Here is a 72,089-nt window from a genome sequence, read left to right on the forward strand (position 1 = left end):
TGTCAGAACAAAGCCCAAAACATGTTTCACACATTAGATTTGGATCCAATTTTTATTTTCACATATATAGTGTAGCTACACTAAATATGGATACTTAAGACTGCTGTATTTTTCTGCATAATTGCCCAGATTAATTCCATAATATACAGCTAAAATAAAGGAAACACCAACATAAAGAATCTCCCATATGTGTTCAATTGGGTTGATATCTGGTAACTGAGATGGCGATGACAAATGATTTATATAATTTTCATGCTCATCAAGTCATTAAGTGACCACTCGTGCCCTGTGGATGGGGGCATTGTCATTCTATTGGGCCATAGCCATGGTAGCCCAAATAATGGCCTGCCCAGCCAGCATTTCTATACATGACCCTAAGCATGATGGGATGTATATTGCTTAATTAACTCAGGAACCACACCTGTGTGGAAGCACCTGCTTTCAATATACTTTGTATCTATCATTTACTCAAGTATTTCCATTATTGTGCACTTAGCTGTATATTGATCCATGAAAGAGTTTATTTGTGTTTAATATCCTCTATTTGATGATATTCTATTGTTCTCAATCTAAATTAAATGTAATTTCCTGATAGTATAGTACAGTGTTAAACTGTCTTAATGAGGAACATAGCTTGATTTTCAGGAACTGTGTGGAAGGGCTGGGGGTGTAGCACTCCGTGAATGTATTGTTCATCATCAGCCTTAATGAAATATTGTGATGCAAATGAACTCTATTAGAATTGAGACATGCAGGAAACGTGGCCTGTAGCACAATAATGCAGATATCAGCTGTGTGTGTGTGTGTGTGTGTGTGTGTGTGTGTGTGTGTGTGTGTGTGTGTGTGTGTGTGTGTGTGTGTGTGTGTGTGTGTGTGTGTGTGTGTGTGTGTGTGTGTGTGTGTGTGTGTGTGTGTGTGTGTGTGTGTGTGTGTGTGTGTGCGCGTGTGCGCGTGTGCGTGTGTGCGTGTGTGCGTGTGTGCGTGTGTGTGTGTGTGTGTGTGTGTGTGTGTGTGTGTGTGTGAGTCCCTGGGTTTCGGAGGTTCAATTAGTGGTGTTGCACATTTTGTCAATCTATCACAGAGTCTAAATCTTATCAAACCAAAATGCAATCCAGGGACCAATATTTAATTGAATTGGGAAAGATTACTTATTGGGTAGACTTTTTTCCCCACTCTCTTCGATGCACAGCAATGTAATGATAGCACAATAGGCCAATGGATGAGGACAGCGGTCAAAATCTGTCAGTCATGCTGATGTTCCATGTGTGACACTAATATCGTGTGATGCATTTCAAATCACAGACACCCTCATTGCACATCCCTATAAACTACAGCAGAATTTCAGGCTATTCCACCCCTTACTATCATGATTGGAACTTGAAAGAAATAGAAGTGCGGTACCATTGCTGAATAGAAACCATGATCTTACGCTTAAAAAAAATATTTGCATTCGTCACCTGGTTCTGTTGGATATGAATGCTTTAATAAGCTGCTTTCTCACTGGACAATCCAGCGCAGTTCTGTCCATAGACACTAGGGGGAAGTCAACCCTGTTTCTTCATAAATGAGGAGATCCCTATAAGTGATCAAACCTGATGAAAAATAGCAATTGATTGGCATTGACCCTATGTTTGTCCTACTGTACTTACATTATCTGTATAAAATGTCCTGTACAGAAGGATAAACTACCAGATCTAACAGCTATCATGTTTTTATTTTGAAAACCACATTTGCTGTAGCTGTGTTTTATAATCTTTTATCATTGTATCACTTCACTGATTCCTCACACGCACGCACGCACGCACACACGCACACACACACACAGATATGTTTTATACTTGTGAGGACTTTTGGGGATTAACAATTTATGCCCATTCAAAATCCTATTTTCCCTAAACCTAACCCTAACCCTTAACCTAACTTTAATTCTAATCCTAACCCTAACCCTAAACCAAACCTCTAAGCCTAAAATAGCCTTATTCCTATGGGGACCGTAGAAATGTACCCACTTGCCAAAACCTAACAAATTTAACCTAAATCTAAACCCACCCCGACTAACCCTAAATCGATCCTTGTGGGGATCGAACAACTGATTCCCATTCAAAATCGTATTTTCTCTAACACCTAAACCTAACCCTAACCTTAACACCACACCTCTAACTCTAAAACATAAGAAAAAAATAAAGTTTGGTGTGGCGGTAAGAATAAAATGACATTCGGTGTGGTAATACAGAGATTCATACTTTTTTATAAACACTTAGCTATACGTTTGATATTTCCTGTCTCTGACCTGAGTATAAGCATGTCAAACTCCTCTATTTTGGAGTCGGATGTGGGAATGGATAGTAAAAGCCATAAAATGTGAGACCTGTGACATGTTCATTGCAGTCAAACAGGAAGAGGATACTTACCTAGATATTTGTGATAAATGCAAAAAGCTCCGTGCCTCAAAGGGCCAGGATCATTGAGCTACTAGAGGAGAACAGGGTCCTAAGAGAACATCACGCTCTGGCTAAGGAGACTTCAAGACTGCATGCTATTTTTGATGCAACAATTCTAAATGACAGAGGGGAAATTCTGGGTGCTCTACGAGATTGGGCTCCTCTGCAGTAGCTACTGTGGATACTTTCACATCCCACCAACAAGAACCGGAGATCTACTGCATTTTCTTCTACACCATCAGAAGTAAAGTGGAATCGAGTTAGAAGGAAGAGATGAGGGCGATTCCAATGAATTTTCCCTCTCCCACTCGTTCAGACCTACGACTCTCTAACCGTTTTTTGGCTCTGAGCCCCCTGACTTCACTGGGGCCCTCTGTCAAATGACCTACTCCCCATGCCCTTCCCACTCAACCTCTGATCCTGGATTGCTGAGCCAACCACACCCCCTTCATACATCAGCCATCCAGGATCTCTGGCTCTGGGAATCCACGACCCCTCCTCCCAAGGTAGTCATCGTCGGGAGTTCCATTGTCCGGGATGTGGTGGTTGTTGGGGCAAAGACTTTCTGCTTCCCTGAAGCCAGGGTGTTTGACATTACCGGGAGCTTACGGCCATCCTAGACTGAAATCCGGAGCTGCACACGGTGGTCATGCATGCCAGTACTAACAACATCAGGCTGCGGCAATGAGGGGAGTTGAGACAGGATTTCTAAAACCTGAGGGAAAGGCTATTGGCTACCGACAAGCTGATTTATCTTTTCTGGCACTATCCCTACACACGATCGTTGACTTGAAAGAGCAAATTTATTGTACATTTCGACTTATTCTGAGAACGTCCTCAGTTCTTAAAAAAGGACAGCATGTACCCGAATAGGATAGGAGCTAGGATGCTGAGTGCTAATATTGAAGAAAACATGTATTATGGGATATCAGTCCTTACCCTCAACAGGTAACCCGAATTGACTCTTGTTCGAGGTATAGGCTTAAAGGTTCCATTCTGGGCAATCTCTAAGTATCTATTCCAATTCAAGCCAGCCCCATGGTATTAACTAGTAGGGGGTTACCTGCTGAACATGGCATGTTTGTATTAGAAAATCCGTCTGATCTGAAATCCCACAGCTGTGGCCTTGAACTGATTCGTGTAAAAGCCAGAAGTTTGATTTCGAAAATGTATTTTATTGTAAACCAATAAGGACATTTTGGTTGTAACTGAATATTGGTCTGTGCCAGACTCTGACGTGTATCTGACTGGTTATAATGTTTTTATATCTGATACAGTTTGCAGAGGAGTGGGTGTCACCTTATACATACAGAGCAACTTAAATGTGGTAATGGATACAGAAAACTCTGTCCCTAAGCAATTTGAATGTCTAGTCCTAAATGTGGGACCACCTGATGCTACCGGGAATTTATCACCCTCCCTCGGACTCCATATGTGCTCTGAGTCTCGATTGGTTGATGACAGCATCTGATGGGCTGAAAGATATTTGTACTGAGCTAAATCTAATTTAGCTGAGAACTAAACGAACTCACCCCAACTTTCAACACCCTGAAAAATCTAATCTTGTAGATATTATTCTAGCAAATGCCCCTCATCAGTTTACAGCCAATGGAATATTTGCCAATGAGTTCAGTGACCGTTGTCCCGTTGCCTTTATAAGAGGTGTTAAAATGCCTAAATCTTGCTCATTATTACAAAAATACATTTTAGGGATTTGAACCCTTTTACATATATGATCACATGTTTGTGATCATTGTTGAGTATTCCATGCAGCGTACTATCGCAAATATGTGATTGGAACAGTAGCAAAAGAACGTATGATGCAACAGACGTATCTGAAAAGCATCTAAACAATGTATTGTACTGATGTTAAATAAAGGCTTTATTCCTCAATTTCACCTTTTATTGTAAAACATAAATGCAAACTTAACTTCATCATCCAAACAGCACACGCAACACAACCACAGCCAAACTCATTCCATAAACCTGTCTAAATAACAGGTTGCGTTGCAAAAAAAAACTAAACATACAGTGCATTCGGAAAGTATTCAGACCCATTGACTTCTTCTAAAATTTGTTACATTACAGCCTTATTCTAAAATGGGAAAAAAAATCCCCTCATCAATCTACACACAATATCCCATAATGACAAAGTCAAAACATGAAATACCATATTTACATAATTATTCAGACCGTTTGCTATGAGACTCGAAAGGGAAGTGACCAAGAACCCGATGGTCACACTGAAAGAGCTCCAGAGTTCCTCTGTGGAGATGGGAGAACCTTCCAGAAGGACAACCATCTCTGCAGCAGTCCACCAATCAATCAAATGTATTTATATAGCTCTTCGTACATCAGCTGATATCTCAAAGTGCTGTACAGAAACCCAGCCTAAAACCCCAAACAGCAAGCAATGCAGGTGTAGAAGCATGGTGGCTAGGAAAAACTCCCTAGAAAGGCCAAAACCTAGGAAGAAACCTAGAGAGGAACCAGGCTATGAGGGGTGGCCAGTCCTCTTCTGGCTGTGCCGGGTGGAGATTATAACAGAACATGGCCAAAATGTTCAAATGTTCATAAATGACGAGCATGGTCAAATAATAATAATCACAGTAGTTGTCGAGGGTGCAGCAAGTCAGCACCTCAGGAGTAAATGTCAGTTGACTTTTCATAGAGTGTCTCTACCGCTCCTGCTGTCTCTAGAGAGTTGAAAACAGCAGGTCTGGGACAGGTAGCACGTCCGCTGAACAGGTCAGGATTCCATAGCCGCGGCAGAACAGTTGAAACTGGAGCAGCAGCATGGCCAGGTGGACTGGGGACAGCAAGGAGTCATCATGCCAGGTCGTCCTGAGGCATGGTCCTAGGGGTCAGGTCCTCCGGGAGAGAAATAAAGAGAGAAAGAGAATGAGAGAGAGTCTCTTGATCCTAGGTCCTGGCAGAGGAATACGCAGATTTAAAGCGGAGTCCGTAATTTGCTTTCTAATAATCATGATCTTTTCTCAAAGAAGTTCATGAATTTATTACTGCTGAAGTGAAAGCCATCCTCACTTGGGGAATGCTGCTTTTTCGTTAGCTTTGCGACAGTATCAAAAATACTTTTCTTATTGTTCTTATTTTCCTCAATTAAGTTGGAAAATAGGATGATCGAGCAGCAGTAAGGGCTCTTCGATACTGTATGGTACTGTCTTTCCAAGCTTGTCGGAAGACTTCCAGTTTGGTGTGGCGCCATTTCCGTTCCAATTTTCTGGAACCTTGCTTCAGAGCTCGGGTATTTTCTGTATACCAGGGAGCTAGTTTCTTATGAGAAAAGTTTTTAGTTTTTAGGTGTGCAACTGTATCTAGGGTATTGCGCAAGGTTAAATTGAGTTCCTCAGTTAGGTGGTTTTTGCCCTCTGACGTCCTTGGTTAGGCAGAGGAAGTCTGGAAGGGCATCAAGGAATCTTTGTGTTGTCTGTGAATTTATAGCACAACTTTTGATGCTCCTTGGTTTGGGTCTGAGCAGATTATTTGTTGCATTTGCAAATGTAATAAAATGGTGGTCCGATAGTCCAGAATTATGAGGAAAAACATTAAGATCCACAATATTTATTCCATGGGACAAAACTGGGTCCAGAGTATGAATGTGCCAGTGAGTAGGTCCAGAGACATGTTGGACAAAATCCACTGAGTCGATGATGGCTCCAAAAGCCTTTTGGAGTGGGTCTGTGGACTTTCACCAATTAGGCCTTTATGGTAGAGTGGCCAGACAGAAGCCACTCCTCAGTAAATTGCACATGACAGCCCACTTGGAGTTTGCCAAAAGGCAACTAAAGACTCAGACCATGAGAAACAAGATTCTCCGGTCTGATGAAACCAAGATTGAACTCTTAGCCTGAATGCCAAGCGTCACATCTAGAGGAAACCTGGCACCATCCCCAAGGTGAAGCATGGTGGTGGCAATATCATGCTGTAGGAATATTTTTCAGCAGCAGAGACTGGGAGACTCTACAAGATCGAGGTAAAGATGAACAGATCAATGTACAGAGAGATCCTTGATGAAAACCTGCTCAAGGGCACTCAGAACATCAGACTGGGGTGAAAGTTCATCTTCCAACAGGACAACGACCCTAAGCACACAGCCAAGACAACGCAGGAGTTGCTTAGGGACAAATCTCTGAATGTCTTGAACCTGGAATTGAACCCGATCAAACATCTCTGGAGAGAGCTGAAAATGGCTGTGCAGCAACACCCCCCATCCAACCTGACAGAGCTTGAGAAGATCTGCAGAGAAAAATGGGAGAAACTACCCATGTATAGGTGTGCCAAGCGTGTAGCTTCACACCCAAGAAGACTCAAGGCTGTAATTGCTGCCAAAGGGGGCTTCAACAAAATGCTGAGTAAATGGTCTGAATTATTATGTTATGTAACTTATTATGTAACTGTAATTTCAGTTTTTTTTAATACATTTGCAAACATTTTTAAAAACTTGGTTTTCTTTGTCATTATGGGGGATTGTGTGTAGATTGATGAGGATTTTATCAATTTTAGAATAAGGTTGAAACATAACATAATGTGAAAAAAGTCACAGGGTCTGAATACTTTCTGAATGCACTGTTAGTTAGTATCGTGACATTACTTTCATTAATCTGCTGACTGTTATTTATCAACTAACTATGTTTAATTATTACCAGATTAAATGAATAATGTAACAATTAACTCATTAGGAATTTTGGGCACCACAAGAGCGGTTGTTTAAAGAGTTACCATCTCCCGAAGAGAACTCTAAAGGTCTTTACCTATCACATCCATAAAACAGTCAACATATTATATCATAACCTCTTATATATCATATCATCATTCTGAACAGTCGTAACCTTCTAGGATCTGCAAACACCCTAGCCTTACTTATGATTCAGTACTTCACAGATTGGTAAAATTATTTATTTACTAGCTAACTAAATAATAACACAGAATAAGCATACACACGAGGTTAATACATGAGAAAAGGGTCCCTAGCGGACTAACACAACATATGGTGGTTTGTTACACAAAAAATGAAGAACCAGGTTGTTGGCCTTTCAGTTGAATGCTTGTATGCCTCTGATTGTCCAAGAGGGGTCTTCACTGTTCCGTCTTCTACAGATGTTAACTCTGGAAGATGCTCCTTGGAAAGGCTAGCCAGCCGTGTCAATGGGACCCATTGGTGATGAGCGTAGTAGGATACTGCGATTTGAGAAGAGTAGTGGGATGTTCCTCCTTACATTTTCTAGATATTTGGCTTAGAACAGCTAATCAGCTGTACCAGTGATTGTCCGAGAGGGGAGTTTTCTCCTCTCTCCGCATCATGTTGATAGTCAGAGTTTGAACCACTTTACACGGGCAGATGTTCTGGTCTAGTCTTGGAGGTGAGTATATTTTCTTCACCTCGTGTTGAGGTTCCAAGTTCCAATGTGTAGCGACCGCTCCATGCTTTTCTGGTCTAATGTTAATCTCTCTTCCAATCCTTTTATGCACTCTGGCCGAAGGGGATGGTTCCATCAGTCTGACACGCTCTCTGACCTCACTCGGGACGTGGCTACTTACTATGCACATTTTAAAGGAGAGATTATCTGATGGCTCCTAAAATCACAGTCATAGCTTAATTCTTAGGGCTGAGATCCCGTTAACGGGATCGATATGACAACAGCCAGTGAAAGTGAAGGGTGCCAAATTCAAAACAGAAATCTCATCAACTACAAGTCCTCAAACATACAAGTATCTTATACCATTTTAAAGGTAATCTTGTTGTTAATCCCACCACAGTGTCCAATTTCAAATAGGCTTTACAACGAAAGCACCACAAACGATTATGTTAGGTCACTGCCAAGTCACAGAAAAACACAGTCATTTTTCCAGCCAAAGAGTAGAGTCACAAAAATCAGAAATAGAGAAAAAATGAATCACTAACCTCAAATCAAATCAAATTTTATTTGTCACATACACATGGTTAGTAGATGTTAATGTGAGTGTAGCGAAATGCTTGTGCTTCTAGTTCCGACAATGCAGTAATAACCAACGAGTAATCTAACCTAACAATTCCACAACTACTACCTTATACACACAAGTGTAAAGGGATAAAGAATATGTACATAAAGATATATGAATGAGTGATGGTACAGAATGGCATAGGCAAGATGCAGTAGATGGTATCGAGTACAGTATATACATATACATATGAGATGAGTAATGTAGGGTATGTAAACATTATATTAAGTGCATTGTTTAAAGTGGCTAGTGATACATTTTTTTACATCTATTTCCATCAATTTCCATTATTAAAGTGGCTGGAGTTGAGTCAGTATGTTGGCAGCAGGTTATTTTCCTGACACCACACTCCGAGGGCCCTTACCTCCTCCCTGTAGGCCATCTCGTCATTGTTGGTAATCAAGCCTACCACTGTTGTGTCGTGCGCAAACTTGATGATTGAGTTGTAGGCGTGGCCACGCAGTCGTGGGTGAACAGGGAGTACAGGAGAGGGCTCAGAATGCACCCTTGTGGGGTCCCAGTGTTGAGGATCAGCGGGGTGGAGATGTTGTTACCTACCCTCACCACCTGGGGGTGGCCCGTCAGGAAGTCCAGTAACCAGTTGCACAGGGCGGGGTCGATGACGAGTTTGGAGGGTACTACGGTGTTAAATACTGAGCTGTAGTTGATGAACAGCATTCTCACATAGGTATTCCTCTTGTCCAGATGTGTTAGGGAAGTGTGCAGTGGGGATGAGATTGCATCGTCTGTGGACCTATTGGGGCGGTAAGCAAATTGGAGTGGGTCTAGGGTGTCAGTTAGGGTGGAGGTGATATGGTCCTTGACTAGTCTCTCAAAGCACTTCATGATGACGGAAGAGAGTGCTACGGGGCGGTAGTCGTTTAGCTCAGTTACCTTAGCTTTCTTGGGAACAGGAACAATGGTGGCCCTCTTGAAGCATGTGGGAACAGCAGACTGGGATAAGGATTGATTGAATATGTCCGTAAACACACCAGCCAGCTTGTCTGCGCATGCTCTGAGGACGTGGCTGGGGATGCCGTCTTGGCCTGCAGCCTTGCGAGGGTTAACACGTTTAAATATTTTACTCAAGTCGGCTGCAGTGAAGGAGAGTCCGCAGGTATTGGTAGCAGGCCGTGTCAGTGGCACTGTATTGTCCTCAAAGCGAGCAATGGGGCTGGTTTTATTTTTGTAATCAGTGATTGACTGTAGACCCTGCCACATACCTCATGTGTCTGAGTCGTTGAATTGCGACTCTACTTTGTCTCTATACTGACGCTTAGCTTGTTTAATTGCATTGCGGAGGGAATAGCTACACTGTTTGTATCAAATCAAATCCAAATCAAATCAAATCAAAATGTATTTGTCACATACACATGGTTAGCAGATGTTAATGCGAGTGTAGCGAAATGCTTGTGCTTCTAGTTCCGACAATGCAGTGATAACCAACAAGTAATCTAACTAACAATTCCAAAACTACTGTCTTATACATAGTGTAAGGGGATAAAGAATATGTACATAAGGATATATGAATGAGTGATGGCACAGAGCAGCATACAGTAGATGGTATCGAGTACAGTATATACATATGAGATGAGTATGTAGACAAAGTAAACAAAGTGGCATAGTTAAAGTGGCTAGTGATACATGTATTACATAAGGATGCAGTCGATGATTTACATTTACATTACATTTAAGTCATTTAGCAGACGCTCTTATCCAGAGCGACTTACAAATTGGTGCATTCACCTTATGACATCCAGTGGAACAACCACTTTACAATAGTGCATCTAAATATTTTAAGGGGGGGGGGGGTGAGAAGGTATGATGTAGATGATGTAGAGTACAGTATATACGTATGCATATGAGATGAATAATGTAACATTATATAAGGTAGCATTGTTTAAAGTGGCTAGTGATAGATATATTTACATCATTTCCCATCAATTCCCATTATTAAAGTGGCTGGAGTTGGGTCAGTGTCAATGACAGTGTGTTGGCAGCAGCCACTCAATGTTACCAAGAATATGTTTTCCGCGACGCGGATCCTGTGTTCTGCCTTACAAACAGGACAACAGAATGGATCACATGCAGCGACCCAAAAAAACGACTCCGAAAAAGAGGGAAACGTAGAGGTCTTCTGGTCAGACTCCGGACAGGGGCACATCGCGCACCACTCCCCAGCATTCTTCTTGCCAATGTCCAGTCTCTTGACAACAAGGTTGATGAAATCCGAGCAAGGGTAGCATTCCAGAGGGACATCAGAGACTGCAACGTTCTCTGCTTCACGGAAACATGGCTTACTGGGAAGACGCTATCCGGGGCGGTGCAGCCAGCGGGTTTCTCCACGCATCGCGCCGACAGAAACAAACATCTTTCTGGTAAGAAGAGTGGCGGGGGCGTATGCCTCATGACTAACGAGACATGGTGTGATGAAAGAAACATACAGGAACTCAAATCCTTCTGTTCACTGTTTGTATTCGGTCATGTTTCCGGTCACCTTGCCCTGGTTAAAAGCAGTGGTTCGCGCTTTCAGTTTCGCTCGAATGCTGCTTTCCACGGTTTGATGATCTTCATCTGTTGACACTCATAGGACTTCATGTTACACAAAACATGTATGTTTTGTTCATATTTATATAAAAAAATCTCAGTATACATTGGCGGGTTATGTTCAGTAGTTCCAAAAATATCTGGGGATTTTGCAGAGAGCCACATCAATTTACAGAAATACTCATGTTAAATTTTGATGAAAATACAAGTGTTATTCATGGAAATATAGATAAACTTCTCCTTATTAATGCAACCGCTGTCAGATTTCCAAAAAGCTTTACGGAAAAAGCAAACCTTGCAATAATCTGAGTACGGCGCTCAGAGACCCAACAAGCCAAAAAGATATCCGCCATATTGTGCAGTCAACAGAAGTCAGAAATAACATTATAAATATTCACTTACCTTTGATGATCAGAATGCACTCCCAGGAATCCCAGTTCCACAATAAATGTTTGATTTGTTCGATAATGTCCATCATTTATGTCAAAATAGCAACTTTTGTTAGCGCGTTTTGTAAACAAATGCAAAGTCATGAAGCTCGTTCACTAGGAGCAGACAAAATGTCAAAAAGTTCCATTACAGTCCATAGAAACATGTCAAACGATGTATAGAATCAATCTTTAGGATGTTTTTCACATAAATCTTCAATAATGTTCCAACCGCAGAATTCCTTTGTCTGAAGAAAAGCAATGGACAGGGAGCTACCTCTCACTCTGCCAGACCACTGACTCAAAGAGCCTTTATGAGCCCCGCCTTTACAGTGAAAGCCTCAAACAAGTTTCTAAAGACTGTTGACATCTAGAGGAAGCCTTAGGAAGTGCAACATGACCAATATCCCACTGTATCTTCAATAGGGAATGAGTTGAAAATCGACCAACCTCAGATTTCTCACTTCCTTGGTTGGATTTTTTTATCAGGTTTTTGCCTGCCATATGAGTTCTTTTGTACTCACAGACATCATTCAAACCGTTTCAGAAACCTCAGAGTGTTTGCTATCCAAATATACTAATAATATACATATATTAGCAACTGTGACTGAGGAGCAGGCAGTTTACTCTGGGCACCTCTGGGCACCTTATTCCTCCAAGCTACTCAATACTGCCCCAGCCATAAGAAGTTAAGAAAAATAAGTTCAGAATTGTTCTTATTTCATATACTACGTTAAGGATAGAACTTGACAGTTGACGGATATACTTTCCATGTTACAGTATTTCCTTTATAACCTTTTTAATGATATCACAAAATAAAAACCAATATGACACTACTTTTCTATATATCATCTCTGACCATTCCCCACGTTCTTATATTAGAAATATTGTTCCAGTATTCGCTTTAGAAACTGTTAGAGTTTTGGTGGGATGACAGTCTGCTAACAAAGACATTCCTTTGGTTAAAACTGAAGGGGGATAGAGAGTCCTCTTCTCCTGTAATGTACGACAGGGTGTGAGCTGTCAAACCGGCAGCAGCTCCCTCCTCTCCTCTTCTGTGGGTGAGAGAAGGCGTGGTTAATGTCATCCACCACCAAGCTGATCTGACCCATTCTGATTCTCACAGGACAGTCATGACAGTAGCGACCTAACAGCTAGACTTTTTTTCAATGTACCACTTCTCTGGTGAGCACAAGGGAGACATTTATATTGTTTGGAAAAGAGATGCGTGTCAGCTAAGCCAATAGTAGCTACATTCTTTATGATGACAGCCACAGTTGTTTATGTTTGACAAGTGAATAATCCCAGAATGCCATTTACTATAAAATGCAAATAGTCAGAGTCAAAGATGGCTGCGCCCATTGCCCCAAAAATATTAACTTAATTTGGCCACTTTTCAGCATATCAATAATCTTCAATGTACTTGTTACAGTGTATACAAAAACCAGAGCACATGACTTGACAAGTCATTTACAGTCACCTCACAGATTATCACCCCAAATAGAAGCAGCTGCCTAGCCTAACCATAGCAGGAAAGCTAAACATGGTTGTTGTTTAATTTGTGGGGAATTTCAAGTCCATGGGGGATAGAAATGGGGGATGGTATTGTGCCAACAGCTCTGGTGGACATTCCTGCTGTCAGCATGCCAGTTGAATGCTTTTATTTCAGCTCATGAAACATGGGACCAACACTTTACAATTTGCGTTTATATTTTGTTCAGTATAGCTTGGTCTAAGACTGACTGATTCTACATCTGATTGGCCTTCCTTCAGACATTTGAGAAATAGATGTCTATCCCTGGTTAAAATCAACATATTTCTTGAAATGTGTGTCAGAGAGTGGTTGTAATCCAGCCAATTTCTGGAAAGGGATATTTGAAACAAAACTCCACCCATTCATTGCCCCAGCAGTTTTGACAGCCTCCGGTCACATACTAGAAAACATTTATATTTGTGATGCTTTTAATAACCATTTGCTTTAGCTGGCCACCTGTTTGAAAGGATAAACTCTGAAAAGTCATCTCATCCCACTAGAGGGTGTCCTGTAGTCACCTCAGAGCAGATTGTAGAGAATGATGCACTAACAGACTCGGTTGCAACACTCACTACCGAGTTCGTTGCCTTTGGAAGCAACGTCAGCACAATAACTGTTTGTTGGGAGCTTCATGAAGTGGGTTTCCATGGCCGAGCAGCCACACACAAGCCTAAGATTACCATGCGCAATGCCAAGTGTCGGCTGAAGTGGTGTAAAGCTTGCCGCCATTGGACACTGGAGCAGTGGAAACACATTCTATGGAGTGATGAATCATGCTTCACCATCTGGCAGTCCGACAGATAAATCTGGATTTAGTGGAAGCCAGGAGATTGCTACCTGCCCCAATGCATAGTACCAACTGTAAAGTTTGTTGGAGGAGAAGTAATGGTCTGGGGTGTTTTCCTGGTTCGGGCTAGACCCCTTTGTTCCAGTGAAGAGAAATATTAATGCTACAGCATACAATTTCATTCTAGACAATTCTGTGCTTCCAACTTTGTGGCGCTTTCCTGTTTTAGCATGACAATGCCCCCAAGCAGAAAGTGACGTCCATACAGAAATGGTTTGTTGATATAGGTGTAGAAGAACTTGACTGGCCTGCACAGAGCCTTGACCTCAACCCCATCGAACACCTTTGTCATGAATTGCCATGACAAATTGATCTAGTCTCTCCCTAAATATCAAGGAGCCAGATTGTACAGTCAACTTTCCTGACAGTTGTTGACTATATGGTGACACCATTTATCAGATTGCAGCAGCCCCTCCTCTTAAACCTTTGGATACCGTCTACCATTGTATCACTGGTGACAGTTTAAATACTCACCACTATATCCTGTATCAAACGTTTGGCTGGTCATCATTAAAGTCCCCTAGATTGATTCATTGCTCACTTTTTGTTAGCAAAGCCCTACTACAAGCTTCCAACTTAGCTAACTTTATTTTAAAAGGGGTGGGGTACTTACCTAAATTGGTTCTTAAAGTGTAAAAACAAAAAAGTGTAAAAACATGAGATACCAAACCTGCTCACAGGGTTGGTTAACTCTTGAGGTTCCTCGGGTCTCCACCAAACTAGGTAAATCTTATTTTAGTTTTAATGCATCTCATTCCTGGAACCAACTGCAAAATACACTGCAATTAGATGCTCTGGTGCTGCTCGGGCATTTAAAAATATTAATTGCGGAACTACTTTCTGAGGAATGTGGCAGTTTTTTGTTTGTTTGTGTTTGCACAATATCTGATTTTGATGTGATTTTATCTTGTGAATTGTATATGCAGGTCTCCCTTGTAAAAGAGACCTTTGTCTCAATGGTGACTCTGTTTAAGTTAAACGTTTTCCTGTGGGGACTGGCAAAATGTCCCCACTTGTCCGAATTGTCCTTGCTTGTGAGCAAGGTCTTCTGGTCCACACAAGGATAGTAAAACAAAACACACATACACATACACACACACACACACACACACACACACACACACACACACACACACACACACACACACACACACACACACACACACACACACACACACACACACACACACACACACACACACACACACACACACACACACAGCTCAGAAAGGAAACTGCTAATTAAATGCTGTGCTAGAATGCACCATGGAGACCGCAGAGGAGCAATATTCATCTCAATGTGAATTGATGTAAGAGCACTGTTGATTACGAGGAGAGCAGCCAGCCATTTCATATCGCTATGAGGAGCCAGACAACCCAAAATTCACTCATGACTAGATGTAGATTTATTTTGCCCGTGAAGGGAGAAAAATCGTTATTTTCCCATCTTTGCTTGTTTCTGACTGATCACACAGTATCCTCTCACTGATGTTATGTGCCCCCCCCCTCACACAAACACATACCCACGCAGGGCTAGCAATAGCCTTTTGGGGGCCCCAACCAAAATCAATGGGGGCCACCTGGAGTTCAGGGCCCCTGGGCACCTGCCATGCATAATCGGTTGGTATTCAGCTATGATAACAACAAGTTTAGATTGCTGGCTAGACTAACTGACCAATCTACAAACTGACATAACAAGAGAAAAACTGCTGTTCCGCAACCAAATGTCGAAATTCCACCTTCTGTATTCTACTATTTTACCTCTCAAAAGTTGGTTGAGACCCCGACTGAGTTTATTTTATTTTGTTGATGTTAGGGGGGCCTGTAGCGATCATGTACACACACACACACACACACACACACACACACACACACACACACACACACACACACACACACACACACACACACACACACACACACACACACACACACACACACACACGTTCTGTGTGCATGTTCTGCAGACCACCAGACCCCCTCCCTCCCCCACTTGCCTACTACATTTACTATGGACAAAGATGTTCTATTATATTGACAAGATAGTCAAGTGACTGCTCTAACAATGGAAGTATATGTCCTCAAAGATGGAAGGCATGCAGGAGGAGGCGAGTTCAGGTGGGACCATTCTAGCCAAAAAGGGCAGATACGCATGTGAGTTCCTGAAATGTCACGTGTGTCCACTTATATCAGAGCATTCGTAACAACCTCACCTTCACGAAACTTCTATCCGATCAAATAAGCTTTGTGGCAAATTAGCAATGATTTTTTGTTGTTGACCATATTTGAAACCTTCTCAATGACATTCATACAAAATTTCCTCACTTCGTTATCTTATTTTTGTGGATAGATTTTGACAGTAAACCCTCTCTCTTCGCCTCTTCCTCTCTGCTATGGAGCACTGTTTAAAGCCACCATGCAGTATTTTTGTATGTCTAATGAATCACTGTTTGTTAATTTCATGAAAACAACTGTTTCCCTGAGCCTCCTTTTGACATTGAAATTCTCAGTCTGATTGTGTGGGCGTGTCAATATGAATTTAAACACATTTACATACACCGCCCTGATTGGTGGATAGGATCGTCTAGACCAGGGATGCCCAAACCTCTTCCTGGAGCTCTACCATCCTGTAGGTTTTCAGTCCAAACCTAATTTAACACACCTGATTCTACTAATTAGCTGCTCAATAAAACCTTAAATAGCTGAATCGGAACTGCTAAATTAGGGTTGGACTGAAAACCTACAGGAAAGTAGATCTGGAAGAGGGTTGGGCAGCCCTGGTCTAGACTGTATTTCCCCCCACTTACCCTTCAAAGTAGGAGGATACAAATCAAAGATGACTGGTCATTGGTCAGAATAATCAGATCAGATTGTGACGTTTTGATCTGGGCTAACCAGACTGAAATTCAAGGCATTTTTTCAAATAGCTCTTACACAAAAATGGCATTATCATAATTTTCACAATTTCAGAGTGTTATTTCAACCTCATAGTGTGGATATTTGATTTTTAAAACCTGGAAAAGCATGTTTTTAACTGCACTGCCTCTTTGGTCATGTTTGGTGTATATAAGCTTGTGGCTACTGGTGTTACTGACATTACCATACCATTCACAGATTGTTCACAGACTGTAGTATTCCTTTTGATGTTCACTCTCAGTAGCACAATATGTTTTAGGAATCTTTTTTTGAAGCATTGCAAATATTCTGGCCAAGATATTTTGTCTATCTTTAGTCAAATGTGATACAAGGGAGTATGTGGGTCTTATTTGTGTACATAACTTAGGTAAGATGAGATGGTAAGGTACACCAAATCAAACAAATTCAGTCTATACCCTGCTTCAAATGATAATGATTTTGCAAATAGACTACAGGTTTGAGAAAACAAAAGCTGTTGCTGGGCTCAAGCTATAAAAATGGTGTGTGTGATCTGCCCTTGATTTCATTGACGGCCCTTTCGGCAGGCCACGTTTTTTCCTTGTCCCAAATCTGAAGTAGAATTGCTAATGTTCTATAAAAACAGATCAGAGGCTTCCAGGGAAATGTTATGTCCTCTTTTGGGCCATTCAATCCACAAGGTCAGGTCATTGATGGAGTAGCTCCTCTTCATTGCTACTAGTTCTCACAATCCCAATAACACAATGGTGGAATTTCTATTCTCCCTCAGACAGAGAGCTAGCGATTAAAGGGACACCACTCCAGAAGGTTCTGTCATTCTTGCTGTGGAATAGGGTGGTGGGGGTCTGGAGGGGTACGCCAAACCCCCCAAAGGGGTGCTCTGTGGCCCTCTGTAGAGAAACAGACTGGTCTGAATAGGCCCCTCTCAAGGGAAAGAAAGGAACCTCTCCAGAGGTTTGTTTTGAGATCCTGCCTCTGAAATGAATGTATTGGCCCAGTTTCTCCTCTTCATATGGAATATGGACAATGGCACTCTCAGGCTTTATTATAGCTCCTCTGCACTATCCAATGAATGCCTCATAATGCTCGAGTTGGATGAGAATGACCCCCCGGTCCTACAACACACCACCCCACCCCAACAACGGAGGACAGGCAAAGCAAATCAATAGATTGGTTTAGCCAATTTCAGGTAATACAAGGACTTCCAATTAGTCTAACGTGACATTCTGGGCTAAATCAAAATATAGGATGAAAAAACTATATTGAACAGCATATCTTGAGCATCTGGTTTACAATGAAGTAGAACATGTGTTTCTCAAACGTGACTAGTTTGAGGCCTTGGAACACAAAGTAATCTAGAGTGAGAGGCTTATCAGACCAATGAATTTATCAATGTATTTGACAGGCTGGCGCTGACCTTGTGAGGACCAAACCTGGACTGAGCCAGAAGGGACCAAAACATCTTGAATAACAAGGCCACTTTTACTAAAGTACATTTTATTTACTTCTGTTTAACTATGCAACAGTACAACGTTGTTGCTATTAACTGTGGCCAGGTTACACATGCTACTGTAAGAGTAGCAGAGTTGTCTCACAGTTGGTTAAAGTCTGCCCCGCCATCTGGACAACCCCTGAGCTAAATAAAAGCAGGGGCGTAGTGTCATAATGCAAACTAACAGTAATTATACTGTAAGTATTACACTGAAAAAAATATAACATGTAGTGTTGGTCCCATGTTTCATGAGCTGAAATGAAAGATCCCAGAGATTTTCCGTACACCAAAAAAAGCTTATTTCTCTCAGATTTTGAGCTCACTTTTGTTTACGTCACTATTTCTCAGTTGTCAAGATAATCCATCCACCTGACAGGTGTGGCATATCTAAAAGATGATTAAACAGCATGATCATTGCACAGGTGCACCTTGTGCTGGAGACTATAAAAGGCCACTGAAATGGGCAGTTTTGTAACATTACACAATGCCACAGATGTCTCAAGTTGAGGGAGCGTGCAATTGGCATGCTGACTGCAAGAAAGTGCCATGGTAGCGGTGGGAATTTGGTATGGACAACGAACACAATTGCATTTTATTGACGCTAATTTGAATGCAGAGATACCGTGGCAAGATCCTGAGGCCCATTGTCGCGCCATTCTTCCGCCGCAATCAACTCGTTTCAGCATGATAATACACGGCCCTATGTCACAAGGATCTGTACACAATTCCTTGAAGCTGAAAATGTCCCAATTCTTCCACGGCCTGCATACTCACCAGACATGTCACTCTTTGAGCATGTGTGGGATGTTCTGGATCGACAGTGTTTTTCCAGTTCCCGCCAATATTCAGCAACTTCGCACAGCCTCTGAGAAGTGGAACAACATTCCACAATCAACTGCCTGATCAACTATGCGAAAGACATGTGTCATGCTGCATGAGGCAAAATGTGGTCACAGCAGATACTGACTGGTTTTCTGATCCACTCCCTTACCTTTAAGGTATGTGACCAACAGATGCATATCTGTATTCCCAGTCATGTGAAATCCATAGATTAGGACCTAATTTATTTATTTCAATTGACAGATTTCCTTTTATGAATTGTAACTCAGTAAAATCTTATACATTGTTACATGTTGTGTTTATATTTCTGCTCAGAATATATTCATCTGGTACTTTTCATTATAGTTTTAAAAACACTCAAAATTGTATGGATGTAACTCATCCCATCCATGGCCAATGTTTAGGTCTACCTGGGTGATGCACGGCAGTCTTTTTGGATCGACAATAACAGGGTGAGCCTTAACACATTGGGCACGTTCCACTGCCCAGGCATTGCTAATGAATAGATAAAATGCCTAAGTATCAGCTAACTACATCATACGTTATAGAAATCTGTCAAATCGATGACGTGGCACACAACCATTGGTTGAGGGCTGCAACGTCTGAGCAGGGGAACACAACCATTGACGGACTGTCATAGCAATGCCTCGACAGAGGGGTTGACAGAGGGAGGGACAAGACGAGGACACATTAGTCTTTTGGAAGGCACCGTTTCTGAAGTTGTCCAACATTTGTGTTGTACTGAACACTACCTAACAATACTGAAAGACTAGGAGAAAATTAAAACTGTAGCTAATGTTTTGCACTGGTAACATATGGATTATTAGGAGTCTGGACACTATATTCTCACATGGCCTCATTTTAACACTTGTCCATTGGCAGATTTCTGCATTAGCTGTCGAGAACAGGTGCCATATGCCATGCCTATGGTGGGTAAAGTTGGTCCTTCCTGCAATGTCCACAACTCTGATGCGGAAAGCTCAAATGAACAGCAGTCTAAAAAGGTCCTCACTAATATTTCAGAACAAACCTGTTCAAAATGTTAAAAAACTTTAGATAAAAGACTTGAATGTAACCCTCAAGCTGAGTAACTATTTGTAACAGTCACACAACCTATGGGGCCTCTGGGATAATAAACCTCTGGGCCAATAAAATAGCTTTTCCTTGTGCAGTATTTCATCCTGGCCAATTATCAACCAGTAAGTCAGTAAATAAAAAGCATTGAGATGAAAACCAAATTCCAAAACACATGGTAATGATTGGAATTTATTAAGGACAAACTAAACCAGAAAAAAATAAATACATGGAGGAATAGTAATACTTTTTAACTAAATAAAACACTAAAAGTGGTGACAGACAAGGCAAACAACACCTTTTTGGCCAATGGATTGTAAAAGTATCCCAGCTACTTTTGACATATCAGGGGAAATATATATCTAAAAAAAGATGTGATTTGTCTTGTACACGTTTCTGAACTGATTGAAAACATCATAGTCCAATAATACAATGTTTGGTGTTAAGATTATATATATTTTTTTACAGGCCCCAAAATATATTGAACTTAAAACCCAGTTTCCGAGTGGGTAGGGAGGATGTGGGCGGGTGGAGGGGGATGAGTCAGGGTTAGCTTCATATTCTTTTATTTGATTGTTTTAGTGCTTGTAACCCCCCTCTGAAAAAGAAAAATGACAAAACTAAATAAGTTGGTCACAAAAGAAAACATGGTGTTCAGAGGTTTAAAAAAAATAATATTCTGTTGACCTAATCACGAGGCATAGGGCTAGGAATAGGAGCCAAGTGCAGTCATTAACCGTTGAGGGTACAAATTAAAATCACATACCAATAATTTATCACAAAGAAACATCTGAAATTAGGCAGGATTGATACATTCATAGTGTGCATACTCTCCACCTTTCAAATAAATAAGAACAAGTGAAGACTTTTGACCGCTCTTTAAAAGCTTGAAATGGGCACGGTCTAACGCACTCGACATTCAAAAACATACCGTACAAGTCAAAAGTTTGGACACGCCTACTCGTGGAATGGTTTTTCTGAAGTTTTGCTATTTTCTACATTGTAGAATGGCAAAGACATCAAAACTATGAAATAACACATGGAATCATGTAGTAAACGAAAAAGGGAAACACAAATCAAAATATATTTTATATTTGAGATACTTCAAAGTAGCCACCCTTTGCAGTGTACAGCTCAAATAAGCAAGGAGAAATGACAATCCATCATTACTTTAAGACATAAATGTCAGTCAATCCGGGAACATTTCAAGAACATTGAAAGTTTCTTCAAGTTCAGTAGTGGCAGCGGGTGCCGCTGTGGCCTAAAGTACTGCATCACAGTTGCTAGCTGTGCCACTAGAGATACTGGTTTGAGTCAGCCGGCCACGACTGTGAGACCCATGGGGCAGCACACAATTGGCCCAGCGTTGTCCTGGTTAAGGGAGGGTTTGGCCGGCAGGGATGTCCTTGTCCCATCGTGCTCTAGCAACTCCTGTGGCGGGCCAGGCGCATGCAGGCTGACAAGGTTGCCAGGTGTACAGTGTTTCCTCCGACGCATTGGTGTGGCTGGCTTCCGGGTTAAGAGGGCAGTGCAGCTTGGTTGGGGTGTTAAGGAGGACGCATGACTCGCGACATAAGCCTATCCGAGTCCTTACAGGAGTTGCAGAGATGAGACAAGACTAACTACCAATTGAATACCACAAAATTGGGGAGAAAAAGGGGTAAAAGTGTTTAAATATACAAAAGGTTCCGTCGCAAAAACTATCAAGCGCTATGATAAAACTGGCTCGCATGAGGATCGCCACAGGAATTGAAGACCCAGAGTTACCTCTGCTGCAGAGGATAACTTCATTAGAGTTAACTGCACCTCGGATTGCAGCCAAAACAAATGCTTCACAGTTCAAGTAACAGACACATCTCAACATCAACTGTTCAGAGGAGACTGCGTGAATCAGGCCTTCATGGTCGAATTGCTGCAAAGAAACCACTACTAAAAGGACACCAATAATAAGAAAAGACTTGCTTGGTCCAAGAAACAAGAGCAACTGATATTAGAACGGTGGAAATCTGTCCTTGAGTCCAAATTTGCGATTTTTTTGGTTCCTACCGCCGTGTCTTTGTGAGACGCAGAGTAGAACGGATGATCTCCACATGTGTGGCTCCCACCGTGAAGCATGGTAGGACTATCATTTGTTTTTGAACAGGACAATGACTCAACACACTTCCAGGCTGTGTAAGGACCATTTGACCAAGAAGGAGAGTGATGGAGTACTGCATCAGATGACCTGGCCTCCACAATCACCCAACCTCTACCCAATTGAGATGGTTTGGGATGAGTTGGACCACAGAGTGATGGAAAAGCAGCCAACAAGTGCTCAGCATATGTGGAAGCTCACTCTAGATGGTTGGAAAAGCATTCTAGGTGAAGGTGGTTGAGAATGCCAAGAGTGTGCAAAGCTGTCATCAAAGCAACAGGTGGCGACCTTGAAGAATTTGAAATATATTTTGATTTGTTTAACACTTATTTTGTTATTACATAATTCCATGTGTTATCTCATAGTTTTGATGTCGTCACTATTATTCTACAATGTAGAAAATTGTAAGAATAAAGAAAAACCCTTGAGTAGGTGTGTCCAACTTTTGACTGGTACTGTATCTATGTTTAGCTTTCTTAATGAACCATTAAATAAACTGTTTGACAAAGTTATCTGGCTAACTCATTGACCGTGCTTTGTAGTATACCACTCTGTCCAGACAACTGTTCTTTACTCCTGAACGGGCTGGACAATTATCTCTGTGTTTGAGCTTGTGACTATGTGTGTGTGTGTGTGTGTGTGTGTGTGTGTGTGTGTGTGTGTGTGTGTGTGTGTGTGTGTGTGTGTGTGTGTGTGTGTGTGTGTGTGTGTGTGTGTGTGTGTGTGTGTGTGTGTGTGTGTGTGTGTGTGTGTGTGAGAGAGTCAGTAAGCCTATGAAAGTCTGTACATATACACTTGTGCATATCTTGTTCTGAGTACACACTTGTGCTCTATTGGTTCCTCATGGGGACTCTGAAGACAGAAGGCCGCATTGTTGCTGTAAAACTAGCAGTCATCAAATCTTACAGCCCACTGGATGGGTCACTCTTACTTGGCAGCTCATTCAAATAAAAACACATTTCTAAATTCACAATTTGATCCATGAAACAAAAACAGAAGATCTATAAATGGTAGTTTCCCTACTGGCTCTATAAGGGGTGGACGGGGACAGGGGAGGGTGGAGGAAAGAGGCTGTAGCTTACAATTGGCATTTGACTTGACACTTCTATTGATCAAAATGCCCTTTTAGTTGTACACCAACCTAACAGCAGGGATCTTACTCACATTCACACGTACCATTCCCTTGACCAAGGCCTGTGTGTTGCTGCCCTCCCTGACTGTCGTCACAACTGGTCAGAAGGGGCACACGTTTCTCTCAGCTCTTCCAGTATGGCTCAGTTTGTACCAGGGACAGTAAAGGGGGGATAAAATATTTCAGAAATCATAAGGAACGTACATTTAAAAACCCATGTTCGTCCTTGGTAGCCAGTTAGACATATTTAAATTTAACAGTTTCAAGTGACGGGATCTCAGCAGGGACTCTCCCAGTGAGGTGTCCCCTCCTTCTCCAGTAGGACAAGCATCGCAGTGGTGACCTCTTATTGGCTGCTTTAGTTCACACAGCCCCCCACCACCACCACCACCACCACAAGGTTCTCTGCTGCTCTGTTTAAGACTGTACACACATAAATATTACCATTACTCTCATTTATATTAGTGTCTTTTTGTTAAGGATTTGTGAATCCTGCTCTCGAAATAAAAAGGTAGTAAAAGTCAAGTTAAGAGTCATCCATGAAGGAAGCACTGGGGGGTGAACCAGGGGTTCTCTGCAGATATGGTCATGAGTGACATGGCTGTGGGAGAGGAGAAGGGTTGTCCTTAGAGCCCTGCCCCACAGTGTCGTTTCTGAACGGGGCTGGAACAGAGCCCAGTGGGACACCACCCTGACCCTGGGGGAATGCTGCTATGCCGCCATGAGATACTGGTGGTAGAAGAGGCCGAAGATGGAGGTGGAAAAGAGGCAGGCAGCGATCCACCAGGTGAGGAAGGAGAGGAGGCCACGGAAAAGCAGGGGGGTGAACACTGTTCGCAGGCCCCCGAGGGCCACCGACAGCTGGACCACCGATGCCTGGGCCACCACAGCCAGCCCTGGAGCTGCAGTTGCTGCTGCAACCACAGCAGGGTCAGAGTTAATCTCCATTGGGCAGGGGAGGACTTCCTCAGAGTACACCCCCCAGGAGTGTCCACCTATAACACAAAGAATAGAGTGCTACATTAGCAGTGTGGTGGACTAATGACGGCTGCTAAATGGTTCAATTTAATATACGAGCAATAATTTCTGATGATGTGCCAAACTCACCTAAGGTTTTTAGCAGGAAGGTTGTATGCAGCAACATCACCAAGGGTGCCATATACTGCAGTGCGATTACACATAGGTAGTAGAAAACACGGGCCACCTTGGAAACAAAAGAAACAAAGAGTACTCCCTGTCAAGAGGAACTCTTATAACCCCATTTGTTTTATCATACTCTGCCCATCTGTCAAGGCCAAATGATTGTCTGATTTGAGGCGCCACTCACCATCTTCTGCAGGTCAATGGTGCTGATGCGTCCCGCCTCCTTCTTCATCTGCTCCACGCCCTTCTGGGCCAGGTTGAGGTAGGCCTGGAGGTGGTGCCTCATCATGGCCAGGCGCAGTACACACAGCAGCAGGATGGCCCACAACCGCAACGTGTCATAGGTCTCTTCAGTCATCCTGGTGAGGAGTCAGACACAGCAAGTGTGTGTGTGTGTGTGTGTGTGTGTGTGTGTGTGTGTGTGTGTGTGTGTGTGTGTGTGTGTGAGAGAGAGAGTCATACACAGCAAGTGAGAGTGAGCGAGTGAGCGAGTGAGCGAGTGAGCGGTCAAGGAAAAATAAGCCAACCCACGTCGATAATGTGAGAAGATTAGATAGTGTGTGAGAGAATGTGAGGGTATGAAAGCCAGGAGTGACAGGGATAGGTGGAAAGAGATGTTAGAGATGTGAAACTTTGGGAAGGCTTCATCCTTTGACCATGCATGTAGTTGAAAAATGTACTGACAAACAAAACAAGGTGAACTTACAAAGGCATACTCTCCTTCCCCAGGGCAGGATTCAGGAGGTAGTCCTTGGTTATAGGCTTCACCCACAGCAGTACCATAATAAGAGGGGAAAGGAAGTTGATATGAAGCAAAGTCCTGGAAGAGAAGAACAAAATAAATGGTCACATATTCTTGTCAGTAAAACGCTCTGCTTATCCAGGAGTACAATGTGAATACTGTATGAGCACGATATGTTTATGGCATACTATCATCTACACTAGAGGTCGACCGATTATTGGAGGACCAAAAAATCCAATACAGATTAACCGGCCGATTAAAAAATAAAATAATGTATTTGTAATAATGACAATTACAACAATAGTGAATTAACACTTATTTTAACTTAATATAATACATCAATAAAATCAATTTATCCTCAAGTAGATAATGAAACATGTTCAATTTGGTTTAAATAATGCAAAAACAAAGTGTTGGAGAAGGACGTAAAAGTGCAATACTTGCTATGTAAGAAAGCTAACGTTTCAGTTCCTTGCTCAGAACATGAGAACATATGAAAGCTGGTGGTTCCTCTTAACATGAGTCTTCAATATTCCCAGGTAAGAAGATTTAGGTTGTAGTTATTATAGGACTTTTCCCCTCTATACCATTTGTATTTCATTAACCTTTGACTATTGGATGTTCTTATAGGCACTTTAGTATTGCCAGTGTAACAGTATAGCTTCCGTCCCTCTCCTCGCTCCTCCCTGGGCTTGAACCAGCAACACAACAACAGCCACCACATCGAAGCAGCGTTACCCAAGCAGAGCAAGGGAAACAACCACCCCAAGGCTCAGAGCGAGTGAAGTTTGAAACGCTATTAGCGCACGCTAACTAGCCAGCCATTTCACTTTGGTCACACCAGCCTCATCTCAGCAGTTGATAGGTTTGAAGTCATAAAGAGCGCAATGCTTGACGCACAACGAAGAGCTGCTGGCAAACGCACAAAAGTGCTGTTTGAATGAATGTTTACGTGCTTGCTTCTGCCTACCACCGCTCAGTCAGATCCTTAGATACTTGTATGCTCAGTTGGATTATATACAACACAGGACACACTTAATAATATCTAGTAATATCATCAACCATGTGTAGTTAACTAGTGATTATGAAGTTTAATGCTAGCTAGCAACTTACCTTGGCTTACACCATTTGCGTAACAGGCAGTCTCCTTGTGGAGTGCAACGAGAGAGAGGCAGGTCGTTATTGCGTTGGACTAGTTAACTGTGCGGTTGCAAGACTGGATCCCCCGAGCTGACAATGTGAAAATCTGTCTTTCTGCCCCTGAACGAGGCAGTTAACCCACCGTTCCTAGGCTGTCATTGAAAATAAGAATGTATTCTTAAATGACTTGCCTAGTTAAAGATTAAATGTGTAAAACATTTTTTTCATTTTTTATAAAATAAATACAAATCGGCGCCCAAAAATACCAATTTCCGATTGTTATGAAAACTTGAAATCGGCCCTAATTAAAATCGGCCTAATTAATCGGCCATTTCGATTAATTGGTCGACCTCTAATCTACACTCATTGAGGACCAGCCAGTAGACCACATTACTTATTGGTTTATTCAGATCCCCATTAGCTTTTGCCGATGCAGCAGCTATTCTTCCTGGGGTCCACAAAAAACAATAATTTAAAAACTCACACCTACTTCAACCAGCCCATTTATGAATCGGACAACAGTGTAACTGCGGAGAGGATGAGGAAGACAGGAGAGAAGAGAGGGACTCACTGTGTGACTTTGGCTGTGGTCAGGTTGAGGGCGTCCAGGTGCATTTGAGCCAATCGTAGGCCGGGAAAGGTGAGGAATGCACCAATCAGAGAGCAGAGCAAGGCCAGGATCAGCTTAAAGGTGAGTTTAGATATGGGACCCCTGAAGAAAAGAACAGACCCAGTTGTACTGGGCTAAAGCGTACGCCACAGTCATACAACTTGTGAAAACGCGCACACACACAGTCCACGAGTAAATTAGATTCAAGACCCATGCATACTGATAAAAAAAAGCTCACTTACTGGGACTCTAACCCCTGGTTTTCCAAAAACTGTGTGGCACTTTCAGAGAAATTTGCAAAACCTAGATTGAAATGAAAACACGATTACATTTAAAAAATGCCCAGAAAAATAACAATTACAGTACATTAGACAAAACAAATGGGATCTAGTAACAGATTTAATCTATTCCTCTAATGTAGTGTTCTTCCACCCTGGTCCTAGGGAAGCACAGAGTTCGCAGGCTTTTGTTCACTCTCATCACGAACACAGCTAGTTAGATAGAACTTGATGTGTTAGTACTGGTCTGGAACAACAGCCTGTGGGTCCCAAGGGTTGTAATCACTAGGAAGCAAACGGGACGAAATCGCTAGTTTTCTTTTTCCATTACAAAATGTTGTGCTATGTTTTGTACTAGGACCCATGTGCAGGACGGAAGAGCACTGTGGGCTAGCCATACTGACAGATGGCTCATCGCCCACTCACCTGTCTCCAGGCCAAACTCCAGGTAGTTCTCAGTGACGATGAGGATGGCCATGGCTTTGACAAAAAAGAAGAAAGCGAAGGTGATGCAGAGCGAGCGCTCGCCACCTTCCTCCAGCTTGAAGTAGAAGGCCGTCAGGGAGAACAGGGTCTTACTGTGGGGCAGGGGAGTTAAGGAAAATGCCAGCAGAAACACACCACTCATGAAATATAGCCTACTAATCATATTGCTGTGAGCCATGGCCGTGTAGAGACATTTCTGCAGTAATGGTGGTGGCTCATTAACATAATGGACTCGAAGGATCAGAAGCACGCAACAGTACTCGACAGTGACCCTGCAACAAGCATGCGCACACACAGTCTAGCTTCTCTCACTCTCTTAAGCAGCGGCTGTCACACATTACCATGAGGCTCAATGGGCCGGGCATCCTCAGAACTAGAATGGTGTTTTCTGCGGTGCCTTGCTGCAGTGTTTCTAGGGTGCTAAGTAAGGACATAGCGTGCTTCTAGAGCTGCCTCGCATCTCCAAGGTGATGGAGTTCAGCCTTTATTCCACATAGCAATCTCTCAGGCCATTCTGAATGGGGAATCATGGTAATGTAGGCAAGCCAATGGATTAGCCTTTTCCTGGGGGTCACAACCAGGATATTAAAGGCTGCATTAAAAAAAAAGGTATCTGACAACTTAAGAGCTAGTTTCTCTCAAAGGAGCAATGAAGCCCCATTATCAGAGCTCAGTGAGGCAGCTTCTAATGTAGCCCTAAATACACCTTGGGAAGCAGCCACAGAATGCAAGTGGCAAATTTCGATGCAGCATTTCAGCGAGAGTAGCTTTAGCCCACTTCGTTATACCATCACTGATTGTCAGGATAAATCTAGGCTAACCAACAGGCCACTCAATGGGATGTCTACCTGTTGTGCATTCAACTTAATCAACGCTTATTGAAATCCCTTTCTGTTAGGTGGAAATCACAAAGCTTGGGAAGAATCCAATGTTCCAATACCTCATACTGTAACTTCACAAAAAATGCAATCTGCTAAATCCATTCCAATTTGGCAGTTTTAAGATTCCATTCCATGGCTGAGGTATGTTAAGTCGAGGTTAACACAACAGTTTCCCGGCTGCAGCCTCTGGCTCTTTACTTCTCCAAGAGGGTCACCCGAGACGGGAATATGAAATCAAGTGTGCCATTAACACACACACACCATCTTCATCATCCACCTAGCCGTGCAACCCCTCCTCCACATACCACCCACTCCCAGTCGCCTCTTTTCCCAAGCAAATCAGTCTGGTGGGCTGTGAAAATTGGGCCTCCAATCTTCCTCAGCAGGCACGCAGGAAATGGCATGCCTTCTGACCACACTCAGCCAGGGAGCGTGGGAAAGATTGATCCCCACGGACTGCGGCGGAGGATAATGCGTATGATTTGGTGACGCGTCGGCAGAAGAGAGTAGCACGGAGGCATATGGTAGCAGGCAGTGGCTGGAGCTGTGTCTGTCAGTTTATGGCTACTTACTGCCGTCTGCCTGCTGAAATGGAACCTGGGAACAATCAAGGCTCCCTCACATGTTTTTTACAGTCTCATAGACAAAGATGTTAACCGGCAACAGGTAGGGAACAAAAGGTAGGATTCTCAGTATGTGCACGGAGTGATTAAATGCAAGAACTCTAATGAAATCAAAGTCTTTTACTAGGCCTTTTACAGCACCTATGTTATCGATTTTGATTTGTGGACGAAATAGGGGCGAGGTACGTTGAGCAGTGTGCAAATAAATAAATAGAACAGCAGAATATGTACCATCGTGCATGTGATATTGTCACAAGGGGAGAAAAAAAAAACAGTATTCACTGTTCGCAGTAACGTCTTTTTGTTATGTAATAGATGTTTCGCCATTAATGACTTGGTTTGTCAAACGTTGCCATTCGTTGAGACTGGGGTTCCACTGAAACCCCGACAACCTCTAGACCTGGATCGCTGTTCAGAAGGACATTGTGAAAGATGGATGTTATATAGAAGGAATGATCGAAAGAGAGAAAAAGGGATTGGACGATGTACTGACTGAAGGATGCATGACGAAGGCGAGGACGAGCAGGCACCACACCACGCTGATGTTCATCTCCCCAGAGGGCTGGGCCACTGTGTAGTACAGCTCTGTGATCAGATACACCACTGTGGCAGCCACCGTGAAGTCCACCAGCCACTGGAACTCAGGGAAGTAGTGCAACGCTGCAGGAGGACGAAGAGGAGGATGACTTATTTAATGTTCTGTTACTTGGTTGATTTATGACAGTAATTCGGGACTGTGATGATGTGCTCAAATACTGAACGATGACGATTTGTTGAGGTTTAAGAGGGGAAAACAAAACTGGTTATAAAGATAAGAGGATAACTCTTCAGTAGATATATCATCTCTGCCAGTAGATATGGCCTCATACCTAACGTGTCCACTTCTGTGATGCACTTGGTCTCCAGCTGCAGGTCTATGTCCTTGGGAATGGTCAGAGGCTTGTTCTCTATGTGGCCATTGTTCCTCCTGGGACAAAAGACAGCACCAAATCAATACCAGACAGACATGGGGGAAGAGAGAGACAGACATTTCCTATGTTGCAGGCAGGTGTACTCTGTCATTTTTCTGGTCATTAGTCCACCTCTAAAACACGGGCACAGCAGAGCGCCAAATAAAACTCGACTGCTATCGTGTCAATTTACTGGCTGTCCTAAAGAAAAACACATCATATCCTGGACTATATCAAACTTAATCTGTGTACAAGGTCATTTGGGCATCTGCGAGATGGCTAGCGTCATGGAGGTCACGAAAAACGTGACAAAATATTATGTGCGCACATTGATGAGGCAGAAGGCCGTGTTGTGTTTCTGAGCAGTCAGATAGTTAGCAACAATGACAAGAAGCTGCCATGGGAGGAATCGTAGGTGGCTCATTTTAGCTCGTTGTAGCTTTTAATTGATACAATGTCTAGTTGATTCATGTCAGGTCTACCCTAATATGGCTAAAATTAGCTAGCTAACAAACAACTGTAACCATGTATTTGAGAGACACCAAGTGCTCATTGTGCAAATGTATGTTTTCAATAAACATTTGGAGACTGAATATAGTTTACATGTTGTCAACAATCCAAGCCAACCCAGTATGTTTTGGCCCATAGTTGCACACGCGTCGGTTTTGTTGCCTAACAACCAACCAGTCTATTGTCAACCCAACCAAGGCATACTGAGCACTGACGCTAGCTCTTTTGTAGTGAGGAGTAGGGCCCATGTAATTCATAAGTCCAATATTTTGTCATAGGGCTACAGGGTGCAACATGCACAGCACTGGCTGGGCCAGCTGTTCCTTGGACAAGCCAACCTTTCTAGATCTTTGGGGGACCTGACCTCTTGGGACACAGGCAAAGGGACAGTGTTTGCTCAGCCATGGCTTTTATGTTTATATCCCAGGACAAATGTGCTGGATTCAGAGGTTACAATGTTTAATGCTATGGCAAGACGCTGGGGCCAAACTTGAAATGTGTCCAAGGCATCTTTGGGGGACCTGACAGGAAAAAGTGCTCTTGGCTTCACAACAAAAGGAATGGAGATGAAACCATTACATGGGGTTGGCCCTAAAGCTTGTTTTGTTGAGAGTCTTAAACTACGGCCAGAACTGACCAACCATTCAAGGTTCTCCCACCTTAACTCACTACCGTAAGACAGCCAGAGACCATTCTCGAAGGCAAGGCAAACAACAAAAAAATATGTCAGTCCTCTCACTTCAAACAGGCCTTAAACAAGCCTCCTAAACATATCAGCTTAATCTCTCAAATGCCATGCCCGTGTTCACCATCCATCTCACAAGTCTACCTTTCCTTCCTGCCTGATGAGAGGTGCCACTCGCTCCCCCCCCCCCTTACCGGTCTTTCTTGCTCTTAGTTTTTTGTTGCTTTCCGGCAAGGCTCCTCAACTCATCTTCCGTAGGGTGCTGGTACCACCGCAGACTGGGAAAGGAGGAGACAAGTGAGTAATCAAGGTAGCTTTAGAACTACACCAGTGGTCCCATGTCCTTGAGGGATGAAGGGTGGATAGGCTTTTACACATCAATCAATTAACTAACCAATACATCAGTTTTTTTGTATTGTGCAAGAACAATATATTTACATTACATTTAAGTCATTTAGCAGACGCTCTTATCCAGAGTGACTTATTTACACAGGCTATGGCCCACTAGGACCAGTATTGGTGACGTTATACCTCACATACCCCAAAAAGTGAGCCCTTCTATTGTTTGTGGTTCCAGGCCTTCATGATTGAAAATGATTAGGACCATCAATTAGCGAACAATCTGGGTTTTGCGATAATTTACCTTATAAAATACACACAAGACATCCCTCAAAGCATCAAAGCATAGTCAATGTATTCAAGACAACTAATACACCCTTGACAAATACTTGCCAGAATTTTAGAGGGTAGTTATCGTGTCCTTTGAGGACTGTACTTAAAACAAGAGCTAATTTAAGAGCAGCCTTTTGAAGACTAACATTTCACGCAAGCTCTAACTTTGTCACAAGCCCTGAGAGGCATAGGCATGAGGGAGGAATGGAGGGCTTGTTTTCATTCATTCATCTTTATTTATATATTAGGGGAAACTTAATTGCAGATTTCTCTGAAGCAACACTGAGCCTCCTGTTTGAGCTAAAGTTTTTTTTTTTATGCATCAACAGCCCCCTAGAAAGAAAAAAAAACACTGGTGAATTATTAAGCATTTTCTGGGGAGCTGTTTACTCAAAAACACATATCGCACTAATTAGAGGAAACGAGACGGGTGCTTTATTTGTATTGTCCGTCCTCTCGGGTTCTCCCAATATTTGATGATGCCCTTTGGTCTATGCGACGCAACTTAAATTATTATTTTATTTTTATTCCCTTTCAGCAGACAATGAATAAAGAGACCGTGTACAAATTGAGCAAATACTATTTCCCGCATTGTTAAGACTAAATGAATTGTTCTGATGGGAAAACCACTGAGGAGATTGAATCATGGCTCTTAAATACACAACCAAAAACATTGATGTCAGGTAAAGAGTTCTACATTACCTGCCACTGCAGAGTAGCCATCTTGCAAAGGAATAATGAGGAATGATCTTCTGAATTACACTGGCCATTACCATAGTAACCACCAGCTGCACACCGATCACCCCCTGAGGGAGGGAAAAACAAATCAAGTTATAATTTAATAGGAATTGGACAGATATGAAATACATACAGTTGAAGTAAGAGGTTTACATACACCATAGCCAAATACATTTAAACTCAGTTTTTCACAATTCCTGAAATGTAATCCTTGTAAAAATTCCCGTCTTAGGTCAGTTAGGATCACCACTTTATTTTAAGAATGTGAAATGTCAGAATAACAGAGAGAATGATTTATTTCAGATCTCTTTCTTTCATTACATTCCCAGTTGGTCAGAAGTTTACATACACAATTAGTATTTGGTAGCATTGCCTTTAAATTGTTAAACTTGGGTCAAATGTTTTGGGTAGCCTTCCACAAACTTCCCACAATAAGGTTTGTGAATTTTGGCCCATTCCCACTGACAGACCTGGTGTAACTGAGTCAGGTTTGTCGGCCTCCTTACTCGGCACATGCTTTTTCAGTTCTGCCCACACATTTTTATGGGATTGAGGTCGGGGCTTTGTGATGGCCAATCCAATACCTTAACTTTGTTGTCCTTAAGCCATTTTGCCACAACTGTATGAAGTATGCTTGTATGGTCCATTTGGAAGACCCATTTGCGACCAAGCTTAACTTCCTGACTGATGTCTTGAGATGTTGCTTCAATATATCCACAATTTTTCTTTCTCATGATGCTGTCTATTTTGTGAAGTGCACCATTCCCTCCTGCAACAAAGCACACCCACAACATGATGCTGCCACCCCTGTGCTTCACGGATGGGATGGTGTTCTTTGGCTTGCAAGCCTCTCCCTTTTTCCTCCGAACATAACGATGGTCATTATGGCCAAACAGTTCTATTTTTGTTTCATCAGACCAGAGGACACTGCTCCAAAAAGTACGATCTTGTCCCCATGTGCAGTTGCAAACCGTAGTCTGGCTTTTTTATGGCGGTTTTGGAGCAGTGTCTTCTTCCTTGCTGAGCGGCCTTTCAGATTATGTTGATATAGGACTCGTTTTACTGTGGATATAGATACTTTTGTACCGGTTTCCTCCAGCATCTTCACAAGGTCCTTTGCTGTTGTTCTGGGATTGATTTGCACTTTTCGCACCAAAGTACATTAATCTCTAGGAGGCAGAATGCGTCTCCTTCCTGAGCGTTATGACGGTTGTGTGGTGCCATGGTGTTTATACTGTTGTTTGTAAAGGTCAATGTGGTACCTTCAGGTGTTTGGAAATTGCTCCCAATGATGAATCAGACTTGTGGTGGTCTACAATTTTTTTTCTGAGGTCTTGGCTGATTTCTTTTGATTTGCCCATGATGTCAGGCAAAGAGGCACTGAGTTTGAAGGTAGACCTTGATATACATCCACAGGTACACCTCCATTTGACTCAAATGATGTCAATTAGCCTATCTGAAGCTTCTAAAGACATGACAATTTTCTGGAATTTAAAGCAGTTTAAAGGCACAGTCAACTTAGTGTATGTAAACTTCTGACCCACTGGAATTGTGGTACAGGGAACTAACTATAAGTGAAATAATAAGTCTGTAAACAATTGTTGGAAAAATTACTTTTAAGTCGCTTAGGACATCTAGGCATGACACCAAAACAATAGTTTTGTTAACAAGAACTTTGTGGATTGGTTGAGAAACGAGTTTTATCCATTATAATCGATCATTTCAATAAGCATTTTTCTACGGCTGGCCATGCTTTCCACCTGGTTACCCCTACCCCGAGCAACAGCCCTCCAACCCCACAGCTACTCGCCCAAGTCTCCCCCATTTCTCCTTCAACCAAATCCAGATAGCTGATGTTCTGAAAAAGCTGCAAAATCTGGACCCCTACAAATCAGCCAGGCTAGACAATCTGGAACATCTCTTTCTAAAATTATCTGCCAAAATTGTTGCAACCCCTATTACGAGCCTGTTCAACCTCTTTCGTATCGTCTGAGATTCCTATAGATTGGAAAGCTGCCGCGGTCATCCCCCTCTTCAAAGGGGGAGACACTCTAGACTAGAGGTCGACCGATTAATCGGAATGGTCGATTAATTAGGGATGATTTCAAGTTTTCATAACAATCGGTAATCGGCATTTTTGGACACCGATCATGGCCGATTACATTGCACTCCATGAGTAGACTGCTTGGCATGCTGACTACATGTTATGCGAGTGCAGCATGGAACCTAGATAAGGTGCTAGCTAGCATTAAACATAACTTTTAAAAAACAATCAAAACAATCACTAGTTAAACTAGTAATATCACCAACCATGTGTCATTACCTAGCTTGTCCTGCGTTGCATATAATCGATGCGGCGCCTGTTAATTTACCATTGAATCAAAGCCTACTTCGCCAAACAGGTGTTTCAACAAGGGCATTCGCAAAAAAAAGCACTGTCGTTGCACCAATGTGTACCTAACCATAAACATCAACACCTTTCTTAAAATCAATACACAAGTATACATTTTTAAACCTGCATATTTAGTTAATATTGCCTGCTAACATTTCTTTCTTTTAACTAGGGAAATTGTTCTGTGCAACAGAGTCAGGGTATATGCAGGAGTTTGGGCCACCTGGCTTGTTGTGAACTGTGTGAAGACTGCCAACTTCACCAAAAGGGGGATGATTTAACAAAAGCGCATTTGTGAAAAAAAGCAATCATTGCACCCAACCATAAACATCAATGCCTTTCTTAAAATCAATACACAGAAGTATATATTTCTTTAAACCTGCATATTTAGTTAAAAGAAATTCATGTTAGCAGGCAATATTAAATAGGGATATTGTGTCACTTCTCTTGCGTTCATTGCACGCAGAGTCAGGGTATATGCAGCCGTTTGGACTGCTTGGCTCGTTGCAAACTAATTTGCCAGAATTTTACGTAATTATGACATAAGATTGAAGGTTGTGCAATTTAACAATAACTTTCGGAATTATGGATGCCACCTGTTAGATAAAATACGGAATGGTACTGTATTTCTCTGACATTTCTAAATGATCGTTTCTGGATTTGACCATATTAATGATCTATGGCTCGTATTTCTGTGTGTTATTATATTATAATTAAGTCAATGATTTGATAGAGCAGTCTGACTGAGCGGTGGTAGGCAGCAGCACGCTCGTAAGCATTCAGTCAAACAGCACTTTCCTGCATTTTACCAGCAACTCTTCGCTGTGCTTCAAGCATTGAGCTGTTTATAACTTCAAGCCTATCAACTCGCGAGATTAGGCTGGCAATACTAAAGTACCTATTAGAACATCCAATAGTCAAAGGTATATAAAATACAAAATGGTATAGAAATAAATAGTCCTATAATAACTACAACCTAAAACTTCTTACCTGGGAATATTGAAGACTCATGTTAAAAGGAACCACCAGCTTTCATATGTTCTCATGTTTTGAGCAAGGAGCTTAAACGTTAGCATTCTTTTACATGGTACATACTGCACTTTTACTTTCTTCTCCAACACTGTTTTTGCATTATTTAAACCAAATTGAACAAGTTTCATTATTTATTTGAGACTAAATTGATTTTATTGATGTATTATATTAAGTTAAAATAAGTTTTCATTGGTCATTCAGTAGTGTTGTAATTGTCATTATTACAAATATATACATAAAAATCAACTGATTAATCGGTATCAGCTAATTTTGGTCCTTCAATAATCGGTATCGGCGTTGAAAATCGTGATTGGTCGACCTCTACTCTAGACCCAAACTGCTACAGACCTATATCTATCCTAACCTGCCTTTCCAAAGTCTTCAAAAGCCAAGTTAACAAACAGATGACCAACCATTTCGAATCCCACCATACCTTCTCCGCTATGCAATCAGGTTTCAGAGCTGGTCATGGATGCACCTCAGCCACGCTCAAGGTCCTAAACGATATCATAATCGCCATCGATAAGAGACATTACTGAGCAGCCGTATTCATTGACCTGGCTAAGGCTTTCGACTGTCAATCACAACATTCTTATTGGCAGACTCAAAAGCCTTGGTTTCTCAAATGATTGACTCGCCTGGTTTACCAACTACTTCTCTGATAGAGCTCAGTGTGTCAAATCGGAGGGTCTGCTGTCCGGACCTCTGGCAGTCTATGGGGGTGCCACAGGGTTCAATTATCGGGTTGAGCCTTCTCTGTATATCAATGATGTCGCTCTTGCTGCTGGTGATTCTTTGGATCCACCTCTATACAGATGACACCATTCGGTTTTTACCTCTGGCCCTTCTTTGGACACTGTTAACTAACCTCCAGACGAGCTTCAATGCCATACAACTCTACTTCCGTGGCCTCCAACTGCTCTTAAATGCAAGTAAAACTAAATGCATGCTCTTCAACCGATCGCTGCCCACACCTGCCCGTCCGTCCAGCATCACTACTCTGGATGGTTCTGACTTAGGTATTTGTAGTTATTCACATATTCTAGGTGTCTGGTTAGACTAAACTCTCCTTCCAGACTCACATCTCCAATCCGAAATTAAATCTAGAATTGGCTTTCTTTTTCGCAACAAAGCATTTTTCACTCATGTGGCCAAACATACCCTCATAAAACTGACCATGCTACCGATCCTTGACATCAGCGATGTCATTTACAAAATAGCCTCCAACACTCTACTCAATAAATTGGATGCAGTCTATCACAGTGCCATCCGTTTTGTCACCAAAGCCCCATATACTACCCACCACTGCAACCTGTACGCTCTCGTTGGCTGGCCCTTGCTTCATACTTGTTGCCAAACCCACTGGCTCCAGGTCATCTACAAGTCTCTGCTAGGTCCCCGCCTCATCTCAGCTCACTGGTCACCATAGCAGCACCCACCCGTAGCACGCGCTCCAGCAGGTATATCTCACTGGTCCCCCCCAAAGCCAATTCTTCCTTTGACTGCCTTTCCTTCCAGTTCTCTGCTGCCAATGACTAGAACAAACTGCAAACATCGCTAAAGCTAGAGACTCATATCCCCCTCACTAGCTTTAAGCACCAGCTGTCAGAGCCGCTCACAGATCACTGCACCTGTACATAGCCCATCCAACTACCTCATCCCCATACTGTATTATTTATGTATCTTGCTCCTCTGCACCCCAGTATCTCTACTTGCACATTCTACCATTCCAGTGTTTAATTGCTATATTGTAATTACTTTGCCACCATGGCCTATTTATTGCCTTACCCTACCTCATTTGCACACGCTGTATATAGACTTTTTTCTACTGTATTATTATTGACTGTATGTTTGTTTATTCCATGTAACTATGTTGTTCTACATGTCGAACTGCTTTGCTTTATCTTGGCCAGGTCGCAGTTGCAAATGAGAACTTGTTCTCAACTAGCCTACTCGGTTAATTAAAAGGTTACACTAAGAGCATAACATTTCTACACCCTAATTTTCTAATTCTAGTCCAACCAATTACACACCACCACCCCCCCCCCCCCCCATGGGTCAGGTCTGTGCGTGGCTCTGCGGCCCATCCCGTGCCACTGCCCTCTTGCATTGAACCTTCGACCTTGCGCTCGTTCAATGGATGCAGCTGGAGAACTGCAAGGCAATCCCGCTGTGCGCCACTCAGGAGCCATGACCAATATATATTGTCCTGCTAACAACAGGGTTAATAATATATCTGAAAATATCCAGCAGGCTTTTATATAATTCTAAATGAATAATAATCACGGTTTAAAAAAGAACAATATTTGAGATGATTTTCTTTTCAAATGTAAAATTGGTGAGAAAAATGTGATTCTTGAACATGGGGTGAGACATAGCTACTAATTTGTAAATTAAGCCAGTTTGTTATTTAGAATGATTTATTTATGTTTTTAGAGGGAGAGAAACCTACAATCATCTCATGGGTCTCCCAGTCAAGGGCGGCACGGGTATTGAACCAGCATCTGTAGCAATGCAGCTTGCACTGTTATGCAGCATCTTAGACCGTTGCACCACTGTACAACGTGAACAGTCGGGAGTGGACTACAGTACTACAGTAAGAGCAAACTAATCCTAACAAAATAAAATAAAAACCTAAGTGTAACAGTTTTAGTAAGTAATAGTGAAGTCGTGCACAATTAGTTTCTATTTAGGTTTATGTCGCCCATTCACTGTCAGTTAGAGACACAGTAGGACCAAAAAGCATAATCAGTGCTCTCTCCCCCCTTGCGTTGGTCTGGAGCAACGAAGCAGTGACGCAGGGTACCGTACTAAACCACAAATTACCTAAATCAAATAGCATAATCTCAACATTATCAGTTGAGCAACCACTGTACATGCACACTAGACTGTCAAATTGGATTTATTTGCTCTCAAGTGGTTTTTAGTCTGTTTTTTTTGCATATCTTGTTGCTTGCTAGTTAGCTACTCTGTTGACCGTTTGACAAGAACATGTGGTAGCTAACTAGCTTGAGAATGGTTTACAAACAAATTAGTGAATGTACACTTCAACTATAACAGACAAAATGAGAAAATATCCAGAAAAATCACATTGTAGGATTTTATGAATTTATTAGCAAATTATTTTCTCATTTTGTCTGTCATAGTTGAAGTGTACCTATGATGAAAATTACAGGCCTCATCTTTTAAAGTGGGAGAACTTGCACAATTGGTGGCTGACTAAATAATTTTTTGCCCCACTAAGTATTCAGACCGTTTACTCAGTATTTTGTTGAACCAACTTTGGCAGTGATTACAGCCTTGTATCTTATTGGGTATGATGCTGCAACACATGTATTTGGGCAGTTTCTCCCTTTCTTCACTGCAGATCCCTCGAGCTCTGTCATGTTGGATAGGGAGCGTCGCTGCACAGCTATTTTCAAGCCTTTCCAGAGAATTCCGAGCTCTGGCTGTGCCACTCAAGGACATTGAGACTTGTCCCGAAGCCACTCCTGCGTTGTCTTGGATGTGTGCTTAGGGTCGTTGTCCTGTTGGAAGGTGAACCTTCGCCCCTGTCTGAGGCCCTGCGCACTCTTGAGCAGGTTTCCATCAAGAATCTCTGTACTTTGCTTTGTTCATCTTTCCCTCAATCCTGACCAGTCTCCCAGTCCCTGTCGCTGAAAAAACATCTCCACAGCATGATGCTGCCGCCACCAGGCTCCACCGTAGGGATCGTGCCAGGTTTCCTCCAGACGTGACACTTGGCATTCAGGCTAAAGAGTTCAATCTTGGTTTCATCAGACCAGGCCTCGATTCTCATGGTCAGACTCCTTCAGGTGCTTTTTGGCAAATTCCAAGCGGGCGGTCATGTGCCATTTAATGAGTTGCTTCCGTCTGACCACTTTACCATAAAGGCCTGATTGGTTGAGTGCTGCAGAAATGGCTGTCCTTCTGGAAAGTTCTCCCATCTCCACAAAGGAACTCTGGAGCTCTGCCAGAGTGACCATCGGGTTCTTGGTCACCTACCTGACCAAGGCAATTCTCCCCCAATTGTTAAGTTTAGCAAGGCAGCCAGCTCTAGGAAGAGTCTTGGTGGTTCAAAACTCCTTCCAAGAATGATGGAGGTCACTGTGTTCTTAGGGACCTTCAATGCTGCAGAAATGTTTTGGTACCCTTCCCCAGATCTGTGCCTTGACACAATCCTGCCTGAGTGCTACGGACAATTCCTTCGACCTCATGACCTGGTTTTTGCTCTGTAATGCACTGTCAATTGTGGGACCTTATATAGGCAGGTATCTGACTTTCGAAATCATGTCCAAAACAGTTGAATTTACCACAGGTGGACTCCAATCAATTTGTAGCAACATCAAGGATGATCAATGGAAACAGGATGCACCTGAGCTCAATTTCCAATCTCATAGCAAAGGGTCTGAACACTAGTAAATTAGATATTTCTGTTTTAGTTTTATTATTATTATTATTCTTATTTGTAAACCTTTCTAAAAAACTGTTTTCGCTTTGTCATTATGAGGTATTGTGTGTAGATCGATTACATTACATGTTTACTTCATCAATTTTAGAATAAGGCTGTAAGGTAAAAAAGAAAAGAAAATTGGAATATTTGGAATATAAAAGAAAATCATATTTGACTACAAGTCCAGTGCTTTCCGGAAGCACTGGTCCAGTATTTTCCACCTTATAAATTAACTAGACTTTTCATTTAAAAGTTTCATTTCGCTAGTCAGAAAAGTCTGTAAAGCCTTCTCCCGCTAGAATGAACAATATGCATCTTCTAGTGATCTATTGACAGAACATGTGCCTTTGTCACAAAGCGAGCGATGACAGGAAACTGTTAGTTTGTCAGTCTGCGGTTTGTCCAGCCTCGGTTGTTGTTTTTTTTGCGATGTCGTTGGCTGCATTCACATTTATTTTCACGAATGGAGAGCATGATGCTTCTTCATCGTCTCCTGTGAGTGAATTTACACATCCCATGTAAGTGTTAACGATGAGTTCTAATCCACTTCTTTCGCATGTATCATAGGTCTTTAACCAGCCATTGAGTCGGGGCACATAGGCTATTTACTGTTCCTTGATTGACGACCAAACTTGTGTTGACTAGTTTATAAAAGGTGCCAAACTGCCTGAATAAAGGGGCCTCCAGCATGGCGCTGAGGTGTCACTACAGACCATGAGGGGTGCACAATTGGCCTAGTGTCGTCCGGGTTTGGCCGGCCGGAATGTCCTTGTCCCATCGCGCTCGAGCAACTCCTGTGGCGGGCCGGGAGCACGCACATCGACTTCGGTCGCCAGTTGTACAGCGTTTCCTCAGACACATTGGTGTGGCTGGCTTCTGGGTTAAGCGAGCAGTGTCCCAAGAAGGAGTGTGGCTTGACAGTGTCGTGTTTCGGATGACGCATGGCTCTCGACCTTCGCCTCTCCCGAGTCCATACGGGAGTTGCTGCTATGGCTTGCGAAGAAAATGGTACATTTAAAAAAAAATAACTGACTGAATAAAGTCAATCTCCAATATCCCTTTGCTATTCATAAATCATATAAATACGTTGCATGTCCATAGTGACAAGTAAACCAAAGATTGTGTGTATTTTCCCAATATTCTAAGCCCATGTCGAGACTTGCCAGTGACCCCTAAAGTGACTCGTCAGTGTAGCAAAAGTAATGGGTTGTTCGCGACCGAACGGCTGTTTTACAAAGCTTCCTTTAGGTGAACGGAATCAAATCGGTGAGAGACATTTATTTGGCTCCCTAATATGCATACTAGGCTACTACTGCTTTTTTGCAATTATCTGCAGATAAATTATGAAAACATTTGATGAAGATGTTGAATATAAAAGAAAACAGATTGAGCATTATATAAGCCAATGTCATGATACTTACAATGCCTTCAGAATGTACACACCCCTTGACTTATTCCACATTTTGTTGTGTTACAGCCTGAATTCAAAAATCAGCCATCTGTATACAATACCCCATAAAGACAGCGAAAACATGTTAGAAATGTGTGCACATTTGACAGGAAATACAGAAAGACAAATTTACATAAGTATTCACAACCATGAGTCAATACATGTTAGAATCAACTTTGGCAGTGATTACAGCAGTTTGTCTTTCTAGATAAGTCTCTAACATGCTGACCAAACCGGACACGCATCTCTGTGCACAGTGAACCTTTTTTTTGTGAGATACACAAGGCAATTCTAGGTCTTGTGGCATATTTTGGTTAACCTATCCCCAATTCAATGAAATTGCAACCCTCTGCATGAACAGCGCATTCTTCCATCACATGTGAAACTTATTCTCAAGATCTTGTACACTAATGAGATGCTATTGAGCCCAAACTACTACAGTGTCTGAGCCAAGGACTTACATGCTTTCTGGTAAGTTTTGATCCCAATACTTGGTGGGGTGAATATTTTTATATGACATGGATGATTTGTTGTTTACTAGTAAATAGTAGCCTACAGCAAAGTGTGTTTAAATCATTTCTAACTTGTTAACAATTCTCTGCTAGTTAGTTTTTGCTACCATGTGGATTTTAGCTTGCTTGCGTCTGCTAACTGAGGAGTGTTAATTCACCCGTTTCCATACACGTTTCATTTTTCAACAACTCCTTTGTAAGATAAATGTTTTATCTAACTTGTTAACTATTTATCTGTACATGGAATTGTGTGTATATATATATATATATTTTTTTTTTTACTAATGTCTTTCTAATCTTTATAGGAAAATGCCATGGGCACTATCTGATGTGTGAAGACATTTCACTGCAGCCAATGTAGAAGGAAAAGCAGTGTACATTTGTAAACACTGCCAAATCATATGTTGGACCACAGAAGGTATTTGCACTGGTGACAGGCAATGCTGAGAACATGAAGGATGCTTGGTCTAACGTGGAGGAGTCCTACCCATTGGCTGTGCTGCTCATGCATTGAATCTGCTCCTCAAGGACATCGTGGCACTGAAAACACTCTACCAGTGAGCCGAGGAAATGGTTAGGTATTTGAAGGGTCATCAAGTTATAGCAGCAATCTACCTCACTAAGCAAAGTGAGAAGAATAAGAGCACCACATTGAAGCTGCCCAGCAACACTTGTTGGGGTGGTGTCATCATGTTTGACAGTCTCCTGGTGGGGAAGGAGTCTCTCCAAGAAATGGTCATATCACATTCTGCCGATATGGACAGCCACATCAAGATGATCCGGATGATGTATTTTGGGAGAGAGTGGAAAACAGCCTGAAACCTATAGCAGTAGCCATTGCACGGATTGAAGGAGACAATGCCATCCTGTCTGATGTTCAGACTCTGCTTGCAGATGTAAGAGAATAAATCCGTACTACCCTTGTGACTTCACCGATACTCCAAGCAGAGGAAACTGCAGTTCTGAAACACATCAAAAAGCGCGAAGACTTCTACCTGAAGCTCGTACATGTTGGACACCAAGTATGCTGGCAAGAGCATCCAGTCTGGTGCAGATTAACAAGGCCTATGGTGTCATCACTAATGTGTCTCGCCACCTTGGCCTGGATGAGGGCAAGGTTCTTGGCAGTCTGGCAAAGTACACTTCCAAGCAAGGGCTTTGGGTTGGAGATGCAATATGGCAGCAGTCGTGCAAACATATTTCCTCAGCCACCTGGCGGAAGGAACTTTGGGGAAGGCAACCAAAGCTTTTTGGAGATGCAATGGATCATTGGGGATCATTCAATATTCCCTTTCTTTTGTTGTTCTGTGAAATCATCTCATGTGAAAAGTCAACTAATTTAATTGAAGTTCAATTCGTAAGTAAATTTTATGACTAATTTTACATTTCCATGTATTTCTATTTTAATAATTTGCAATTGTCTACTTATGATAAGGTAAACGGTTTATATTTGTCACCATATGATATGATACATATATTCAATGCAAACATCTATATGTAAATGGTATTAATTTGCATATAGTTCCATTAATTCCCAAGGGAAGTTTCCACCTATTGAATATTCCCCAAAATGTGCAATCCTAGCAGTAACTAACATTTTATTGATCCATCCTCAGTTCTCTTATCACAGCCATTAAACTCTGTAATTGTTTAAAAAGTCACCATTACCCACATGGCAAAATCCTTGAGCGGTTTCCTTCCTCTCCGGCAATGAAGTTCAGAAGGACGCCTGTATCTTTGTCGTGACTGAGTGTATTGACACACCATCCAAAGTGTATTTAATAACTTCACCATACTCAAAGGGATACTGAATGTCTGCTTTTTTTGTTTTACTCATCCACCAATAGGTGCCCTTTTTTGCAAGGCATTTGAAGAAAAAAAATTGTTGGTCTGTGGTTGAATTTTCCTGCAATTCTATATTGTTTCTCAACAGGGAATCAATGTTTATGACAGAATCCATGCTCTTGACAGAACACAACCTTTATTCTTAGGTTTTTGCAACAATACATTCAATTGAAAGTCGTTTTTCAGACTAGATTAGTAATCTACCGCCCTCCCTCAAAGTTCCACCCACAGTGATTGACAGGTCTGAAACCCTACCAATTCTGTGACTCATAAACATCCTGCCCCCTCCCCTGACAATCCCACCCGCAGTGAATAATTGACAGGCCAAACAGTTAAAATGATTATTCCCCCAAATGACAAAACAAAATTAGTTTCCTTACCTTAAGTGTCCAGAGCAGCAGAGCCAATAAAATACATAATTTGAAGAACAAATATCAGTGTGGCAATTTATATCTTGCAGCAAAACAGTAACTATGGCTTTAATCTCAAAATAAAATCTGTTTAAAAAAGATCACCTTACTTAGAAAATACCCCCGATCATATAGGCGATGTCCAAAACAACGCAACACACTGAATTCATACATGTTCAGTCATTTTAAAGTTGTCTCTCTACTCAATACACAACAAATCTTACAACGCTGGGAGGTAAAGTTGTTAAAGTATTTAATAATTTAGTTGTGTATTTCGGGTGGAAGAGAGGTAAGCAAAATACAGCTTCTTTAATAACTTGCTGGCTGGCTACTTTTTCTAGTTGGCTGGCTACTCCATGTACGCCTACTTACGCCTACTTACAGAAAACATTGTTAGGAAAGAGAAAGGGTTGTACAACTATTCAACTTAAATGTCTTCTGCATTTAACCCACCCCCCTCTGTTCGTTGGCTGTACCTGCGCCAAAACTATAGCTAGAACTCTTCTTTTTAAATAGTGAGCCAACATGTTTTCAGCACTTTGATTTCCCTGACGGACCAAAACTCGTTTCTCTGCAGCAGACATATGTTTGGAAAATCAAATCACAGTACTGAATCTCAATACATATAGAATCATGAGAATAGCAATATCGCCACCTATTAAAGTGATAATATCGTATAGTGAGGTGCGGGACTGTGCTGCTCAGTTGCTCAATGCGCTTGCAATGTCAGGGTTGTGGGTTGGATTCCCATGTGGGACCAGTGTAGGGGGAAAATACATGTATGCACTCTCACTACTGTAAGTCACTCTGGATAGGAGTGTCTGCTAAATTACTAAAATGTACAGTACTGGGCCTAGACTACGGTGTAGCTGTTCATTTAAAGAAAAATAGCCTACTATTTGTGCAATATGTCTCATTAAAACAGTGCAAAGCACTGAAAAATCACTGCAAAGTAAAGAATAGAAGTCTTGTTTACGTTTGATTAGATTACATCAATTTGGGAATTTCTACAGTGACCTTCAACTGAGTTGAGATAGGGACAGTTAAGAGTGGAAAGCTGGTTTAGTTGTCCCTCGATGTCATTTCACCTTCTTGTCCTTCCGACCAAAACATGAGAGTAAAGATAAGCTTTTTTTCCTAAAGAACCTCGGATATTGTAGGTCATAACCAATGTAAAAAAAGAAAATAGAAATCCGGCACTGAGCAAATTTCAGGTCTGCTGAGAGCAAAACATGAACACCGCACACATTTACTCAGAACACTGAGGCTGTACACACTTTAAGTTACAGTTTTAACAGAGGCCAAGTAGGCTACTGTGGCTATTTGACCATAATGTAGGCCTACCATAAAAAAATTGTGAAAAATGCAACCCATAACATTTTAACATGGAAATAGCTGTTCTATCATTCAGCCTACAGTAGCAGCAAATGTGTTCCAAAATGTCCATGAGACTTTTGAAAAAACAAAAAAACAAGGGCTACACATTAACCTGTTCATCCACTTGTCCTTCAGACAAGGTGACTGAAAATGTGTTGTTTGATGCAAGAAACTATTTTACAAAATAAAATTAATTATTATTCCCATACCATTATTACAGAGAATCCAAAATGATGCGAGCCTCTGGCTATTGGCTTCTTAGCTTATTCAAGACAGTCTCAATACAACACTGCCCCTTTAAGACAAACAAAGCTCTTTACCTGACTTTTTTTTAAACCTTTATTTAACTAGGCAAGTCAGTTAAGAACAAATTATTATTTTCAATGATGGCCTAGGAACAGTGGGTTAACTGCCTGAAGTTCAAAGTGAATGGCACATGGTACAAATCTGTCGTTCTGCCCCTGAACAGGCAGTTTACCCACTGTTCCTAGGCCGTCATTGAAAATAAGAATTTGTTCTTAACTGACTTGCCTAGTTAAATAAAGGTAAGATAAAAAGTTAATTGATAGTGGCTAATATTGTGTTGATTCAAGCACAGTTCCCACAGTAAAGTGTAGCTTTGATAGTGTTAACTAAAGGGGAAAACTTGGTTGAAGTTCAACCTTGTGGTTCTCTGCAGGGGCTGATATTTAACCTGTGCCCAGCTTAGAGTGAACATTGGTAGTAACCGCTTTTACAGATATATGAAAAGGGAGTCAATGAACATCTCAAAATGCTATATTTTTGTTTTTTCCCTCAACTTTTTCACTCCAGACGCTTTATCTGGACATGGTTCGTCAGGACCTCCAACAGCCAAAGCTAAGTGGGGGCTGTGCTTTGGCAAAGTGGGTGATGTTATATCCTTCCTGTTTGGCCCTGTCCGGGGGTGTCCTCGGATGGGGCCACAGTGTCTCCTGACCCCTCGTCTCAGCCTCCAGTATTTATGCTGCAGTAGTTTATGTGTCGGGGGGCTAGGGTCAGTTTGTTATATCTGGAGTACTTCTCCTGTCCTATTCCGTGTCCTGTGTGAATTTAAGTGTGCTCTCTCTAATTCTCTCTCTCTCAGAGGACCTGAGCCCTAGGACCATGCCTCAGGACTACCTTACATGATGACTCCTTGCTGTCCCCAGTCCACCTGGCCGTGCTGCTGCTCCAGTTTCAACTGTTCTACCTTATTATTATTATTGGACCATGCTGGTCATTTATGAACATTTGAACATCTTGGCCATGTTCTGTTATAATCTCCACCCGGCACAGCCAGAAGAGGACTGGCCACCCCACATAGCCTGGTTCCTCTCTAGGTTTCTTCCTAGGTTTTAGCCTTTCTAGGGAGTTTTTCCTAGCCACTGTGCTTCTACACCTGCATTGCTTTCTGTTTGGGGTTTTAGGATGAGTTTATGTACAGCACTTTGAGATATCAGCTGATGTACGAAGGGCTATATAAATAATCTTGATTTGAGTGTGTACGGCCCAGTACATCACCGGGGCCAAGCTTCCTGCTATCCAGGACCTCTATTCCAGGCGGTGTCAGAGGAAGGCCCTAAAAATTGACAAAGACTCCAGCCACCCTAGTCATAGACTGTTCTCTCTGCTATCACGAGGTACCGGAGCACCAAGTCTAGGTCCAAGAGGCTTCTAAACTGATTCTACCCCAAGCCATTAGATTCCTGAACAGCTAATCAGATGCCTACCCAGTCTATTTGCATTGCCTGCCCCCCCCTGCCACTACTTTCTGTTATTATCTATACGTAGTCACTTTAATAACTCTACCTACATGTACGTAATTACCCCTGACACAAATGCCCCCGGCACATTGTTCCTGTACCCCCTGTATTAGGCCTGCTATTGTTATTTACTACTGCTCTTTAATTATTTGTAATTCTTATGCCTTAATTTTTTAGAGATTCTTAAAACTGCATTGTTGGTTAAGGGCTTGTAAGTAAGCATTTCACTGTAAGGTCTGTTGCATTCAGCACATTTGACAAATACAATTCGAGTTGATTTTAGTCCTTGGAAGATAACAGGTTACGGGCTGTTAGGGAAGAAACTGAACAAATCATTATTGAAACAATTTCCTGAGCCACTAATAGAGTTGTAGTGTAGCATGTGTTTTCAGACATGAGTTTGAACCAACTTCGTGCAGGAGACAAACTCAATTACATGAGGGATTATTAGAGAAATAATAGTAGGAAACAATTAGATAAGGCTTATTAGTAAGCAACTTACGAGAGTACACATTAACTCACCGTCAACTAAAGTACACCCCAATAAAAAAATGGGTCTCTAAGATAGCCATTTAGGACTGTTAATACTGTACAATGCAGAATCGATCATACACACTCCCAATGAAAGTCCAATAATTCGTCCACTGTAATTTCCAACAATGGAGTAGGCTACACCACAGCAAGGTGCACTTCTTCAAGCTCTTATCTCGTCCTTGGTACAAAATGGTACCAAGACATTACCCCCACCCTATGATATATATCAAATTGTCATTTAGATAGAACCAATTCTAAAAAGAACCAATTCTAAAAACAACCAATCTGAGGACAAACTCGCGGAGAGGAGAGTGACCCTATAGGTCAACAAAGAGGGAGCATGGAATGATTCCAGATACTGTCACCCTTCTTTCCCCGATGAGAAAAGTAGGGAGTCACTGCCACACCGAAAAGATATGTTGTTTACACATGATGACCCCTTGACCTCTCCCCTCTCTGTGGTCCATGCAACTTAGTCCTGACATAGAACAGATAACTGCCAATGGCCACCACTATAGTACAACAAAATACATTCTTATGAGAAATAACTCATAAGCATATCATGAAAATAACACATATTATCTATGTTACCCAACTAATTCTGATAATTCCACAACACCATTAAATGTTTATTGGCACATTTGAGGTACTTGCAAAAACAGCCATCAGTGCAATAATATTTTTTTGTGACTCTCAGCACCTATTATGCTCATCTGAGAACAAGCAGCACTCAACAGTGGGAAGCTGGTCCTGTGATAGCCAGCTTAGGCTTTAGCACAGGGGATTTCATTTCAACCCTTACGGATCAATACTCTCTTAAACAGGCTGGGAAATCATTCATATCGTGCTCTTACTTTGCACGCTCAGTGTAGGGTAGTCCAACTTTTACACACCGATGGCTGTTTTTGCAAGTGCCTTTGCAAGCCATATCAGCACGTACTCATGTGGATGCGCGCCCGCACACACGAATGTAGGCCTTTGAATAGCACTAAATCTTAGACACATTTTTGTCATTTGAATAATGATTGAGTCGAGTTATTGTCAAACTGACAAAAACAGTGGGCCATTGTGGTCAACAAAATGCCCTTTCATGTGCCACATTTTAGTCACACGCCACATTTGTATGCCTCATTAACCTATAGTAAATATAAAATCACTGACTTCTATGTGCATACATACATAGCATTGTTCTACCAACATATTTTTCTGCATAACATCCTATTGTCTTCCCAACAGCAGAAATATGACAAACATACAGTACCAGTCAAATGTTGACATACCTACTCATTCAGGGGTTTTTCTTAGTTTGTTTTTACTATTTTCTTCATTGTATAATAATAGTGAAGACATCAAAACCATGAAATAACATATGGAATCATGTAGTAACCAAATAAAAGTGTTAAACTAATCTAAATATATTTTATATTTGAGATTCTTCAAAGTAGTCACAATTTGCCTTGATGACAGCGTCGCATACTCTTGGTATTCTCTCAAATCCAAATTAAAATCAGTCACATACACATGTTTAGCAGATGTTATTACGGGTGTAACAAAATGATTGTGTTTCTAACTCCAACAGTGCAGTATTATCGAACAAGTAATATCAAAATTTTACAACACACATAAAGTAATGAATGGAATTAAGAAGATGTAAATATTTGGACAAGCAATGTCGGAGTTGCAAAGACAAATACAGTAGAATAGAATACAGTACATACAGTGAGGGGGGAAAAGTATTTGATCCCCTGCTGATTTTGTACATTTACCCACTGACAAAGAAATGATCAGTCTATAAATTTTAATGGTAGGTTTATTTGAACAGTGAGAGACGGAATAACAAAAAGAAAAACGCATGTCAAAAATGTTGTAAATTGATTTGTATTTTAATGGGGGAAATAAGTACTTGACTCCACTCTCAAATCAGAAAGATTGCTGGCTCCCAGGTGTCTTTTATAAAGGCAACAAGCTGAGATTAGGAGCACGCTCTTAAAGGGAGTGCTCCTAATCTCAGTTTGTTACCTATATAAAATACACCTGTCCACAGAGGCAATCAATCAGATTCCAAACTCTCCACCATGGCCAAGACCAAAGAGCTCTCCAAGGATGTCAGGGAGAAGATTGTAGACCTACACAAGGCTGGAATGGGCTACAAGACCATCGCCAAGCAGCTTGGTGAGAAGGTGACAACAGTTGGTGCGATTATTCACAAATGTAAGAAACACAAAAGAACTGTCAATCTCCCTCAGCCTGGGGCTCCATGCACGATCTCACCTCGCGGAGTTGCAATGATCATGAGAACGGTGAAGAATCAGCCCAGAACTACACGGGAGAACCTTGCCAATGATCCCAAGGCAGCTGGGACCATAGTCACTAAGAAAACAATTGGTAACGCACTACGCCGTGAAGGACTGAAATCCTGCAGCACCCACAATGTCCCCCTGCTCAAGAAAGCACATATACATGCCCGTCTGGAGTTTGCCAATGAACATCTGAATGATTCAAAGGACAACTGGGTGAAAGTGTTGTGGTCAGATGAGACCAAAATGGAGCTCTTTGGCATCAACTCAACATGTTTGGAGGAGGAGGAATGCTGCCTATGACCCCAAGAACATCATCCCCACCGTCAAACATGGAGGTGGAAACATTATGCTTTGTGGGTGTTTTTCTGCTAAGGGAACAGGACAACTTCACCGCATCAAAGGGACGTTGGACGGGGCCATGCACCATCAAATCTTGGGTGAGAACCTCCATCCCTCAGCCAGGGCATTGAAACTTGGTCATGGATGGGTATTCCAGCATGACAATGACCCAAAACACATGGCCAAGGCAACAAAGAAGTGACTCAAGAAGAAGCACATTAAGTTCATGGAGCGGCCTAGCCAGTCTCCAGACCTTAATCCCATAGAAAATCTGTGTAGGGAGCTGAAGGTTCGAGTTGCCAAACGTCAGCCTCGAAACCTTAATGGCTTGGAGAAGATCTGCAAAGAGGAGTGGGACAAAATCCCTCCTGAGATGTGTGCAAACCTGGTGGCCAACTACAAGAACAATCTGACCTCTGTGATTGCCAACAAGGGTTTTGCCACCGAGTACTAAGTCATGTTTTGCAAAGGGGTCAAATACTTATTTCACTCATTAAAATGCAAATCAATTTATAACATTTTTGACATGCGTTTTTCTGGAATTGTTGTTATTCTGTCTCTCACTGTTCAAATAAACCTAACATTAAAATTATAGTGTGCATACATACAAAATAAGCAGGGGATCAAATACTTTTCTCCCCTCACTGTACATATGAGATGAGCAATGCAAAGTATGTAAACATTAACGTGGCCAGTGATTTCAAGTCTATGCATATAGGGCAACAGCCTCTAAGGTGCTAGTGATGGCTGTTTAGCAGTCTGATGGCCTTGAGATAGAAGCTGTTTCCCAGTCTCTGTCCCAGCATTGATGCACCTGTACTGACCTCGCCTTCTGGATGATAGCGGGGTAAACAAGCGGGGTAAACAGGCAGTGGCTCGGTTGGTTGTTGTCCTTGATGATCTTTTTGGCCTTCCTGTGAGATTGGGTGCTTTAGGTATCCTGGAGGGCAGGTAGTTTGCCCAGTTGAGGTGTTGGGCAGACTGCACCACCCTCTGGAAAGCCCTGCAGTTGTAGGCAGTGCAGTTTCCGTACCAGGCAGTGATACAGCCCGACAGGATGCGCTCAATTGTGTATCTTTAAAACAGTTGAGGGTTTTAGGTGCCAAGCCAAATTTCTTCAGCCTCCTGGAGGTTGAATAAGCACTGTTGCGCCTTCTTCACGACGCGGTCTGTGTGGGTGGACCATTTCAGTTTGTCAGTGATGTATACACTGAGGAACTTTCCACCTTCTCCACTGCGGTTCAGTCGATGTGGATTTCCTGAAGTCCACGATCATTTATTTTGTTTTGTTGACATTGAGTGAGAGGTCATTTTCCTGGCACCACACTCATTGTTGGCAATCAGGCCTACTACTGTTGTGTCTTATGCAAACTTGATTTAGTTGGAGGTGTGCGTGGTGAGGTAGTCACATGGAAGGTATTTCAATTAGGTGTGCCTTGTTAAAATTTAATGTGTGGAATTTCTTTCCGTAATGCATTTGAGCGAATCAGTTGTGTTTTGACACGGTAGGGGTGGTATATAGAAGATAGCCCTATTTGGAAAAAGACCAAGGCCATAATATGTCAAGAAGAGCTCAAATAAGCAAAGAGAATTGACAGTCCATCATTACCTTAAGACAGGAAGGTCAGTCAATCCGTAAAAAAGTTTCTACAAGTGCAGTCGCAAAAACCATTGAGCGCTATGATGAGGAGGAAGACCCAGAGTTTCCTCTGCTTCGTGAGCGTTAACTGCACCTCAGATTGCAGTCCAAATAAATGCTTCCGAGTTCAAGTAACAGACACATCTCAACATCAACTGTTCAGGGGAGACTGCGTGAATCAGGCTTTCATGGTCAAATTGCTATAAAGAAACCACTACTAAAGGACACCAATAAGAAGACTTGCTGGGGTCAAGAAACATGAGCAATGGACATAAGACCGGTGGAAATTTGTCCTTTGGTCTGATGAGTCCAAATTTGAGATGTTTGGTTCCAACCACCGTATCTTTTTAGACGCAGAGTAGGTGGATGGATGATATCCGCATCTGTGGTTCCCATGGTAAAACATGGAAGAGGAGGTGTGATGGTGCTTTGCTGGTGACAGACTCAGTTATTTATTTAGAATTCAAGGCACACTTAACCAGCATGGCTAACACAGCATTCTGCAGCGATTAGCCATTCCATCTGTATTGATCTTAGTGGGACAATTATTTGTTTTTGAACAGGACAATAACCCAACAAACCTCCAGGCTATGTAAGGGCTATTTGACCAAGCAGGAGAGTGATGGAGTACTGCATCAGCTGACCTAGCCTCCACAATCACCTGCCCTCAACCCAATTGAGATGGTTCGGGATGAGTTGGGCCACAGAGTGAAGAGAAAGTAGCCAACAAGTGCTCAGCATATGTGGGAACTCCAAGACTGTTGGAAAAGCATTCCAGTTGGTTGAGAGAACGCCAAGAGCGTGCAAAGCTGTCAACACGAAGGGTGGCTACTTTGAAGAATCTCAAATATTTCCTACATTTGTATTTGTTTAACAGTTTTTTGGTTACTGCATGATTCCATAAAGTTTTATTTAAAAGTTTATATATTCACTATTATTCTACAATGTAGAAAATAATTTGTTTCTTAAAATAATAACTTGAATGAGTAGGTGTCTCCAAACTTTTGACCGCTACTGTAAATAAAAGAACTATGGGTTTCACCTCCATCACTCGGTGGCATCATTGCCATTGTTATCAACATTCTACAGACCCCGCAGCCACATTGGTGCCCAAAGTAGAACAGGGGCTCATTACTTTGAAGAGCTAATGACTTCCAGTGATGTGGTCAAGTCACTAAACCTTTCATCCGAATCGAGTCCCAAGTCCCCTGTGCTCGAGTCCAAGTCCGAGTCAACAATGGTCAAGTCACGAGTCGTGTCACAAGTCCCTTTGGCTGAAGTCCGAGTTCCAGTGCTCGAGTCCTGGTCCAAGTGCTCAAGTCTGAGTCACTAGGTCTACATTAATTTTATTAAGTTAAGTCCCTTTTCCATTTAGACACTGTTGCGATCCCTTTCCCTTCTTATGTGGCACCAAATGGTTGCATAAAGGCTAACGATGATGTTACCAGGGCCACGTTCCGTTGCAAAATTATCTTGAACTTGGCAGATAGACATTCCATGAATAGAGGTGATGTTATTCCTTATTCAAAAATGTCAGATACACGTTTGTTCTACATAGCATGTTTCGATCTGAATGTTCCAAAATGTTGCAGCCTACTGAAAACGCCCTAGGTTGTCATCTATAGCTATCCAATGAGGTATCATGACTGAACAAGGTGTAGCCTAAGCAAATGGTTAACGGTCCGCAAGTCCCCTAGTTTTAGAACAGCCCCGCCGCCAATTCATTTGAAAAAGAAACGTAGTGGAAAAAGACGTTGGGCCGTTATTATGGGTCATATCGTTTGAAGGGCAAGGGCTAGAACCACAGATGTTTTCTCTGATGAAAATAAGGAGACTTGGCTGCATGGGCTACAGAACCTGGCTTTGAAATGCAGTGGGGAAACAGACAGCCTACTTTTCTATACTGAAGGGAGAGAAAACATAGCTAAACTGTTGTTTTACTATGAAGCTCAATGGTGCTCGTTTTTAATTTCGTAAAGCAACTGGTGCTTCTTAACCAAGCAAAGGGTAGCTAACTAGAAGGCTGGTGGTGACTGAATAGCTACTGGGAAGCAAGAGTCGCCTGCGAGATGTATATAATCAGAGCCGGAGCAGAGACTGTCTGCCCACACTCAACGCTTGCGCATCTATGCAGCTAATATTGATTGTACTTATCACTGAAAAGCTCTCAATCTCTATTAAAAACTATTTTCCAGTCCATTTAGTAGTCAGATTTTAGTTAAAGAATTGTGTCTAGTCTTACGTTAGAAAAATAAATGTTGGTTTTAGTTTTTTCTGGGTCCATTTGGTCAGCGATAGTCTGGTCAATTACCATGGAAAGATTGGTGTTAACGAATATTTTAGTCACTATTTATGTTGGCAAAATTAACACGGGCTCAGAATACATCGAGAAGCCTTGGACAACTGAGACTGCCTTTTCCATCAGCTGGGAGACTGCTACCATGAGAGAAAATTGAGGTCTTCATGTGGGGGAAGAAATGTGAGTGAAAGGGTGAATTTCAGTGTCTCTACTGTGCATTTTTATGGCTAATTTTACCTCACTTTCCCCTCTAAGAGTACTCTACTGCAGAATATGCTGATGTAGCACCTTCATGAGGCTCTGTGAGCAGAAAATAAGATAAATTAAGTGTTTTAAGTTCACTGGTTTCCTGATTCTGACCTGACCACTGACTATTACTGGATTTGAGAGAGGGAAGGGAGATGTGGGTAGAGAATGCGGAAGAGAAGATGGAGGGAATAGATGTGGGTGAGGGGGTTGACTGGAATTTGGGAGACCCTAGGCAGGCATCACACAGTGCAGCATGCACTCTTAAAGCCAAAGTCAATACCTCCACTAGAGTCACAGAGGGGGGGAGTAGGACCCATAATGTTGCAATTTACTCTTCATCTGACATCTTTAGAAATGTGACCTCTGGTATCTGACAATAACAGGCAGGATGGAATTTCTCAGACTCTTGGATGTACAGGGTATATAGGTCAAACACACACTAACACACAGTTGGGTCGGTCTTGAACATTCTCCATAGGGTCCTCTAGGACTCCCAAGCCTGGGGAAATTGAACATCAGCATGGGCTCTCTTATCTTCCCCAGTCCCCACAACCCCATCCACACAGGGGCCAATTGAAGGCCGGGGGGCACAGGGGAGATAACAAACACCTCAGAGCTCAATCGCCCCCAACAGGCAGCCTGCCATCTTGCCCCTGAAACCAACTGGAGACCAGAGAGGGGAGCCCATCTCCACTGCCCCCTGGTTAAGCTGACAGTTGGTGAAAAGCTTCAAGGTTTCCCTGCCTGGAAATGGTACTCACTACTAGCAATATGGATTCACAGAGAAAACATACAAGAATATCAAAGTCAGTCAAATAATTCTATGTAGACCAATATCACTTGTGAATAATAGACAATAATGGTGTGCTACACATGCACTGATTGATTATTGTTCAGCTATTATCCATATCTACTATTGAGCAGCCATAGTGCACCCCATTAAAAAAGCTTACTACAGCCACCTTACCTGTGAATCGTGGGAAAATTGCATGAGAGCTGCAAGTACAGGTAAGGCAAATCAGAGACTTTCTGACTGTGTGTTGCACTGACCATCACACATGACAATGTAGCTTAATAGTTTATCTAACATGTCCAATCTGAATAGCCCAGGCATCATAAGGCATAAATGCCATTAAAAAAAGGCATCTCCATGATGTTATAAATGTGTTATAAACTGCTTATAATTGGCATATCAAAGACCACCCTCAGTGGGTGAGTGCATCCTTAAAACAACAAAGTATCCTAAATCTCACACCTGTGCTTCCATTATTCACAAATGAACCATGAGTGCTTTCAAGTCCCTTTTCTAAATTGCAATGAATTCCAGCACTATCTGAAAAAGATAAGGCGCTTAGGTTACACCAAACTACTAAATTAAGAATTCTCCTTCTCCTATAGTTTAGGAGACCTTATGATAACACACAATTCACCTAAACATAAATGGACATCAATTGTAAATCTACATTTAGATCAGAGATGGTAGGCCAATCTTCCCATTCAGAATGTTTTAAATTGTAGTTTTTGGTTTTTGGTAGTACATTTCAACTTCCGAAAATGCCAAGGGATTCTACGGAATCTGATATTACTTTTTGTTTGTACATTCGGTGCCATACAACGTATAACTTGAGAAGTTTAAAGTTATTATTTACAGGTTTCCCTGAGGATTTGGCAAGCATTACCAGTACAATAATATTATAAGAGACAAAAGTACGAGGGACATACAGTGTATGGCCGATAAAATGCAATATCACAACATGGCAAGGTAGAAAATAACCCACAAGCATACCGCCTCGCGGAGGGCATTCTGAGGTCAAAACGAGTGTTCTATATAGAGGTGAGAAACACCTTTCCCTACCTGCACATTCTCAATGATTGACATAATCAAAGTGAACATGGCAAGCTAGCAAGGTTCTAGCTGTTTGTTGAGCATCACGAGCGCCAAATTCTCCAGCAATCTAAGTAGTTGTCAGAATAAGATGGATAAAAACATTGGCTATCGAGTAATAGTAACTAATTGGAGTTCACTGCACAGGTGTCTGAGGTTCGATAGCTACCTGCCGTTAGCTAGCTAGCTTGCTAACCTAACGTCAGCTACCTAGATATCGTTAGGTCGCTAGCGCAGGAACCGCATGACTTGGATCTAAACATGCAATATTACATCTGGTTGTGAAACTTTAGTATATATTAGAAAGTTCTGCATTAAGAGCTAGTGCTGCAGCAGATGTGTAATATTATCCAGCTAGTTAGCTGGTTGCTCTCTGATATCAAGCTAACGGCTAACTGGTGTTAATGGTAAGCTTGCCGTGGCATAGAATACTCACCATGTTGATGCAGTTGTGCTGAAATGGACTTAACGCCGACAACTGTCACACTAAGCTCCCCGAGTCGGAAATCGAGCGGCGCGGAGCACATAAGCCTTTCTGAAGTTGGTGATATTTAAGATTAATTTATTTATAAATCAAACTGCTGCAATTATATTTGAATGACCAATTCATTCAAGCTCGGTTCCCAAATGTTTTCAACTGCAGTAGAGGTCACGCTAAGACTCTGGGTATATAGGCGTCTCTGAATATGCCTGTTTAGAGTGTGACTTATGGGGGCGTTACTTTCTTTTAAACAAAAGCCTGGCGCATTGCATTTGATACGGATATCTTTAATGTAAACCCATATTTACGGACAATGAAATATGGCATACTTTCTATTGTAATATGTGGATTTTATTTAGGCATTTTAGAACACAATAAATGTACCTAAGGACCCCTAGAACGGCTGAAGGTACACGTGACTTTTATTTTCACTAGTCTGTCAATGGATGAGAAACCCAGCGAGATCTGAATGTTAAAACTAAAGAAGAATGTGCAGTGTTTTAGAAATGTTTTATTTGGCAGGTGAAGATTTTCTAGTATTTGCCTATTGCGAATTTGAAATAGCCTCATGCGCTACAGTGGGTTGTACTACTTTAGTGAAGCCTATGGCCTAATTTGACATGATGCACCATTTCAATAAAAAAGGAAGAAAAGAAAACATAAATTATTCTGTAGTAAGTGCAGTGGCGACCCGTCATTCTGTTATGCGACGCCAAAATAACAACATGCAAAAATAAAATTGAAAATACTCCTGTTTAGCTACACATAAATAATGTTGTTTTTTTTGTGCATGTTTTGCATGTTATTGTAATTAAAACAGGCATGGAGCAGGTCTCGAATCCTCGACCTTCAAGCCCAAGGTCCTGTGCGCTATCGACTGTGCTGCAAAAGCATGCTCGTGCGGCAGAGTCGATTTCCGCGGGGTCGCTACACTACTCCCTCCTTTCAAAGAGCGCATCCTCGCGCTAGCTTGCAACTCTACGTCTTACAGGAACGCGCTCACCGGCCAAGCACACGCACTATCGTGGATGAAAGTTACGATCACTTCTGACACCAATGTAATGACCTGATTAGATCATAAAGGAACAATCGTTCAGAGGATTGAGTTTACGAATTGAAGGTTTATTAACCCAACTTTACACAGGCTACTGTTTGGCCATAGCCCATGCCAAATAAATGAAAGATACCCCACAAGACAACCGTGACCGTCATTTGTAAAGGACAGACGTAAGAGAAAGAACAATGGCTAAACCTGGTCTTAGCTTCCAATGCTCCATTCCCCTGCCCAACCCCCCTCCACGCCACTCCGCCAACCACCAGGATGCCCTGCATCAGAACATTCCAGGCATTCCCATGATTGGCAGATAGCAGGTTGTTTGGCATGTCGAACCCTGCGAACACTGGTAAGCACAACACAGCCCACTAATAGCCGAACACATAACACCACTGTCTGCAGGTCGCTACACAGCCCCCCGACCACAAAGTCCCTCATCCCCGAGGGAACAAACAAAGTCTCTGAAGCGACCCGGAGGTCTCCTTTGCCTGCGTGGCCGTGATGGTCACGGAGTGTCCAGATGTGAAACAGGGGGCTCCATCCGTGGCAGGGGGCTTCCCCTCTGGGACCCAGGAGATGAAGGAAGGGATATGGGTGACAAGGAAGCGGGAACGGGGAATACAGTCTGTGGCTCCGGGGAACCACGTGGTGACACAGGGAGGGAGACAGGGGGAGTGGGCTGTCTGGAACCTTGTCAGCGGCACCTGGGGGTGGGTGCCTGGAGAATATCATTGCCAGAGTGGGGAATTTTGGGGGGCCCTGGGGTTTGGGGAGCAGAGGCCTCTGTATGGGGCTAACCTGTCCGGTGCAGTGCCACCTTTCTCCCCCTGGGAGGAAGCTGCACCGATAAACAACCCTCTCCAGGACGCTGCAGGGTCCCACCCAGTGACTGTCCAACTTGGGGCATCTGCCTTTTTTCCTTAGGGGGGCTGTAGACCCAGACCAGCTCCCCAGACACAAAGTGACTTCCCCGGGTGTGCACGTCATAGTTCCTATTCTGCCTCACACCTGCATTCACCAGCTGCTCTCTGGTGAAGGTGTGGGCTGTCTCCAGGCGGTACTGGAGTCTCCGGGCATACTCCGGCCCCGGGGGAACATGAGGTCTATCCAGGGGCCGACCAAACGCCATCTCCGCATGGGTGCGGATCTCTCTCCCCAGCATGAGGAGGGCAGGCGTGCAGGCCTCAATCAGTGCACGTTTGAGGGTGTTGAAGGCCATGAGTCTCTGCAGCTTTAACTGTTGGAGTAAAGGGTTTCTTGGGTTGAGTGAATGTGACATTAGGGTGAATTCCGGCCATCCCTGGAAGCTCAGTGTGCCCCCCATTTAGGTCTAACTGGCAGCCTGTGCTCCTAAGAAAGTCCAACCCCAGTATACAAGGGTCCTGCACAGCCTCCACCCACACAGGATGATGCACAGACATCCCCACTGTCAGAATCATTATTCCCTTCCCTTTCATGGGTGCCAGCTCACCTGTGACTGTGCAGAGCTGCACAGTTGTGGGCTCGCACTGAGTCCAACCTGGCACAATATCTGGTCTCACCATGGTAACTGTGGACCCAGTGTCCACCAGGGCAGAGCAGGGCACCCCCTCCACAGTGACATGACAAAGGTCCCCAACACAGGTCCGGCCCACCACAACAACAGGCGCCATCCGCTTGCCCTCGTCTGCTTCTGGGGGAAGTGGAGCCTTGCTTCCCCGTATGTGCCGGTGGGCTCCTCCTGAAGAAGATGGTGGTTGGGGATAGAAAGCCAGGGGTCCGCACTACCCAGTCTATGCGGACCCCAAGCTGTATCCCTAAGCTCTGGGGGACATGGGGCAATCTCGGCGCAGATGGCCTGGCTGGCCACCACCCCAGCAGACCCTGGGATCAGGGCGTGTGTTTCCTGCCGCCTGTTGTGACACAGCACGAATGAGTTCAGTCATTTCAGCCGAATGAGTTCAGTCATTTCAACTTTTCCAGCTCTGGGCTGCTCTGCCCCCCAGCTCGCACAGAGGGTCTGTCTCCCTGCACCCCCACCAAAGCCCCAGCTCACACCAGCTCCCTCTTCAAAGACATCTCCAAGGCTATCTGCAATGACTCAGGATGAGCCAGCTGGGTCTGTATGCGCAGCTCCGTAGGAGAGAGCATCTGTATGAACTGGTCCCGTGCTAGGTCGCTCTGCAAGGAGGGGGGCATGTGAGCATATGCCCATGAGAGAGGCTCTCAATGTCATTAGCTAGCACCCGTAGAGGCTCTCCAGGCTGCCTGCGTCAATTACTCAGTTCGGAGCGCAGTAGCCCGGGCTGTACACACTGTCCATAGCGCCTCCTCAGTGCTCCCACTAAAGCACCATAATCACGTCTGTCCTCGGGGCTAATCAATATCAAACAGGCCAGAATATCATCCGTGAGGCATAAAGCCAACTGCAGTGCCCTTCATTTGACCACCCGCTAAAATGAGCTGATAGTTCAAACTGAGCATGAAAACCTTCCCAATCCGCGTTACCGGAATACTTCAGGGTCTTAACAGATACGGACGCAGCAGGGAACTGGGCACCGCCCACGTTTGTTTACATACTGAGCCCCAGATTCCTCGTCCCGCCACGTCGACGTCACCCCTTCAGTCTGCCCACCAGAATCCGCTCAGTCGACGAAGGACTCATGCCCGCTTCGGCCACCATCACTCTAATGTCCTCCCTCAAGCGGACTCTGGGCTCCGACGCCCTGGCGATCTCCTCAGCCAGATCCTTCAACGTCCATGCACACGCACCTCCTTGGCCATAATCGTCCCCTACCTCCACCTTCACTTTCAGATTCCCTCGAAGCATTTTCAACCCCCGTTCTCACCTATGGTAGCTAGCCACAGAAGTGAGCTAGCTAGCTGGCTAACTTTTATCAACGTTTTTACTTCTGACGCTAATGTAATGAACAGGCAGGGAGCAGGTCTTAATCCCGGACCGAGGTCCGGCGCGCTATCGACTGTGCCGCAAAAGCATGCTCGTGCAGCAGAGTCGATTTCCTCACTTATAAACCCAGGGTCGTTACATTATTTTGACATTAATACGCATCACATATCAGTTTGCAAACAATGTAAAAATATATATATATAATAATAATGAATCATTGAGTTAATAAAGAATACAAACATGGTCTATTTTTTTGCTTTCTTGAGTAAGGCAGCTCCAAAATACAGGTGTTTCATCCTAGTACTTTCTGTAGTGGTGGGGCAGCCAGTGGAAAATATGGAGCGTTGGGGTTGGTAATGTATTCTAGTTGCACCGTGATTGTCTCAGTGTTCTGTCACTCATGGGGACACAACATCACTGCAAAATCTACTGGGAGAGCTCGAAAATGGAAGCCCCTTGGGTGCTGCCATAGAGTAACATTAGAAGGGCCCATCCAAGAAGGCTCAAGGTCATTGGCCACAGATAAAAGGACATCAAATCACGTTATCATCGATGTCATTTACAAAATAGCCTTCAACGCTCTACTCAACAAATTGGATGCAGTCTTTCACAGTGTCATCCGTTTTGTCACCAAAGCTCCATATACTACCCACCACTGCGACCTGTACCGTCTCGTTGGCTGGCCCTCGCTTCATACTCAACGCCAAACCCACTGGCTCCAGGTCATCTACAAGTCTCTGCTAGGTAAAGCCCCGGTCTATCTCAGCTCACTGGTCACCCTAGCAGCACAGTAGTACTGTGCGCCTCCGATAGTCTGTTCTGGACATGGGGATTGTGAAGAGACCTCTGGTGGCATGTCTTGTGGGGTATGCATGGGTGTCCGAGCTGTGTGTTAGTAGTTTAAACAGACAGCTTGGTGCATTCAGCTTGTCAACACTTCTTACAAAAACAAGTCATGATGAAGTCAATCTCTCCTCCACTTTGAGCCAGGAGAGATTGACATGCATATTATTAATGTTAGCTCTCCGTGTACATTTAATGGCCAGCCGTGCATCCCTGTTCTGAGCCAATTGTAATTTTCCTAAGTCCCTCTTTGTGGCACCCAGAGTATGTGAGCAGAGTTGAGTGGTTGGAAGTCCCACTTATCGCTCTGGATGTGACAAAACTGCAGCTCCGAATTCGCTACATTCATTAAAATCATAATTTGACCAGCACCCATCTATTTTTGTGACTCCCTGGACTTACCATTTGGTTTTGAAGTATTGAAACCAAACCATATGATTTGAATGAAAAGTACAGTATTTGAATAAACAATGAAAGATGAATGTAAGAAGCACACATTATTTCAAATTGAATACATGTCATATTAAACAGCATATAAACACTCTAAATAGGTCAGGAGCCAGACAGGGAGCCTAAGAAGAAACAAAGATGAATTATTTAAATCAAATCAAATCAAATTTATTTATATAGCCCTTTGTACATCAGCTGATATCTCAAAGTGCTGTACAGAAACCCAGCCTAAAACCCCAAACAGCAAACAATGCAGGTGTAAAAGCACGGTGGCTAGGAAAAACTCCATAGAAAGGCCAAAACCTAGGAAGAAACCTAGAGAGGAACCAGGCTATGTGGGGTGGCCAGTCCTCTTCTGGCTGTGCCGGGTAGAGATTATAACAGAACATGACCAAGATGTTCAAATGTTCATAAATGACCAGCATGGTCGAATAATAATAAGGCAGAACAGTTGAAACTGGAGCAGCAGCACAGTCAGGTGGACTGGGGACAGCAAGGAGCCATCATGTCAGGTAGTCCTGGGGCACGGTCCTAGGGCTCAGGTCCTCCGAGAGAGAGAAAGAAAGAGAGAAGAAGAGAATTAGAGAACGCACACTTAGATTCACACAGGACACCGAATAGGACAGGAGAAGTACTCCAGATATAACAAACTGACCCTAGCCCCCCGACACATAACTGCAGCATAAATACTGGAGGCTGAGACAGGAGGGGTCAGGAGACACTGTGGCCCCATCCGAGGACACCCCCGGACAGGGCCAAACAGGAAGGATGTAACCCCACCCACTTTGCCAAAGCACAGCCCCCACACCACTAGAGGGATATCTTCGACCACCAACTTACCATCCTGAGACAAGGCCGAGTATAGCCCACAAAGATCTCCGCCACGGCACAACCCAAGGGGGTGGCGCCAACCCAGACAGGCTGACCACAACAGTGAATCAACCCACCCAGGTGACGCACCCCCCCCAGGGACGGCATGAGAGAGCCCCAGCAAGCCAGTGACTCAGCCCCCGTAACAGGGTAGAGGCAGAGAATCCCAGTGGAAAGAGGGGAACCGGCCAGGCAGAGACAGCAAGGGCGGTTCGTTGCTCCAGAGCCTTTCCGTTCACCTTCCCACTCCTGGGCCAGACTACACTCAATCATATGACCCACTGAAGAGATGAGTCTTCAGTAAAGACTTAAAGGTTGAGACCGAGTTTGCGTCTCTGACATGGGTAGGCAGACCGTTCCATAAAAATGGAGCTCTATAGGAGAAAGCCCTGCCTCCAGCTGTTTGCTTAGAAATTCTAGGGACAATTAGGAGGCCTGTGTCTTGTGACCGTAGCGTACGTGTAGGTATGTACGGCAGGACCAAATCAGAGAAGTAGGTAGGAGCAAGCCCATGTAATGCTTTGTAGGTTAGCAGTAAAACCTTGAAATCAGCCCTTGCTTTGACAGGAAGCCAGTGTAGAGAGGCTAGCACTGGAGTAATATGATCAAATTTTTTGGTTCTAGTCAGGATTCTAGCAGCCGTATTTAGCACTAACTGAAGTTTATTTACTGCTTTATCCGGGTAGCCGGAAAATAGAGCATTGCAGTAGTCTAACCTAGAAGTGACAAAAGCATGGATTAATTTTTCTGCATCATTTTTGGACAGAAAGTTTCTGATTTTTGCAATGTTACGTAGATGGAAAAAAGCTGTCCTCGAAATGGTCTTGATATGTTCTTCAAAAGAGAGATCAGGGTCCAGAGTAACGCCGAGGTCCTTCACAGTTTTATTTGAGACGACTGTACAACCATTAAGATTAATTGTCAGATTCAACAGAAGATCTCTTTGTTTCTTGGGACCTAGAACAAGCATCTCTGTTTTGTCCGAGTTTAATAGTAGAAAGTTTGCAGCCATCCACTTCCTTATGTCTGAAACACATGCTTCTAGTGAGGGCAATTTTGGGGCTTCACCATGTTTCATTGAAATGTACAGCTGTGTGTCATCCGCATAGCAGTGAAAGTTTACATTATGTTTTCGAATAACATACGGAGCTGTGAGGGGAACGGCACCTCAGTACCTCAGGCTCTGATCAGGCCCTACACCCAAATAAGGGCACTGCGTTCATCCACCTCTGGCCTGCTCGCCTCCCTACCACTGAGGAAGTACAGTTCCCGCTCAGCCCAGTCAAAACTGTTCGCTGCTCTGGCTCCCCAATGGTGGAACAAACTCCCTCACGATGCCAGGACAGCGGAGTCAATCACCACCTTCCGGAGACACCTGAAACCCCACCTCTTTAAGGAATACCTAGGATAGGATAAAGTAATCCTTCTCACCCCCCCCCTTAAAATATTTAGATGCACTATTGTAAAGTGGCTGTTCCACTGGATGTCATAAGGTGAATGCACCAATTTGTAAGTCGCTCTGGATAAGAGCGTCTGCTAAATGACTTAAATGTAAATGTAAATGTAACATCCCCAAGAGGTGAAATATATAGTGAAAACAATAGTGGTCCTAAAACAGAACCTTGAGGAACACCGAAATTTACAGTTGATTTGTCAGAGGACAAACCATTCACAGAGACAAACTGATATTTTTCCGACAGATAAGATCTAAACCAGGCCAGAACATGTCCGTGTAGACCAATTTGGGTTTCCAATCTCTCCAATAGAATGTGGTGATCGATGGTATCAAAAGCAGCACTAAGGTCTAGGAGCATGAGGACAGATGCAGAGCCTCGGTCCGATGCCATTAAAATGTCATTTACCACCGTCACAAGTGCCGTCTCAGTGCTATGATGGGGTCTAAAACCAGACTGAAGCATTTCGTATACATTGTTTGTCTTCAGGAAGGCAGTGAGTTGCTGCGCAACAGCCTTCTCTAAAAATTTTGAAAGGAATGGAAGATTCGATATAGGCCGATAGTTTTTTATATTTTCTGGGTCAAGGTTTGGCTTTTTCAAGAGAGGCTTTATTACTGCCACTTTTACTGAATTTGGTACACATCCAGTGGATAGAGAGCCGTTTATTATGTTCAACATAGGGGGTCAAGCACAGGAAGCAGCTCTTTCAGTAGTTTAGTTGGAATAGGGTCCAGTATACAGCTTGAAGGTTTAGAGGCCATGATTATTTTCATCATTGTGTCAAGAGATATAGTACTAAAACACTTGAGCGTCTCTCTTGATCCTAGGTCCTGGCAGAGTTGTGCAGACTCAGGACAACTGAGGTTTGGAGGAATACGCAGGTTTAAAGAGGAGTCCGTAATTTGCTTTCTAATAATCATAATCTTTTCCTCAAAGAAGTTCATGAAATTATCACTGCTAAAGTGAAAGTCATCCTCTCTTGGGGAATGCTGCTTTTTAGTTAGCTTTGCGACAGTATCAAAAAGGAATTTTGGATTGTTATTATTTTCCTCAATTAAGTTACAAAAATAGGATGATCGAGCAGCAGTAAGGGCTCTTCGGTACTGCACGGTACCGTCCTTCCAAGCTAGTCGGAAGACTTCCAGTTTGGTGTGGCGCCATTTCCGTGCCAATTTTCTGGATGCTTGCTTCAGAGCTCGGGGTTTTTCTGTGTACCAGGGAGCTAGTTTCTTATGAGACATTTTTTTAGTTTTTAGGGGTGCAACTGCATCTAGGGTATTGCGCACGGTTAAATTGAGATCCTCAGTTAGGTGGTTAACGGATTTTTGTCCTCTGGCGTCCTTGGGTAGGCAGACGGAGTCTGGAAGGGCATTAAGGAATCTTTGTGTTGTCTGTGAATTTATTGCATGACTTTTGATGTTCCTTGGTTGGGGTCTGAGCAGATTATTTGTTGCAATTGCAAACGTAATAAAATGGTGGTCCGATAGTCCAGGATTATGAGGTTAAAACATTAAGATCCACAACATTTATTCCATGGGACAAAACTAGGTCCAGCGTATGACTGTGACAGTGAGTGGGTCCAGAGACATGTTGGACAAAACCCACTGAATCGATGATGGCTCCGAAAGCCTTTTGGAGTGGGTCTGTGGACTTTTCCATGTGAATATTAAAGTCACCAAAGATTAGAATATTATCTGCAATGACTACAAGGTCCGATAGGAATTCAGGGAACTCAGTGAGAAACGCTGTATATGGCCCAGGAGGCCTGTAAACAGTAGCTATAAAAAGTGATTGAGTAGGCTGCATAGATTTCATGATTAGAAGCTCAAAAGATGAAAACGTCATTTTTTTTTTGTAAATTGAAATTTGCTATCGTAAATGTTAGCAACACCTCCGCCTTTGCGGGATGCACGGGGGATATGGTCACTAGTGTAGCCAGGAGGTGAGGCCTCATTTAACACAGTAAATTCATCAGGCTTAAGCCATGTTTCAGTCAGGCCAATCACATCAAGATTATGATCAGTGATTAGTTCATTGACTATAATTGCCTTTGAAGTAAGGGATCTAACATTAAGTAGCCCTATTTTGAGATGTGAGGTATCATGATCTCTTTCAGTAATGACAGGAATGGAGGTGGTCTTTATCCTAGTGAGATTGCTAAGGCGAACACCGCCATGTTTAGTTTTGCCCAACCTAGGTCGAGGCACAGACACGGTCTCAATGGTGATAGCTGAGCTGACTACACTGACTATGCTAGTGACAGACTCCACTATGCTGGCAGGCTGGCTAATAGCTTGCTGCCTGGCCTGCACCCTATTTCATTGTGTAGCTAGAGGAGTTAGAGCCCTGTCTATGTTGGTAGATAAGATGAGAGCACCCCTCCAGCTAGGATGGAGTCCGTCACTCCTCAGCAGGTCAGGCTTGGTCCTGTTTGTGGGTGAGTCCCAGAAAGAGGGCCAATTATCTACAAATTCTATCTTTTGGGAGGGGCAGAAAACAGTTTTAGACTATATTATTTCAATAATTCCAAGGCTATAGCCTACAAAGAAATACATTGTGAAGCATTTGCGAGTGTGACACAATAGGCTGGTAGGGACATAAAGCGCTCAGCATTTCAAATTAAGTCAAATTTATTTATATAGCCCTTCTTACATCAGCTGATATCTCAAAGTGTTGTACAGAAACCCAGCCTAAAACCCCAAACAGCAAGCAATGCAGATGTAGAAGCACAGTAGCTAGGAGAACTCCCTAGAAAGGCCAAAACCAAGGAAGAAACCTAGAGAGGAACCAGGCTATGAGGGGTGGCCAGTCCTCTTCTGGCTGTTCCGGGTGAAGATTATAACAGAACATGGCAATGTTCAAATGTTCATAAATGACCAGCATGGTCAAATAATAATTCTGTCACGTTCTTTCAAAATCGAACCCAGAAGCAGACCAGGACAAGGAGAGTAGGAAGAAGGTGAGTATTTATTTACATGTGAATGTGAATGGGTAGATATATCCAGGTGGCGTAGCGGGCAGCGGTGGTGAGTTGATGGGAGTAAATAGGTGGATCCAATGGGGTAGCGGAATTCTCCGACGACCAGGCGGGAATGGGGTAAATGATCCGGGTGAGTAACTGAAGACAGTACAAACAGAGGTAAGTTTAAGGCAAGCAATACGTAAAAAACAACAAAACAAATTCTATCCAACTTGAGGCTGATACTATGGCACACCATACTCTTCATGGCTAACGATCCGGCAGGGAATGGATGTCAGGTCCGGGCGTATGAAGAGGAGAGATGATGATCAGGACCAGGTGTGCAGATAGCTGATGGGATACAGGTGCAGGTAATCAGAACTCCCAACTGGCTACATTGCCCGGCAACCAGACAGGGTGCGTTCAAGGACGCCGGAAAAAACACTCCAGGACAGAACACAGGCAAAAAACAGACTCGGGAAACGGGATTCGTGACAGTACCCCCCCCTCCCGACGAACGCCACCGGGCGGACTACCCGGAGCGCCAGGGTGGAGGCGGTAAAAGTCACGAAGCAGGTCATCGTCAAGGAACTGACGCCGAGGAATCCAACTCCTCAGGACCATATTCTTCCCAATCCACTAAATACTGGAACCCTCGACCCCGCGGTCTGGAGTCCATGATGCGGCGCACCGTGTAGACAGGACCACCTCCGATCATCCGAGGAGGACGAGGAGGAGGGGGCAACAGAGGACTGAGGAGAACCGGCTTGAGGCAGGAGACATGAAAGGTGGGATGTACTCTTAGTGTAGCAGGCAACTTGAGTCGGACCACAACAGGATTAATGATCTTCTCCACTACAAACGGACCAATGAACTTCGGTGACAGTTTCCTCGACTCAGTCCGTAGAGGAAGATCCCGTGTAGCCAACCAAACCCTATCTCCGACGGTATAAGCGGGGGCAGGAATACGGCGACGATTCGCCTGGATCTGATCCCGGTCAGAAACCTTAAGGAGGGCCTTCCTGGCCCGATGCCAGGTGCGGTGGCAACGACGAATGTGGGTCTGGACAGAAGGAACCGAGAGATCCCGCTCCTGAGAAGGAAACAAGGGAGGTTGGTAACCGTACAGGCACTGGTAGGGAGACATCCCAGTGGCAGATGAAGGGAGAGTATTATGAGCATACTCGACCCAGGGTAATTGAGAGGACCAAGAGGTGGGATCAGAGGAAACAAGACAGCGCAGCGTGGACTCCATCTTCTGGTTGGCTCTCTCCGCCTGACCATTGGATTGGGGGTGAAATCCAGATGTGAGACTGACTGTAGCTCCAATGGCCAAACAGAAGGATTTCCAGACAGCAGAGGTAAACTGAGGACCACGGACAGAAACAATGTCACAGGGCAACCCGTGGACCCTGAACACCTCCCTAACCAGGATCTCGGACGTCTCAGTGGCAGAAGGCAGCTTGGAGAGGGGAACAAAGTGGGCAAACTTGCTGAATCTATCCACAATGGTCAGAATAACCGTGTTACCAACAGAAGAGGGCATCCCCGTGACAAAATCCAGGGCCAGATGCGACCAAGGTCGCCGGGGAATAGGTAGGGGGTGAAGAAGCCCAGAGCTGGCCCGATTGGTACTCTTATTCTGCTTACAAACAGGACAAGCGGCAACAAACCTCCGGGTATCTTCTCCCATGGCAGGCCACCAAAATCGTCTGTGCAGTAGCGCCATAGTCCGAGCAACACCAGGGTGACAAGCTATCTTGCTGGCGTGGGACCACTGAAGGACAGCAGAACGAACCGACTCAGGCACGAACAACCGACCGGGTGGACCGTTACGGGGCCCGGGCTGTGTCCGAAGAGCCGCCATCACCTCCTCCTCAATCCTCCATGTAACGGCTCCCACGACAACGTTCTGGGGAAGAATCGTCTCAGTCTTGGCCCCACTCTCCTCCGTCTTGGAGAACATCCGGGACAGGGCGTCCGCCTTCCCGTTCTTCGACCCAGGTCGGAATGTCAGGGAAAAATTGAAGCATCCAAAAAACAAAGCCCACCGGGCCTGACCGGAGTTGAGACGTTTAGCCGATTGCACGTAAGCCAGATTCTTGTGGTCAGTCCAGACCACAAACGGTTGCTCCGCTCCCTCCAACCAGTGATGCCACTCCTCCAAGGCAAGCTTCACAGCGAGAAGCTCCCGGTTACCCACATCGTAGTTTCTTTCAGCTGGAGAAAGACGACAAGAGTAGAAGGCGCAGGGATGGAGTTTACCGTCAGTGGAGCTACGCTGGGACAGGATGGCGCCCACCCCCACATCAGACGCATCCACCTCCACAACGAACTGACGGGAAGTGTCAGGTTGAGAGAGAATCGGGGCGTTGGTGAATCGGCTCTTCAAATCTAGAAATGCTCGGTCTGCCTCAGGAGACCAACAGAACTCTCTGGTGCAAGACGTCAGTACAGTTAAAGTGGCGGCCACCCGGATGTAATCACGGATAAATCTCCGATAAAAATTTGCAAACCCCAGGAATCTCTGGAGCTGCAATCTCGTACCAGGCTGGACCCAATCCCGAACCGCCCGAACCTTCTCTTGGTCCATCTTGGTCTCTCCCCTGGAGATGATGTACCCGAGGAAGGACGTTGTGTGGGCGTGAAAATCACACTTCTCAGCCTTCACGAACAGACGGTTCTCCAATAACCGCTGCAGGACCTGCTTGACATGCTGAACGTGGCTAGAAAGCTCCTTCTAGAAGATGAGGATATCATCCAGGTAAACGAACACAAAAATACCAATCATATCTCTCAGAACGTCATTCACCATACTTTGGAACACAGCAGGAGCGTTGGTCAGTCCAAACGGCATCACCTGGTACTCTAAATGTCCCATCGGAGTATTGAACCCAGTCAACCACTCGTCCCCCTCTTTGATCCGAACCAAATGATAAGCATTACGTAAATCAAGCTTCGTAAAAACCGTAGCACCCTGTAAAGAATCGAAAACCGAGCTCATCAAGGGCAGGGGATATTTGTTATTGACCGTAATATCATTCAAACCCCGATAATCAATACACGGTCGAAGAAAGCCATCCTTCTTGCTCACAAAAAAATCCTGCTCCCAGAGGTGATGACGAGGGCCGAATGAGACTTGCAGCTAGAGACTCCTTGATGTAGGTCTCCAAGGCCTCACGTTCAGGTCGAGAGATAACTGTCCCTTGGGAAAGGCAGCTCCAGGAAACAGATTAATCGCACAGTCATAAGGTCGGTGGGGAGGAAGGGACAGAGCCTTCTGTTTACTGAATACTTCACCCAACACGTGATATGTTTCTGGAACCAGGGACAAATCAGGAGGAGTAGAGTCACTGACCTGACTGGAAATGGCAGGAGAACGGCAGGAGAACAGGCAGTCCTAAGGCAGTTAGCATGACAATCAATGCTCCAACTAGTTACCTTACCCGTCACCCAATCAAACGAGGGATTGTGTTCCTTCAGCCAGGGGTAACCAAGAACCAGAGGAACATGGGGCGAGGACAGAATGAAGAAGGAGATAAACTCTGAATGATTCCCCGACAACAACATCTTAACCGGTTCAGTCCTCATAGTGATCCGTGCCAAACTACTGCCGTTCAGAGTGGTTGCTTCAATGGCATCCGGCAATTGCTCCTTGGAAAGCCCCAGCTGTTCCACCAAGTCGGCATCAATAAAGCAGCCATCGGCACCTGAATCGATAAAAGCGTTCATCTCTAAGCTCTGATCCTTATTCATAAGGGTCGCAGGAAAACAGGGTCTGACAGGA

At 43.3% G+C, this 72,089-nt stretch overlaps 1 protein-coding gene across 1 annotated transcript; it reads right to left on the reverse strand.

The window, feature by feature from the left end:
* Positions 1–22,774: 22,774 nt before the first annotated feature.
* On the reverse strand, positions 22,775–57,960 carry LOC124036013 (transmembrane protein 161B). The gene is made up of 12 exons (XM_046350046.1): positions 57,738–57,960; positions 32,787–32,890; positions 31,607–31,690; positions 30,137–30,234; positions 29,771–29,927; positions 27,704–27,855; positions 27,242–27,302; positions 26,961–27,101; positions 25,214–25,327; positions 24,692–24,866; positions 24,472–24,568; positions 22,775–24,359 (listed from the first exon to the last, which is right to left on the reverse strand). Exons 1-12 carry the CDS (start codon positions 57,738–57,740, stop codon positions 24,076–24,078), a joined length of 1,470 nt encoding a protein of 489 aa, XP_046206002.1. The 5' UTR covers positions 57,741–57,960; the 3' UTR covers positions 22,775–24,075.
* Positions 57,961–72,089: the final 14,129 nt, after the last annotated feature.

This window comes from Oncorhynchus gorbuscha, linkage group LG05 (assembly GCF_021184085.1).
Source record: "Oncorhynchus gorbuscha isolate QuinsamMale2020 ecotype Even-year linkage group LG05, OgorEven_v1.0, whole genome shotgun sequence".
NCBI classification, from domain to species: Eukaryota; Metazoa; Chordata; class Actinopteri; order Salmoniformes; family Salmonidae; genus Oncorhynchus; species Oncorhynchus gorbuscha.

Coding starts and splice junctions, on each gene's coding strand:
- LOC124036013 (XM_046350046.1), bottom strand. Junction 27,856..29,770: donor CTCGTCCTCGCCTTCGTCAT/GCATCCTTCAGT, acceptor CCTGCCCCACAG/TAAGACCCTGTTCTCCCTGA. Junction 24,360..24,471: donor CTTCCTGCTAAAAACCTTAG/GTGAGTTTGGCA, acceptor TTTGTGTTATAG/GTGGACACTCCTGGGGGGTG.